The sequence below is a fragment of the Telopea speciosissima genome, chromosome 3, assembly GCF_018873765.1.
Source record: "Telopea speciosissima isolate NSW1024214 ecotype Mountain lineage chromosome 3, Tspe_v1, whole genome shotgun sequence".
NCBI lineage: Eukaryota > Viridiplantae > Streptophyta > Magnoliopsida > Proteales > Proteaceae > Telopea > Telopea speciosissima.
Genome location: NC_057918.1, coordinates 26,984,907 through 27,056,995, shown reverse-complemented (window position 1 = coordinate 27,056,995; position 72,089 = coordinate 26,984,907). Strand labels below are relative to the sequence as shown.

The 72,089-nt window shown below is 38.1% G+C and overlaps 4 protein-coding genes, 1 non-coding gene and 1 pseudogene across 5 annotated transcripts; all 6 read right to left on the bottom strand.

The window, feature by feature from the left end:
- Positions 1-1,809: 1,809 nt before the first annotated feature.
- LOC122656796 (UDP-rhamnose/UDP-galactose transporter 6) lies at positions 1,810-4,806 on the bottom strand. Its single transcript, XM_043851449.1, has 5 exons — positions 4,566-4,806; positions 3,741-3,925; positions 3,445-3,645; positions 3,177-3,338; positions 1,810-2,325 (listed from the first exon to the last, which is right to left on the bottom strand). The coding sequence occupies exons 1-5, from the start codon at positions 4,693-4,695 to the stop codon at positions 1,996-1,998; spliced, it is 1,008 nt and encodes a 335-aa protein (XP_043707384.1). The 5' UTR covers positions 4,696-4,806; the 3' UTR covers positions 1,810-1,995.
- Positions 4,807-45,047: 40,241 nt separating this feature from the next.
- LOC122653842 (NDR1/HIN1-like protein 6) lies at positions 45,048-46,110 on the bottom strand. The gene has a single exon (XM_043847791.1). It carries the CDS (start codon positions 46,037-46,039, stop codon positions 45,263-45,265), a length of 777 nt encoding a protein of 258 aa, XP_043703726.1. The 5' UTR covers positions 46,040-46,110; the 3' UTR covers positions 45,048-45,262.
- A 9,475-nt stretch (positions 46,111-55,585) lies between these two features.
- Positions 55,586-57,011, bottom strand: LOC122655033. Its single transcript, XM_043849285.1, has 5 exons — positions 56,979-57,011; positions 56,396-56,566; positions 56,155-56,276; positions 55,717-55,838; positions 55,586-55,590 (listed from the first exon to the last, which is right to left on the bottom strand). Exons 1-5 carry the CDS (start codon positions 57,009-57,011, stop codon positions 55,586-55,588), a joined length of 453 nt encoding a protein of 150 aa, XP_043705220.1.
- On the bottom strand, positions 56,786-59,619 carry LOC122656301 (annotated as a pseudogene).
- A 144-nt stretch (positions 59,620-59,763) lies between these two features.
- Positions 59,764-59,837, bottom strand: TRNAV-CAC. The gene has a single exon. It is a non-coding gene; the product is annotated as a tRNA-Val (tRNA).
- Positions 59,838-70,872: 11,035 nt separating this feature from the next.
- LOC122657021 (pathogen-associated molecular patterns-induced protein A70-like) lies at positions 70,873-71,711 on the bottom strand. Its single transcript, XM_043851756.1, has one exon. The coding sequence runs from the start codon at positions 71,667-71,669 to the stop codon at positions 70,947-70,949; it is 723 nt and encodes a 240-aa protein (XP_043707691.1). The 5' UTR covers positions 71,670-71,711; the 3' UTR covers positions 70,873-70,946.
- Positions 71,712-72,089: the final 378 nt, after the last annotated feature.

The following is a 72,089-nucleotide window of genomic DNA, read 5'->3' as shown; positions in this document are numbered from 1 at the left end:
AAGAGTGAGAGAAATTGTAGGAAGAACCTCAACTAAAAACAAATTGAAAATTTTTCTGATTTCAGTCATTAAAGGATGCAAAATTCCTCTGAACTGAATAAATTTACATTCCCCCCTTTTCTATTTTTTTGGTTTCCGGTTTTGTATGAAAGCAAAAGAAGGTGAGCTTGTAACACAATGAAGGTCATGGGATTGAAAGTACCTTTGGACTGTGAGAACAATGAGATACTGTGACTGTTTGCAAAAAGATATCGATCCTTCAACAACTTGTGGGTTTCAATCAAGCCGATTGATGACACCTCTCTTCTTCTCAGGAGTTCAAAGACCAAACGAATTAGTCCCATGATACTCCTCTTCAATCTTGACTCCAATGAATGCTTCCTCGATTGAGATCGACATTGCATTTGCCTCTCAAATGGACAATCGGAATAGCCTCTAAAAAGAAGCAAGTTGAATTCTACAAAGGAGAATGGGATGAAGAAATTTAAGGCCAGAAGAGGACATTTGGAGTTAGAAGAAAAAGGGGTTTTTTTTTTTTTTTTTTTTTTCTTTTGAATTTGTATCTGAGATTTATTTTATTTTTATTTTTTAATTTTGGATTGTAAGTGAAAATTTTTAATTATTTCCTGAAACTGAAAGAAACTTATCGAATGGTCCAAAACTACAATGCCAAGACGTCTTAAAATTCAAAAAACAGAAATCCTAAGGCAAAGGATGTGTAGAAAACCGGACCATTCTACCAAAAATTGGGAGGGATCGAGGAGCGAAGCTAATTATTATGTCTTCGAAGGTGAATAAGGGAATGGCATACTTTTTTCTTTAATTGAGGGGGTCTATTCTCAACACTGAAAGAGCCACCACCGATTATGAACCAGGATCGAGCGGAACTTATGCTTCAAATAAAAAATTGTTTTTAAGGTGATGGATGTGAATATCAATCATATTATCTAATGGATAATTCCAGTTGTAGCTAATATGTCACCTTCAAGCTAAAAGTTCCAAGTGTTCTAACTTCTCATGAAGAAAACTGTCAGCAGATTCATTCACTGAATCCAGTACCATACTATCATCGGAGTCCAAGTTACTCCTGTTATTGGGTTAAATTTGTGATCTGTAACAAATTTTTGGAATGTCTGGTTTGAATATAGACCGTAAAATTCGTTCTAAAAATTGTTCACTCAGAATTAAAATTTTCTACTAGTTGGTTTCTATAAATTATTAAATATAGGATAACTCTTAGGCCACAAAAATTAACAAAACATATTGATCTTAAAAATTTCTAATTCCTGCCGCCTTCTATTTTTTTAACTGATACAGCCTAAAATAAGAATATCAATTGAGAATATTCCCAATAAGCGATGAATCGTACTACCCACACCACCTCCAACCAACAAGTGTGACCTGAAAGGTAAGAGAATACAAATTTGCGCAGAACCAGTAATGGCAATGTACTATTTGCTTCAGGCATACATTCCCAACAGAAACAAGACAGGCTATTACAAGGTATGGCATTAACAAGTGGGTGTATGATTGGGACTGCCATAGAAAGCTGGATAGAATTCTACAATTAATACTTTAGGTATGGTATTACAAGTACATAGGCACACTAATGAGTATCCTTCATTGCACTTGAGGTCCATCAGCTACACCCCTAAGAAGCCTAAGCAACAGCAGCAAAAGCTTGGAAGACTTATTCCTTCCCATCATTTACAAGTCATTCATAAGTCTAAAGAGGTCACAACATTCCCTAGGGGATTCCATATCAAGATGGAGAGTTCGAAGCAGAACAGGAAATACTTTTGCAAATGAGGAAGAAAATAAATTACTATAAATAATGATTTAACAAAGAGGAATGACTTAAGGAATCTGCATCCTATCCATGAGAAGAAAATGGGGACTCAAAATTTAAAAGAAAAAAAAATTTGATGAAAGCAAGGCTCTAAGCTTCAAAAGTAAATTAGGTTACAGAAATCAAACAATCATCTTCTGTTAAGTCTAGACTTTCCCATCAAGTTCACTGGCTTCAGATATCCCACCATGTTTTTGCGGTCTACTGATAGGTATTGATAGAGTCCGACGCTCTTTACCTCCTGGTTTAGACGATGCATTGCCATACCAGATCATCCCCACAACTGCTATGACCATGCCAAGAATGACTTGTACATTCAGACCTTCTTTCCCAAAGAAGATGAATCCCAAAATCAAGACAAGTATAGTCTTCATGTGACCAAGTACTTGGAAGGTCACAGCTGTGAATCTGCCGATGCAGATGAATTGGCTAAGGTTGGTCCCTACTGCAATTGTGCATGACAACATGATGAACAACTGCATAGACCAGAAAAATCTTTGATGTCAAGTACAAGAAGCAACTGATCAATGCTCATACACAAGCATGTCTAGGTATTATTCAGCAGTAGCAACAGAAAATTAGATAAGCATACACAAATAAAGCAAACTTCATGCCACTGTTTCTTCTTTTTTTTTTTTCTTTTTTTTTCTTTTTTTTTTTTCCCTATGAAAATACTGCATGCTACGTTGTGCCTTACATAAGCATCCATCTATGCATAATGAATGAAAGTGTTCAACACCACATAGAAACACAACCAACAAGTCATATATATTCATTTCATGGACTACTAATAGTACAATTTACAGGACAAAACCAATAGCAACTCTGAGATGTTCGCAATCAGAGCAACTTGGTACTAGAGGCCTCCAACGGTTGAATTCTCAAACTGGGTAAAGTCAAACCATAATAGATCCTACGTTCAAATGGACACCTAATATACAAAATGTTACCCAGATCTGGTAACTCAGAAGCAAAAGATAATACGTTTACAAACTGCACATATTGAGTTAGAAGCTTCTGATAATTTGTGAATGTGTATAAAAATGTAAATGCATTTTATTTTTATTTTTTTTGGGGGGGGCGGGGCTAGAAAATGCATTCAAGGATAACAAACATAAGTTGCATCATAACAAACTGGATCCACATTAAAATACTTCTCCAGATAATGTATAAAAATTAAATAGTTCGATAAAGAAAAAAAACACTTCACACAAACACATGCAGAGAGAAACGAGACAAAGAGAGTAATACATGGTCAGTAAAAATTTTTAAACAATACAACTACAAAACGCCGAGTTGTTATTTTCTTAATACATGTAGTACTTACCACAGACACTATATTATAGTCATAGGTGTCAACTCTTTTGTTTGTCAACCAGTAATCCAGAAATGGCCCCAACAATAGCAGGGAAGCAGCCTGAGCTGGTGCAGTATGGCCTAGTAGGCTGAAAGATCCAAGTGAATACTTCCTTTGAAGGTAATGTACATACTACACAGACAAAATAACCATAGTCACAAGACAGAGAATAGAAGATATAGTTTGAGTGTTTGACTGACAAGAGATTTACGTAATCTTATTTTCAGAAATAACTTACATACTGTTGCAGAGAAGTGCTCCATACTGCCACAAAGGCGGCAATGAAGCCTCTAGTATTAACACTCACATCAGTGATAGTGCATACTCCAACACCCATCAAAACCACTGATATGCTAAGTTTTGTATCTCTAGAGTATCGAATCTTGTCCAGGACAACTTCAAGAAGGCAGGATACAGGGATCATACTCAATTTTGCAATCTAACAATTTTTTAATACACAAGGTATATTAGGTTGCAATTTTTAACATTTCCGATCAATGAACATAATAAAAATAGTGATCCACCGGAACTGACCTGATAAAATCCCACAGAGTTCCACATTAGACTCACGTTCATTCCAACAATGGAGAAGTTAGCGAAGAGGACAAATTTTAAAAGATCGGATAGTGGTAGATGGGAGGGCTGGATATACCCTAGCCAGCGGAGAACAAGGGTCATCAAGGTGGTTGTGGCAAAGTGCAAACCAGTTAATGTAGTGGCTGCAGGAGAAACATAAGACCAAACTCAGGATTAGTGAAGGCATACCACTAACAGCTTGAGACAGTTGACTACAAAATATGATGAATCCTTGACCAACTAAACCAGCAAAAAGAAAGTTAAATAACAAGAAGTCCAATGACAAGATTTTGATAAATTACAACTCAAAAAATAAAAATAAAAATAAAGAAATGGAAACTCATAAAACAAGATCCTCATAGACAGAAGCAAACAAGAGAGAAATTTGAAATATGAAATATGAAAGGAGGAAATGGAACTTGAGAAACAAAATTAAGATAAAGCATTTCAAAAGTTAATATGGATCTGTTAGGGCATGGAAACACTATTAAGTTATACAATCAAATGGTTTATCCCCAAGTTCCATAATTTTATATGCCAGTAAGAAACATGAGAACTTAATTGGCATCAACATGAAATGAGTGCAATCACCACCCTTGATGATAAATCTACTTCCTCCAAAATCCAAATATGTGAGATGAAAAATAGTTTTACGAATCAAAACCTAAGAATTTAACTTCCTAAAGCAACTAAGAACCTTTTTCTTTTCTTTTTTTAACGATGAAACAGAGGCAGCAATAGAAATTAATCAAAAGACACAAACACAGAGTTGAAGAAGTATACCAAAGCTGAAACCGTAAGTGGCCATCAAGGCTTTATTGACAAGGATGATCCCAACGGAAGTCACGACATTGAACATCCATGAGGCTGCATCAACAGCAGCCTTCTTGTCGGATTTGCTAGCTGGAGCCATTTTCCTCTAAGCTTCTTCAGTTGAATTTATCGTTCCTTCTCCATCAGATAACAAGGGAAACAGAATGCTTTGATTCTTAGAAACCAAAGACCTTCCCAATTTTCCTTTACTTCCTTTTCTTCAGTAATCCAGCCAATGCATCTGGAATAAACACACCGGAAATTAAAATAAAAGGAAAGACAGGATTACGACATCTTCAGAAACTTCAATGAATCATTCACAGATCCCTACCAAATCTATGCGAATTAAGACTATACCATAAATTAAAATATAATCAACTAGATCAAATCGAACCTGAAAACAAATCAAATCCAGAGTAGAAAGGATTAAAGCTAGGCCTTGGAACCGATCTGAGATCCAGAGAGAGAAGATAATTAGGGTTTCTGAAATCCAAAAACTGAGGAAGTAAAAGCTAAGATCAAGCAGGCTTGCGTCGGACTATTGCCGTTAGTGAAGGGACGTCGTCCTCCTCCCTTCCCCTGATGAACCTCTCCCCGGGCGCTTTTATAAATTAAATAATTATAAAATAAAATGAAAGGATAAAATTAAAATTAAATAATTAATAAATAAATAACAAAGGAGAAACCTTTCCTTCCTTCTCTCTGGAGGAACTGTGGCAAGCACTCCTCCACTAAAACAAGACCCAAAACTGAAATGAGCCCTCAAATGGAAAGAGAGTAATAAGAACTAAGAAGTCCAAGCAGGCAGGCACGGCCAGAAAAAGCCACAAGAAGAACTACCTTTGCTCAAAGGCCTGGCTTAGTTTGGCAGGGCTGATTGGATATTTGCATTTAGTGGGTCCCAGTCCGAAGTGTTCCAAAGCCCAAACTGAGATGCCATTGAGATTTGAGAGTTAAAGTTGGGCTATTGGTTCTTCACTTCTTCCCCAATCCCACTTCTAAGAGCTGAGACTTTGGATTTTAGAAAAGTGGAAAAGACGAGTTCCGAAGTCCGAAAGTCCAGGGTTCCTTCCCGGAGTGGGAGAATTCTCTGTACCAGGGGAGGCGCTTTACGTAAATAATCAGGTGTCAGAGTGGCTGGAACGTGTTCTTAACTTCTTAAGTAGACAAAACGTGCATCTGATACGATACTACTCAAATAAACAAAACTATATATATATATATATATATATAAATTGAGTGGGCCCGATCCCAATCTCTCATTCTCTCGTGCCATCTGGTCCAAAGCCACATGCTAGACCGGCAAATCCTGATATCCTCCATTCTTTTTTGGGGGCCTTGCCCCTTGGAAGGCTCCGTTACCAGACACCTAGAATTATCATATTCTTACTCAAAAAATAATAATTATCATATAAGTTTTTTTTTTTCTTTTTTTGGGTGGGTGGGGGGGGGGTGGGGGAGTGGGTGTGGAGTTGGGTCCTCTATAGCGCGACAGGGCTTGTAGTGCACATACGACGGTTCGGGCACACAACCCAACACACGGGTGGGGTGTTGGGTTGCAGGCAGTTGGATGTGCGCTACACACCCTTTGCGTTGCAAAGGAGCCTCACGTGGGGTTTGGGAACACAGATCAAGGAATTGATATCGGATCGTTGGAATTGTCTGATCCATATTAGTATTGATAGTTGATGATACCGATTCTAAAACAATTTCATATCGATAGATCAATATAAACCAAAGGTAAAAAGATAAAATCCCATATCCAATGCCAATTCCTAAAACTATGGATGGGAAGGGAGGGAAGGTTATATAACAAGGTTTGGGTACTGTATTTGGCCTACCGTATCGAACTATATGGTTAATACGATACTGATATCTAGAACCATTGGGGTGGGAGAGTCTTAGATGTTCAGGCAGTCAAGCCAATGTGATCCAAATGGTCTGATTAGCTGGTCTGATGATTATGTCTTTGAGTTTACATCCCCTGGTTTGAAATAGTACATTTTAAGGTAAATCTAGCATGCCATTTTCATGAGCGAGGCAAAAATAATCAAAGAGCATTTTAATTTTTAATAAAGCCGAACTTACCTATGGTGAAGAGAGAATCTCTTCAACCATGGTGATTTTAACATTTTTATTGGATTCTTGGAGTTGTGAATGTCATCAGTAACTCCAAGACATCTTTGGATTAAGAGGTTCTATCTTCACCGAAGGTAAAGGAAAACTCCATCCTTCAATCAAGGACATTCAAAATATTGAGTTCAACAAAACACCTCTACGATGCTTTTTCCTTTCTTTTGAATGGTCCAAACGTCCTCCAAAACATAGGGTATATAATATGATTTCTCTCTCTTTCTCCCCTTACCAATCCTTGGTTATTTTGAAGATGATTGAAGATAAACCTTCATATTTGAAGATGATCGAAGGTGCGTGGTTCCAATCCTTGTATAAGTCGCATCCAAGGTCCTCTAGAGCCACTCACATGGAATCAATTGTGGAATGGTAGTTGTAAAAGGACAGGATCCGGTCTCCGAAGATACCATTGTTAATGTCTTTAGAATAGATTTAAGTTGCTTTTATCATGTCAAACATTCAAGTATAAATATCATTTATATTAAAGTACTAGCATAACAAAAACATGTAACGATTAAAGACACCAAAATTGTTGTTGAAATGATTAATTAACAGTTCGTTTTGGGCATTCTTTTCAATTGATTAGATCTTGAGTACAGATACTTAAGGGTAAAAGTTGTGCAAAATGCCAGTTCAAAAATGAAATTGTACACCCCCTCACATATCATTGTTCACGTGAGGGGGTGATATGTCATAAATACCGCTCCCTCTATTGTCAGTTTTCAAAACGACTCGTTCTCTCATTCACGTGAAACTGCATTTGGGGACTGTAGGGAACCCTCTCTCCTTTACTTTAAATTTACAATTGATAATTGAGACTTTATATTGTCTTTTGCAAATCTCAAATTGGTTTGCTCCTTTAATTATCTATTTAAAGGGTGCGTCTGTTTGCAACCGGACTATATATGCCCTCAATGTAATTGGTTTCATTTTTTTACACAAGGTTAAATGATGTGATTTAACATATAAAACTATCAAATGACTTAACACTCTACCAAAGATCCAACGTTTCTTGTGGAGATCGTGTGTCGTAGGAGTGGCAACAATTGATGCTCTCCGTCATCGTCATATTACTGTAGACAATGGTTGCATACGTTGTGGGAAGAGCGAAACAATTTCACATATATTGTTAGGGTGTGATTTTGCTCGGGTTACATGGTTTAAAAGTGCTTTGGGGATTTCCCTTCCACCAGGAGATGAACCAACACTATGGCAATGGATCAAAGGAATGATTTTGTTTCTCAAGAAAAGAGAGTTCGTCGGGATTATTCTTGTCATGCATCTTTCATATGTTGGATGCTATGGAAAGCCCGAAATGATCAAGTTTTTGGTCGTCGGACTTGGTCGCCTGAAGCGATAATAAAAGCTTCTTACTTGGCTTTCCAAGAATTCCAGAATTCCTTTCCTTCCCCAGGATCACAGCAACAACCTCAATCATTACAACCTTTGAGTGTTTCGGGATGGTCTGCCCCTGCACCAGGTATGGTTAAAATAAATTGTGATGCAAGTCTGATCCCAAACACATCAATTGGAGGTTTTGTCGGGATTTTAGAGGATATCTTCTCCATGTTGTTTCAATTCCAGCAACGTTTTTTTGTTGTGGCAACTGGTGAAGTCATGGTCATCCGCTCCTCATTGCTACATGTATTCTCAGAAGGGTTTGAGAAGATGGTTGTTGAGTTGGATAGCAAAGACGTGATCTCCTACTTGCAGAAGGGAATTACTTCTTCTCAACTGAGTCTGAGAGCTATATTAGAGGATATCATATTTCTATTAAGTTACTTTGTTAGTTGTATTTTCACCTTTGTTTCAGAGAATAATAGCATGGCTGACTCCCTGACAAGGAGGACCCTATCGGTAATGTGTACGATGGTGTGGCCTATTTCCGATCCATGTTTGTGTGATTTGTGTAATGCCCACCCATGAGTTTCTCATGTTATCCTTAATAATATTTTCTTACAAAAAAAATGACTTAAAACGATTAAGATCCCCTGAAAAAATGACTTAAAACGGTTAAGATCCCCTGAGCTAAAGGGTAGAAAGAAAATTACACACCCTAACTAACCTTCGCAGTGAGCATGGCCTTTTCGATCAAAACAATTACGGATCCTGATCCTCTACTGCAGAGCTGCCCGGCAAGATCGTGCTACCAAGACACAGCAAAGCAAGAAATGACCGTCTTACCCCCACTCAGGCAAGGCGTTCGGGCAGAGGTAAGACGATCATTCCTCGCCTTGTTGTGTCTTAGCAGCATGGTCCTTCCGGGTAGCTCATCGGTAGAAGATCCAAATTGAACAATTGCCATGTGCGAGCATCATTATTTGCGTTGTAAAGAATCCAGACCGGCCTGAGGTTAGGGGTGATGACATGGCACATCTGGTCCCACACTCCCACCATCTCTTATGTTTATTTTGCTATCGCTTTCCTTACACTTAAAGCTAGGTTCCCATTATTCTTTTGCAGGAAACAAATCTACAAAAACTAAAAATAAAAAATTTTGTGACTTCACTCAAGGTTGGGGATGAAATTACCTTATGCTTTGAGGACAACCCTCTTGGCCTGCAATCTCGATCTAAGTGGGTTTCATGTCCATTTTGAAAGCCTCCTCCAATGAATTCTCTCCAAAAAGGGGATTCTGCTCTCGTCCATTCCACCACTCCTTTTTGTTAGGTACTTGGTAGAAAAATAACCATTAAGGAGAAGATGCCTAAGTACCTATTAACACCCACATTCCTTATATCCAATGTGGAATTATTTTTCTGTCTTCTGCGTGAAAACCAACACTTTCTTTTTTTTCTTCATCATCCTCTTCTCCTCCTGCAACTACAACAGAAACTTTCAAGTGCTTATGTTATACCCGTACCCCGGATCATAATTAATTATTATTTCTTCCCCGTGACGTGTGGTTATCACTGCCATGTGCTGGTGAGCTGTTCTCACTGATGGTCAAACCCAGTTACACATTATTGGCCATGATACGGGCTTACCATTGACACACCATGGCAATGGAGAAGTAAGTTCTAGCCCTTGGCTTATGTATTTATCCTTTTCCTCGATGCCCTCGAAGTGCGAGTCAAGATTTGGACCGTCCGGGCTATTTTAGTTGAGTTGGGAATATTCTATTTGTGGGTCCCACTTGCCCTGGGGAAACGCGTGAAGAGCAATTATACCCATATCATGTGGGCTCATCTTTTAATTAGGTTCTTTCCTAATTATAACTAGTGGGCAGGCCCATTAGCTTAAGAGGCCCATTGGGCTTAAGTGGCAATTTAACCTGAGGGTCCATCTAACTCTATTTGACCCAAAGATGGGTTAACCCATTCCTTTACCCTAAATAAGACCATGGGTCAACCCATTAAGCCCTCTTGACCCATTTAACTTAAACTATCCATTTGGCCTAATGACCCATTTATCTTGGATCCACCCATTTAGCTATTTGACCCATTTAACTTAAAGTACCCATTTAGCTATTTGACCCATTTAACTTAAGAGACACAAGCCCATTTTCTATAAATAAGACAAAGGGGGGGGAGAAGCATTCATTTTCATTTCTTCTCCCATCTAACCTAAATCGTGGAGGAGAGAAAGAGGAGAGAAAGGAGAAAGAAGAAAGAAGAAGGAAGGAAAGAAGAAAGAAGGAAGGAAAAAAAGGAGAAGGAGGAATGGAAAAGCTTGGTTGAAGGCTTGGAACCTCACCTTGTGGAGCCCTCTACGTGGAGCATTTCTACATTGGGAAAGGTAAGCCATTGAAACCCACATCTCTTCATCTATTTTGAGTTTTGAGGTTTGGGAAATGGGAGAGATTCGACCTAGGGTTCTCTTGGAACCCAAGGAATCGATGGAACCTCTAAACCTAGACTATGGTGGAGTTATTTCACTCCATTACAAGCCCTAAGCCTAAGTAATCTCTTTCCATTTAGGAAATTTAAGGTTTCTACCCTATTATGTCCTAATTTAGGTTCTCTTTGTTTTCCCTCTTAAATCCATGGGATTACATGGACCTAATGAGGTCTTAGAACCCTAATGGACCTTGGAGGAAGCTTTCTTGAAGCCTCCCTACCTTTAAACCCCTTGAAAAATGAATCCCTAGCAAGAAACCACCCTGAAATTACCTTCCCGAGAATGCCCCTGTGAAGCTCGGATTTACACTCGGTTTCAGTTTTCTGAAACCACATCTGCATCCGACCTTGACTAAAATTGTCCGAGCCCTCGTGAAGCTCGGATTTACACTCGGTTTCGGTTTTAAAACCACATCCGCATCCGACCTTGACTAAAATTGTCCTGAGCCCCTGTGAAGCTCGGATTTACACTCGGTTTCAGTTTTCTGAAACCACATCTGCATCCGACCTTGACTAAAATTGTCCTGAACCCCTGGTTTCCTAGGATTTACATGTGGTTGCAGAATTTGGGCATGAAACCACTCCTGCAACCACTTTGTTTCTGAAACCTTATACTTAAGTGATTATGGGAGACCTTTTGGGGATCCTTTCCCTTCGCTCGTTTAACCTTATTTCACTCTTTGTTTAGGTTAATATATTCATCTTGTGGCTTATTGCTTGATCGAGGCCACAACTCATAACATTGGGGCATAACACATATTGTGAGTGGGTTTGGTTGTTTGGGCTTGATATTATTATTGCATTGTATATATGTCATCATTATAAATTATTAAGCATGCTTACGCATATTGCATACTTTTATATATGAATGTTATGATGTTAATTGGAGATGCTTTACTTTGATGGGTCTCGGTGCCGGTGGGTGCCGGTGCCGGAACCCCGAACACTATATACATTTATGAAGAAATTATGTTGAATGTCATGTTGAACTGTATGCGCCGTGCCGTCTTGGCGGCACTAAACCGGATGAAAAGTTGATGCGCCCGGATTACCTCTCGGGACGATAGGACTTGCATGTAGCGTGGCTAGGATTTTACACCCTTATGCTACGACCCTTACCAACGGGGTTTAGGTGTTGGTAATCAGTACACCGGATTCTGTGGAGGTGGGAGAGGCCAGTCATGGTAGTATTGGTTATCAGGGGTCTGCCACTGAGTGGTCTTGGAGGCTTCGATCGGCGTAGGTCCCACGTGACAATTGAGGTTTCATTGTGGCGATAAGTTAAGTGACCCACAGTGTCTCCCGAGTTGTCACGATGGCATATACCTCGACTTAGTTGTGATGTTAGGTGGAAAATTTACTTAACATATGCATGCATCATTGGACTATGTGAATTGTGTGTTTGTGCATCCCCATCCCCTCACGCTCGGTGGAGAGCTAACCCCTCGTGTACACAATTTTTAGATTATGATGCGGTACGGAGGAGCCAAAGCGTGTTAGAGGAACATGGCAACGGTGTCCTTGTGACGATTGCGCCTACGGGCCGTGAGAATTCTTGGGACTTGTTCCCCTTTTATTTATTTTAGGGCGTAGGCCCATGTAAAAACATTTACTGTTATACCCTTCTTAATCATTATTAGATGGTAATGAAAAATGGATTAACTACAGTATTTATCATCTAGGCTTTGATCATCTTGTAACTATTGATTTTATACGCTTCCGCAAAACTACTGATCATTTGGAATGTAATATTTCATTATATTGTTTTAATATTAGTTATGACTGTGCGTTGGGACACTGTGTCAGTGATCCTGGCAGCTTAGTAGGATGACAAGCGTTGTCCTAGTCACCCCTTATAATGTATTTTATCCCTTGTTGGGATGGGGGCGTGACAGAGTGGTATCAGAGCAATGATGCTCTGCACCGACCACAGTCTCGCGGACTCTTGATTTACTCTCCACAATTAGATTCTAAACTAAAAATCTTCAAGAACATAAATGATTGTGTGCAGACATAGGAGAAGACTGGTTGTGGTGAAACAAAAACTTAGAAGATAATAGGCAACATGGCACTTAGGACTTGAACCATAGGCTGTTAAGCTACAACTTTGAAATTGCTTGGTTGAGCCTTAAGTAGGTCATAAATGAGTAACTATATGTTAAAATTCATAAACAATAATGAACCAATTATAACCAAGCATAATTATCAATAATGATTTAAACAAGAAAGAATTAAGCAAATACATAGAGATACATATAAGATTAATTACAAATATTCAATCGTTCCAAATCTTCTTGGGAGGCGATCATATCCTTCCCATTTTAACATTCATGATTTCATTTATTCCAACAAAGACATATGATTCTATCCTGCTCAATCAAAAGATACTAATCTAACACCATGATCGTTCCAGATTCTCTGCTTCGGCATAACTGTGTCTTTCCCAACTCAAAATGCAAGATCTCATCTGTTCCAACTCAAAACATTTGATTCTGTTCATCTCAGATTAAATATACAAGTCTACCATTTCAAAAAGTTCTCAGTTGTGCACCCTAAGACAAAAACTAGAAGAACTGATCCGAGATAACTTCAATTTGTTGAGAGAAAGCTGGGCTAGTCATTTGCACCACCGCAACCACCGTGACCAAGAAAGGTGTCGATGTCACCTACCCCTCTCTTGATACCCTCTAGGCGCCAAGTCTGATTGGAGAGTTGCTTCGTGACTTCATCGAAGCCATCCACCACTCGCAGTTCAGATGCTGATGGTCGTCGAATGTCAATACCTCCCACTTGATGAAGGTATAAGGATTCCTTCTAAGTGAACAATAGGTCCTTGCTCCTCCAATGGACACGTTGATAACACCGGCCAACTGTGCTGCAATGAAGGCTATAGGAACCCCCTTGACACATGAAACAACCCGATAATTCTGTATGCCTGGGTTGTCGGTGTCCAGATTTGTATAGAATGGCAAATGAGTTGTAGGTAGTATGGTTCAGGAAGGTTGAGAATGTTGGTCCACCCCAATGCCTCGAATCTCTGCCCCACCATGTAAGCTTTGAGATCATCCAACACTACATCCCGCCCTTCCACTATATTTTTTAAAGCGGAAGTAGTCTGGGTAAAGCTCTTGGTCCTCTATCTTTTGAAACCATAGTGGATCTAGGACAGTTGGTGCAACTTGTTCAACGCATGTACGCCGTGCTCATGGGGCCACTAATTGTTTTAACCTGCAGCCAAGAGTCAAATAGATAGCAAATTAGTACCTTGAATGCTAAGGCCTAAGTAGATGATCAATGTAAGGTTGTGAAGTTCAAAACCTAGCCCTTAATTTTCCTTTCAAAGCAAATTAAATTACGGCAGGATTCTTAGGCTAGAAAATTCTGATTTTATCCAATTGTGATCTAAGAAGTTGGGGAAAAAGAAAAGGCATGACCATTATGTGAATGACATGATAAATAATGAAGATTCATGGTCATAATATGCCTAGAAAATAATGCTTTATGCAAAGTAGTAAGTTCAAACAAGAAGTAGACTTGTTCGATCATGGAGCATGCCTTGGGCTTCAAAAAAAAAAAAAATTTGGGCCATTTTGTGATTGGAAGTTTGAATCTTGAGAAACAAGTAAAGTTGGCTTGTGACAACTCAAAGGATGTAAACTAAGCCCTATCTAGTAAGACCAATTCATACATGGCAAAAGAGAAGAGAAAAATTCGAGTAGGTTTTGGTTTTTCCAAAATCCAACCTAAATCCTTGAGTTAGATGCCAAGATTGTATGCAAGCCTTTGTATAGGTTGCTTATGGTGAGAAAATGGTTAAGATTAGGTTGTGAGTAGCCTACCGAGCAAAAAGGAAACAAATACCCCAAGTTTTATAAACCTGAAATCGAGTTTGGGGTTTCTCCTTGAGAGAAATCGATGGGAGAGAGAGAGATCTTACGTGAATGCGATTGGATGTTGTTGAGGAGTAATTGGGAGCACTAAAATCCACCGAGGGAAGAGAGAGCAAGAACGATCACGGCTTTTGGTTCTTCAAATGTATTAGGATTGTGCTTCGAAGGAGGAAAATAAACCTCTAAGTCACGGGTTTTAAAATTTTAATTTTTGGGCCATGCGGTTTCACCCGTGGATTCAATTTTGTGAAATCGACTGAGAATCCATGAATTTCTGAGAACAAAATTTGATTCTGTAAAAGCTCGGATTTACCTGTGGTTGCAACTTACTGAAACCACACCTAAAACCGCCCAAGCCAGAAAGGATTTTCTTGCCCTGTCTTGATGAACCAACCTATGTTAGGCTTTTATTACCTCTATTTGATGTTTCCCTCGCCCCTCTTGTGGCATATCTTACCCCGGTAACTTAAGCTTTATCTTGGCAAATAAAAGTATAGAAGTGAAATGTCTACAAGATGTGAAAATTATATTGTGACAAGAGCATATAAGGGAAAATGTGACACGATAACCATAGGAAGATGTTTGGAGTGAAGAGAAATGAATAAGATCAATGCACATGTAAAAATTCATATGAGATTCCTAATGCGTGGATGTGAATAATGAGATCAATGTGAACAACATATACTTTTGGCTACTTTACATCCCAACCAATATCAAACAAGCAAGTTATTGGATGAAAATACCCCAACAAGAGACAAGAATTATTTATTTGAGGAAAAGAGGAAAGATTCTAAGGATTTTATCAACAATCAAGTATACAAGAGAATATGCTTGAAGATAAGACAATGTGATAATTTTCTATGAGAATTTATGGCATGTAAAAGAATTAGATTTGAACTTGGAGAGTTTTCCCAAAATATTGTGAATTGAGGATTTTACCACAACCAAAACCTGGGCATAATCCAAGTAAAATTCAACTAGACATGACAGCATAGTGATAATCTCTAAAATGTTTGCAAAGACTTGAAAGTTTATAAAAGATGCAATAATCAAACAGGGATCCAACAACTTAGTGCCATCGATCAAATAGGACTTGATTTACACCCAAAAACCCTAGTTCCAATTGGTTTGGCATGGATTTGGTGTACATGGTCATGGTATTACAAGCAAAGTCAAGACATGATCACAACTTGAAATGATTCATCCCAAATCCAAGAAAAGAGAAAGTAGGAATGGGAAGAAAGCCATATCTTGAACAAGTGAGAGTTAAACCTTGAGGCTTAAGATTACAAGAAAACCACCCGAGGGAAGCTTGAACGGAAGTCCCTGTAGAGCTTTTTCTCCCTGCGGTTATGTTCCTTTCTTTGGAGCCAAAAGTGAGTTTTAAAACTCACGGTTTTGTTATGTTAATTTTTTTTGCAAATGAACGAACGAGCGAAGCCACTTATCGTGAATCCGCTCCGCATAAAACTTGAAATTATCATTATAAATCTGTGCGGATCAACGAACGGATCCACACTCATGCATCCGTCCGTAAATCCGTTTGACTTACACCCTCTCGGCCATTGAGACTTTTGAGATTGGACAAACGAACGGATTCGCATTCCACATCCGCCCGTTAGTCTGCTCTCCCTATTTTCGCAGAGGAGCCACGAACGGACCCAGAGTACTGACACCGCTCGTGAGTCCACCCGATTTCTTTTAGGATTTTTAGCTTGTTTTGGAGACCTTTGACTACACTTATATGTGATGATTATGTGCCTATACCCTAGATCGGACACCCCGTTGTGTGACCCATTTGTGGGAACCACCTAAGTCTAGTCAATACCTTGAATTGAAAGAGGTTAGGACTTGTACCCGACTGGGCCAGCTAATAAAAAGTAGCAGGCATTGGTAACCGCTGTGACTCCTCTCTTACATAAAAGGAGAAGAGTTACCTTTGAGGATAAAGACCTTCGATCCTATGAATTTAAAGACCCGAACCTTATGGATAGAGAAACCTAAACCTATACGGGTAGAGACCCTCAATGGGGTGCGTAGGAAAGGAAAGTAATAGACTGGTTTATTTGAGTAAGCCATGAAGGTCACGTGTATTTGGAAGTCATTCATAACACCTCAAGCTAGTGACGACTCTATTTGAACTTTACTTGGTCCATCCAAACCTTGTTTAGACTCATAGAGAAAGTCCTACACCGTGATTTGACTTTCCAAAAAAAAAAAAAAAAAAAAAAAAAAAAAAAAAAAGACTTAGTGAACCGTACCTGAGAACTTCTTGTTCTTGTGGATTGACCTAGATGACAGATATGTCCATAGGGATTTGAATGTAATTATTGAATCTATGCCTACATATTGGTGTGATAAATATATATAGATATCCCTTAGAACCTTGGACTTGTGTGACTAGAGTGATTCTCTGGTACTACAAGTATGACCTTACCTCGACCTTGCTGTGTAACTAGTTGGTGCCCTGACCTTGGTTGACCAAACCTTAGGGTAATGAAGAATGAATTTAATGACCGAATAGGTTAAATTATGGAGACTGCTTGAAGAGTTGACTTTGACAAAAGCTAGTAAAGGTTGTTGGTTCTCGAAAGAGGACTGATGTGGATTCTTCCCTGTGGGATAACTGTGTAGTAGGTTTAAAGGTTGTGAAAGCTAAAACTGAAGGATGTAACAAGACCTTCTCCAACGACAGATATGAATGGGGTAATGGATCACCAAATGCGTTCCCTCCGTACTGGGAGTGAACAATAGGAGATTCCATCAATATTCCAAATCATTCTAAAGTTGGGTTAGGTAATGAGACAACCAGATGTGAAAGCCTTCAGAATGTGAACCCTATGTTGGGACATGGACAGGTTAAATCCTGTAACCCAAGAATGACCAGAGTAGTGAAGGCTAGAATGGTATCACCTGATCTAGAAGATCTAGGCAACCTCTGTTCCTTGAGACTTAACTTAGTAGTAGGAACCCTGTGTTCCTAGGGTTATTGTGAACCACACCCCTGTGGTAATGTGACCCTGTAAGGAAAAGAGAATTGTGGAACCTGACTTGCTGTGCCATGTAGGCACTGCCTCATCTTGACCCGACCTTTGACTTAGTTCAAGATGTGGGTGAGTTGGGATGTTGTTATCCAACAACCCTTCTCACTTGAGACCCTAGCTGCCTCAAATTTCGGGGACGAAATTTCTTGTAAGGTGGGGAGGATGTTATACCCGTACCCCGGATCATAATTAATTATTATTTCTTCCCGTGACGTGTGGTTATCACTGCCACGTGCTGGTGAGCTGTTCTCACTGATGGTCAAACCCAGTTACACATTATTGGCCATGATACGGGCTTACCATTGACACACCATGGCAATGGAGAAGTAAGTTCTAGCCCTTGGCTTATGTATTTATCCTTTTCCTCGATGCCCTCGAAGTGCGAGTCAAGATTTGGACCGCCCGGGCTATTTTAGTTGAGTTGGGAATATTCTATTTGTGGGTCCCACTTGCCCTGGGGAAACGTGTGAAGAGCAATTATACCCATATCATGTGGGCTCATCTTTTAATTAGGTTCTTTCCTAATTATAACTAGTGGGCAGGCCCATTAGCTTAAGAGGCCCATTGGGCTTAAGTGGCAATTTAACCTGAGGGTCCATCTAACTCTATTTGACCCAAAGATGGGTTAACCCATTCCTTTACCCTAAATAAGACCATGGGTCAACCCATTAAGCCCTCTTAACCCATTTAACTTAAACTATCCATTTGGCCTAATGACCCATTTATCTTGGATCCACCCATTTAGCTATTTGACCCATTTAACTTAAAGTACCCATTTAGCTATTTGACCCATTTAACTTAAAGGACCCAAGCCCATTTTCTATAAATAAGACAAAGGGGGGGGAGAAGCATTCATTTTCATTTCTTCTCCCATCTAACCTAAATCGTGGAGGAGAGAAAGAGGAGAGAAAGGAGAAAGAAGAAAGAAGAAGGAAGGAAAGAAGAAAGAAGGAAGGAAAAAAAAGGAGAAGGAGGAATGGAAAAGCTTGGTTGAAGGCTTGGAACCTCACCTTGTGGAGCCCTCTACGTGGAGCTTTTCTACATTGGGGAAGGTAAGCCATTGAAACCCACATCTCTTCATCTATTTTGAGTTTTGAGGTTTGGGAAATGGGAGAGATTCGACCTAGGGTTCTCTTGGAACCCAAGGAATCGATGGAACCTCTAAACCTAGACTATGGTGGAGTTATTTCACTCCATTACAAGCCCTAAGCCTAAGTAATCTCTTTCCATTTAGGAAATTTAAGGTTTCTACCCTATTATGTCTTAATTTAGGTTCTCTTTGTTTTCCCTCTTAAATCCATGGGATTACATGGACCTAATGAGGTCTTAGAACCCTAATGGACCTTGGAGGAAGCTTTCTTGAAGCCTCCCTACCTTTAAACCCCTTGAAAAATGAATCCCTAGCAAGAAACCACCCTGAAATTACCTTCCCGAGAATGCCCCTGTGAAGCTCGGATTTACACTCGGTTTCAGTTTTCTGAAACCACATCTGCATCCGACCTTGACTAAAATTGTCCTGAGCCCCTGTGAAGCTCGGATTTACACTCGGTTTCAGTTTTCTGAAACCACATCTGCATCCGACCTTGACTAAAATTGTCCTGAGCCCCTGTGAAGCTCGGATTTACACTCGGTTTCAGTTTTCTGAAACCACATCTGCATCCGACCTTGACTAAAACTGTCCTGAACCCCTGGTTTCCTAGGATTTACATGTGGTTGCAGAATTTGGGCATGAAACCACTCCTGCAACCACTTTGTTTCTGAAACCTTATACTTAAGTGATTATGGGAGACCTTTTGGGGATCCTTTCCCTTCGCTCGTTTAACCTTATTTCACTCTTTGTTTAGGTTAATATATTCATCTTGTGGCTTATTGCTTGATCGAGGCCACAACTCATAACATTGGGGCATAACACATATTGTGAGTGGGTTTGGTTGTTTGGGCTTGATATTATTATTGCATTGTATATATGTCATCATTATAAATTATTAAGCATGCTTACGCATATTGCATACTTTTATATATGAATGTTATGATGTTAATTGGAGATGCTTTACTTTGATGGGTCTCGGTGCGGTGGTGGGTCTTAACCCACACTATATACATTTATGAAGAAATTATGTTGAATGTCATGTTGAATCGTATGCGCGCGTGCCGTGTTGGTAACCGGCACTAAACCGGATGAAAAGTTGATGCGCCGGATTACCTCTCGGGACGATAGGACTTGCATGTAGTCGTGGCTAGGATTTTACACCCTTATGCTACGACCCTTACCAACAGGGGTTTAGGTGTTGGGTAATCGACACCGGATTCTCGTGGAGGTGGGAGAGGCGATCATGGTAGTATTGGTTATCGATCCGCCACTTGAGGTGGTCTTGGAGGCTTCGATCGGCGTAGGTCCCACGTGACAATTGATGTTTCATTGTGGCGATAAGTTAAGTGACCCACAGTGTCTCCCGAGTTGTCACAGTAGCATATACCTCTGACTTAGTTGTGATGTTAGGTGAAAAATTTACTTAACATATGCATGCATCATTGGACTATGTGAATTGTGTGTTTGTGCATCCCCATCCCCTCACTGGCTCAGTGGAGAGCTAACCCCCTCGTGTACACAATTTTTAGATTATGATGCAGGTACGGAGGAGCCGGAAGCTGTGTTAGAGGAACATGACAACGGGTGTCCTTGTGACGATTGGGCCTACGGGCCGTGAGAATTCTTGGGACTTGTTCCCCTTTTGTTTATTTTAGGGCGTAGGCCCATGTAAAAACATTTACTGTTATACCCTTCTTAATCATTATTAGATGGTAATGAAAAATGGATTAACTACAGTATTTATCATCTAGGCTTTGATCATCTTGTAACTATTGATTTTATACGCTTCCGCAAAACTACTGATCATTTGGAATGTAATATTTCCCTTTCCTCACTCTGATATTATATTGTTTTAATATTAGTTATGACTGTGCGTTGGGACACTGTGTCAGTGATCCTGGCAGCTTAGTAGGATGACAAGCGTTGTCCTAGTCACCCCTTATAATGTATTTTATCCCTTGTTGGGATGGGGGCGTGACAGCTTACCCCTTGATTAGACACATATTTGATGTAGGATGCCATGGATCTCCAAGACTTCTATGCCCGATGTGCAAGACATCTTCCAACTGTTTGTGTTCGACGAGTTTGTTTCCTATGACATGTACCGACATGTCAGAGGCAACCACCTGTATTATTTTTGCCATTTACAAGGGAAAGAGGGATATTTATGAAAACAAAATAAACATATGATTAGTTCAAAAGTGTATGTTTACCTGCACGTAAGTGTAGATGTTCCGCAAAATCGCTTTCCGTTCGATCTCAAAGATCTCTCGTTGTCTTTTCCACAGCCACAAGCCGAATTCACCGTCGCGCTCAACGACGCATCACTGGCTGTTTCCTACAATGTTTCAAGAGATGCGGGAGTTACATAGCTAACCTTGTTTTGATTTTTGGGAGTGGTCCCAATCCTCTGAATTCAATTACAAAGTTGTCCCTGGTTTAAAACATTCTGCTATTTTGTGGGCAAGGGTTAAAAAAAGTTGTTACAAAAACTGATGTAACCACCTCGATTACAAACAATTTTACTCAATTTTAAAACTGTTCAATAAGCCCGGCCCAGTACGTGTACACATTACATGTGTAGCCGGTTGTCAAATTATCGGTTCGGTTTGATTTTGATCGGTCAAATCAATTTTTTATGTACGGTTTTGATTCAATATTGGGTTGTTATATATTCCAATTCGATGCTGATAGTATGAAATTACTACTCCAACCTCAGTAAGCTAAAAAATCTTATTCAATCACAAGCTCGAATATGTGCTTTTATTGGCCAATGTGCAGACGCTACACGATCAGACAATGATCTCTTGCCCTCACAAAATAATGTACATAAACACTTTTTATCTTTCCATCTTTAGCTTTGGATTGGTGTTTGATTTTTGGTTAGTCTAAAATCGAAACCGAACATTAGTGTTTGATTTGATTTTTTCAATCAATTGTTACCATTCTAACAGGTTTGGGTAGCAATTTGACATCCCTATCGTAGAGTAAGTGTATCAAAATCAAACCAAACCGTTTACCATAAACCAAATTGAATCGCTTAAACAGAAATTGTGAAACCATTTAATGAATGGTTCGGTAATTGTTTTAAAATTGAGACCACTTAATTAAATGATTTAAATCAAACCGGACTGTTTAACCAGAATAGATCATTTAACACTCTTAGATGTACATAAATGTGCCAATATCAAACAGAAACTATTTAACAAAATCGAATCGATCGTTTAAACCGAAACTATGAAACTGTTTAATAAATGGTTTGATTATGATTTCAAAATTGAGACCATTTAATTAGACGGTTTAACCGAGACCAAGTCGTTTAACACCCTTGTGGTAGAGTATAGACTAAGCGATTAAACCATTAATTGGACATGAAAGACTACCATTGTTGAAATGCATATATATGTTAGAATTCTGAGAAGTACAAAACAAATGTCCTAGAAAGTACCCAAATTTTTAGCATTATTCACTTAACACTAATTTTCCGCATAATAAAGATGTCTCGTGACGTAGAATACCTAATCATTGCACATAAACGGATTGAATTTAAATCAAATATAGTATTATTCGTATCAATATTCTTTTAGCTTTTGGAAGGATTTAGATAGTTTTTAAAAACAAATTTTTTTATATGGATTTCCGTCAAAAAAAGGATTTTTTACCATTCATTTGCATCCCTATTATTATCTAATTTTTTTTGGGTAAACTATCTACGTTTGATTAACTTTTGAATAGATTTAGTTAGTTTTTATAAACTAAATATAGTTTTTATAAACTAATTTTCCGAATACGGGATTTACCTAAACATATACAAGCACAATTCGAATACAGATTTTTTATTATCTTGGTTTTTTTGGTAAACTTTTCAACTGTCCATTTACATTCCTACCTGTTGTCGCCGGAATCTAAACTGGTGACATGGACGACCTGCAAAAGGGTAAGCTTCACAATGGAGGATCTTTATCCCCTCAATTTGTCTGCCCCTCAATTTCTTCAATTAATTCTATCTAATAGGGGGACAGAAATGACCACCTTATCCCCTACCCGAACACATTACCCGAGGTGGGGTCCACCTTCCTCTATTAGAGGGAATTGAGGAAATTGACGGGCAGACAAATTGAGGTGATATTTTTCCCACAATAGAGACCTAGGGCAAACTCTAAAGGGGAACTCTCCAATGCTTAAGTCAAATCCATGTAATAGCCGTAAAAGGAAAAAGGTGTGGAAAGAGCAATAGCTTTAAGAGTTGTTGAATGCCTTATCTAGTACCCTGTCTCTTTTACATACAGGATAGGTACTTGCAGAGTCCAATCTGGAAGAAGAATCCTTCCCCTGTAAGGGATTCGGTTAGTTCTCTTCATGCGTGATGAAGTAGAGTTCGTGTTTCGCTTGAATTGGGAATTTGAAACGCACACCCTATCTCTTCACAGATGGTGGGGAGTCTAAATCCCATTACAACTCTGCTAGTTAGGGATGTAAACGGCTCGGATTCGGCTCGGATAGTGCTATATCCGCATCCGTATCCGATTAGCTTTCAAACGAATTCGGATAGTGCTAAACGGATACGGATCATCCGTTTACAAGTAAATATAGCTTTTTGGATAGCTATAGCCTATTCGTATCTGCATCCGTTTAGCTTTCGGACGGATTCGAATAGTGCTAAACGGATTTGGACACGAATACGAAAACGAATTTTGACTATTTATTTACACCCCTACTACTAGTGAAGATCGAGTTAGTTCTCTGTGCAGAGTTTGAGTCTTATTGTGGCTCTAATGCCGGTGAATCCATTTTCATATAGGACTCATCAGCTTTGGCCCAGTTATCTCCTTTAACTGGTCTTCTACCACGTGTTAATTGCCCCATTGGCGAGTTGGTTTTATTTACATCACTAGCTAAGGACCTAATCCCCCCCCCCCCCCCCCATAATAATAATGACCTAAAACGCTTCATTAAAATGGTATAGGGGTGGAATCAAAATTTTCTCAGGGAGCAATCATCCAAAAAATTTTTTTTTTTTCAATGTAAGAATCCCAAAATAAAGATGGAAACAGGTTGGGGTACTTTTAGAGTGGGTTTTGTCAATTATATACAGACCTAATTAAATATTAATTAATTCTAACCTGCCCCACTCTATCAGGATTTAGGCATCGAAGTCCTTTTTTTTTTATAGGTGAAAAAGAAATGTTATTTATTATCTAATTTAAAAATTTTACCAGTAGGTGGCATGTATACGGCATCGAGGTTTAAAAACCTAAAATCAGATACGAGATCGGCCTCCATTGATTCTGATTCGAATCTGATCTGAGTCAATCGAATTGAAAGAGGCCCGAAATCGATTATAACCCTAAAAATATCTCCCAATTCATATATTGGATGGGTTCTCCCAAGTCATATTTCTGTAAGGACTCACATTTCATGAATTTTTCATTAAACATGCCAAAACCGCTCCAAAATGCTAAAACCGAGGAGATGATTCTCTAAAACAAAATCTGTATTAAACCTTAAAGTAAAATCGACAAAAGAATCGAATTTGTGGACAAAAAAAATGAGATCCAGATACTCTACTGCCGAGCTGCCTAGATACGGTGAGGCGTATAATTACCGCCTTACCTCCACTCGATCAGGGGTAAGGCGGTCATTACATGCTTCACCGTGTCTGGCGCACGATCCTGCCGGAAGACTTCCCATCAATGGGTCAATTTCACCAAAGAAGGCCTTCTGTGGAGGGTACTTAAAAGTATAGTTTCTCATGAATTATTTATGAAAATTTTCTAAAATACTTTTGCTGGAACATTTCTTGGATCATACAGTCCACTATGTAGTATTTATGTCACATAGAAAGATGATGTGATAATTTCGAGTATTGACAAACCGTACATGCTCTCAAGTATTTTCATGCACTCTCTAGGACTTCTTCTGACCTAGGTTATTGACTCGGATCCGTTTAGGGACATTCGTATTTGTTCACAGATATTTGAAGAAAAAAAATTCAAATACTCTGATAAAAATTTGTTTGGAAAAAAAAATCCGAATACTTAATAATAAAAAATTAAGTAAATAATGATCTTGAAAGTTTTTGAAACTTCAATAGGTTCTAAAATACGAGGAAAAGAGAATCATGATCTAAGATATACTTATTGAAAATGAATTGTCTCCGCTAGGGTAAGGGTGTCAAAACCTAGCCTGAACCGTTAAGACTGACCCGAACCGATCCTTATTGGATTGTTTTTGGACTGGGATATGACGGGACTGGCTAAAAATTGGACCGCATCGGACCGACCGATAACAAATCGAAAACCGAATGAAATCAATAAAAAAACAATGAGTATAAGGTTATGAATAGTTGAATTGATTTCAACATTAATGAGCAAATTTGTGGTTGTAAGGGAAATTGTTACAAATAAATGAGTATGAGGTTATAAAAATAGGGAAATTGTATTGTAACAATGCTTCATCCATTGATCTCCTTTTTAAGTGTGAGGCTCATGAAATATTTTATGTAGTTGAAAAGAGAAAGAGAAGAAATAGGCACAAACCGAACCCAACTTGTTTAAAAAAACCCGGTATTGAATCGAATCCAAACCGCTATCAACCAGTTATAAAAAACCAAAATCGACACAAAACCAAACCGTACTGAAACCGAAACCGAGCCGAAACTGAAAATTCCTTATTGGTTTGGCTTCGGTTTCCCTAAAAGTCACACCGAAATCAAAAAAACTGGACCGAACCTGGACCAAACCGACCGATTAACACCCCTATGTTAGGGGTAGGAAGGTCCGGGTTACATAAAGTAGAGATGTAAACGGATGGTCTAAAATCCTACTTCGATGCGCATCCGAATCCGTTTACAAGTATTTGTATTCGGCCAAGGAATATCTGAATTCGTCACTTCCGATCCATATCCAAGCCGAATCTGATCTGTTTACATCCCTAGGTAAACTAGTATAATTGGTTAGGGACAAGATATATTGTCTTTTAAGTCTTGGGTTTGAATCCCATATTGATCACGGTGGAGGTTGAGGGTGGGTTTTTTCCTTGGAATGCTACATTTAAGAATGCCAAAAATCACACCAATCAAATTGAACCATTTGAATTTGATCGACCAAACTTCTTATTGGTTCAGTATTGATTTTGGTTTTCTGATCAAATACCGAAATCGACCGATAAGAATGACTGAAACTAATCATTTGGATTGCAATCATAAAAGAAAAAAAAATCTTATAAAAATGAAACAAACCTGATAATATGATAAAATGGTTTTAAGAATAAGTGATTACCCTTCTCCGATCCTTACTACCCAACTTCAGAGTGAACAGCTAATGCATTCCATTTATTGAATAAGGTTCTATGATTGATTCGTAAGATTCCTGTATTTTTTACTCCTTTGGGTGATTTTGCAATACCTACGCAGTGGAGACTGTTGTTCTTTAGACCTTTTCTTTTTTATATATAAAAGGCTACACCAAACTGATAATAAACCGATAAGATCAGACTGTTCGAAGAAACAAATATATGCAAAACCGTTAAAAGAAACAGAAATAGCTATCAACTTCGGTTTGATTTTGTATAGTAATTAGGCACCATTTGATAACACTTCAAGAAACATGTTTTTCCACTTTTATGTTCTAAGAAATAGACAAACACCTCAAAAAGCATTTGATAAACCTGTTGTGTTTCTTCTATGTTTTTTTGGTTTTTTAATGAAACTTGTTGTGTTTCTACTGTTTTTAAAAATAGAAATCAAAATTTATGGATCAATAAACAGAAAACAAGAAACAAGTTTCACTTGTTTTTCTGTTTCAAGAAATAAATTGAGAGAAAATGTGCCCGATAAAACCTCTCTCTATCTTTCAAGAGAAAAACACACAAGCTCTCTCATCGTTCTCTCATAGTCCTCAAGCCGAAGCAAGGGAACCACTGCCAATCAGAGCTCAACGCTATTTTGTACCTCCACCGTCCAAGTACTCTCTCTTCTCTGCAACACTCGCCCATAAAACCCCATCTCTTTCTCTCTCTCGTTCATGGTCCCTGGTTCAGTAAACCCCAGAATAATCGGTCTCTGGCGGAATCAAAATCGAAGCAGGAAATAGTATTTCATAGGTTTTGATTTTAGGGTTTCGATTTTAGAGGACATATTCCTTCAAGCGTCACTTGAATCATCCCATTATACATCACCCCCTGGTTTTCAAACGAGGGGGTGACGTGTAATTTATACTTTCCCTTTTTATTTTCTTCATTTGCTGCGGACGCATTTCTCACTTCGCCATGATTTATAGATTGTCAAGGACGGAGAAGAGAGATGGCCATCACTTGAATCATCCCATTATTTCCCTTTTTCCCTTTATTCTGTTGGCCGTAATCTGATTATCTTTATTTTACTTGGTTGTTTATCAATTGTGAATGGTGATGGAGATGGGTTCATGATTTGATTAATGCTAAATGTTAACTGGATCTTAAGGGTGTTTTGTTTTCATCTCTAAATTGATAGATCAGGTGGAGGTGCATTATTGTTTATATCTGTTAATTTGGCTGTTCTTATAGTGACTCAGTAACTCCATAAGTGAATATGGAGATGTTGGTTGGTGCATAATGGAGTTAATCTGTTTACTTTCTTTTGAGGTCTGTGTACAGAAATCTCCTTGTTCAACCCCAAGGGGCCAGCTCAGTTGGCAAAAGACCAACTCCTCAAATAAGAGGTCATGAGTTCAAACCACCTTGGGACCTATCCACATCCCCCCTTCCCCCACTATTAAAGCTCTCCAATTCCAGAAAATCTCCTTGTTCAGGTTTTAGAATGTTTTACTTAACATATTTTATCAAACACCATTGGTGTTCCAATTGTGTTCTGTTTTTTAGAACAGGTTTACCAAATGCTACAAAGATCGTTTCTCAACACAGAAATGAAAAAAACTGTTTCTATTATTTCTCCAAAAACAACAAAAAGGTTATGAAACGGTGCCTAAAACTTTGTTGATCCGATTCGGTATGACCCTATGCACAAAAAAAAAAAAAAAAAAAAACTCAAAAAACCAAAATCATACCAAAGTGATTTTCTGTAATTTTTTATTCAAAATAGAATTAAGTTATGATACAAACCTGAAGAGAACTCGCCTCTATAAACCGACTTATAAGGTGAAGAAACCCAAGACCATATCAATCCAGATCAAATCCATTTCAGAGCTAATGTGGGATCACCTTATTATGTACCTAATGGATCTCAATCTAGTGTATGGGAGATAAATTGGGTCAGCCTAGTTTGGGATAGTTAAAGGGCTGATTTAATGTGTTCCATCAACTCTGGAGCTTTTGGCATATTGATCAAGTACTTAACACAGCTCCTCATATGACTGATATCATTTCGGAGCTAATTTTTTTTTTTTTTTTTCTAGTAACATTTTGGAGCTAATGTAAGATCAGCCTGTTATATAGCTAATGGGTATCAATCTAGTGTATGTACGCTAAATTGGGCCAACCTAGTATAAGATACGTTAAAGGATTGAGTTAACGTGTTTCATCAACTCTGGAGCTTTTGGTGTTTCAATCAAGTGCCTAACACAGCCCCTCTTATGACTTACATGGGATCGTAACTGATCACACCTCATGATTTAGGGTTAAAGTATTCAATCCAACCAATCCCTTTGAAATGTCAAACTTTAGGAGATGAAAGATTGGGATCCACATTCTCTCCAACCATTCATCCAAAGGTTGTGAGGACTTGAACAGGCATCCAACATCTACCAACACTTGGGGGTGCGTGTTCAAGTCCTCCCTGCCGTTGGATGAATGATTGGAGATAATCTTTGACCCGAAGTCATAAGAGTGTAATTAGATGACTATAAGAGAAAATGTCTAGAAACTAATTGTGTATATTCAAGTTTATCTCCAAAGCAGGATGGAGATATCACAAAAGAAAACCGCGTCAAAGATACAAAAGAAGATCGATATTGATACATAAGCTGTTTGTTACACTCGGCGTGCAAATTGACATCCATACCCTCGTAGATACCTATGAGTTTACATTACCTATACACTACCACGTCAGTAATTGTTCCTTCCAAATCACTACCCTTATCTACTTATCTGGCTATTGGCTGCCTATCTTTCCACAACTCTTTTTTCATACCAAATGATTTCTTACCAAAAAAACAACAAAATCAAGAAATTTCAAAGAATGTTCCTATTACATCACCATCTGATTGGTATATTTTTAGTCTAAAATCTTGATTCTCTAATAACCTATTTCTTATCATTCATCAGTTTTAAAGATTTTGTAGTTAAGGGTTTGAAACTTTGAATGGAAAGACGTGTTCACAACAGTTTCTCAGTTACCTCCCAATCACCGCCACCACATTCCTTGTTGATTCTCTTTCCTTCCCTCCTTCGTTATATATGTTCCAAACATGGGAAGTTCATCACTGGATTAGGGTTATACCTGTAAAGTCTAGATTCTGAAATCCCTAGAAGAATCAATCAAAGTAATTGCATGTCTGTGTCTCTTTCTTAGAGAATTCTAAGATCTTCCATTGGGGAGGAAGGTATGGAGAGTTTAGTTGTTGGCGGACAATGGAGTATTCCCTTTCCATTTTAATTTTTTTCTTTTCTGGGTACTTCAAAACTTACCAAATTTACAGAACCCAAATACTGCATTCAATTAATTCCCACTTTCCCATATCAAAATCTGCTTGGATTCTTCATATTTACTTAACAGAACCCTCCTCCCTCCTCTGCTCCTGTGTGTTCTTCACTGTTCTGTTTCATACCTTTTTCTTTTTGTTCTTTTACAGAGTAAGAAAGAAAAAAAAAAATGAATGAAAAAAAGGGTAGTGAAGCAGGTCAAGCTTGTGCAGCATGTAAACATCAGAGGAGAAAGTGTCATAAGGATTGTTTATTAGCTCCTTATTTTCCATCTAGTAAACAACAAGATTTTATGAATGCTCACAAACTCTTTGGTGTGAGCAATATTACCAAGATCTTGAATCAAATCGAACCTAATAAGAGAAGTGAAGCAATCAAGTCGATAATGATCGAATCCAAGGCAAGGAAAGATGATCCTGTGTTAGGTGTTGTGGGTATCATTCAGAATCTCAGATCTCAAATTCATCTTTATGAGGAAGAACTTGGTATTGTTAATCAACAGATTTCTTATTATGGGCAAATTAGTTATTATAGGCAGAGAGAACAAATTGAACAACTACAGAGTCAGCAATTGCTACGTTCTTTAGCTTCATCTTCTTCATTGATGTCTTCACCATTGTTGCAGCAATATTTCGATGATTCAGTAAGTATGTGTTTCTGAATTTAATAGATCAGGGGAGATTAGTCAAATTATCTTAATTGTATACTTTGTAATTTTTGTGGGTTGAGGGTTTTGCAGGTTGAGATTGAATCATATATTGAAAACATGAAAGAGTTAAATCAAGGATGCACTTATTCCTCAACTCCAGTTGAATATATAGATGTGAAGCCCTTGAACGTCAGAACCCCTTAACTGAAGGTACGGGGAGAATCCAGGTATGATAGTAACTATTGTTGCGATTTCTTTACGTGTAATATACCCTAATTAAATACTGCATTCTAGCGGGTTAGGGAAGTTTTTCCCCCAAACATAAAACCCTAATACACTAGTCGGTTTGGTTTATTAAGCTGGCCCAGACAAGGGAAGGCTTGGTTTTGATCTGGTTTGGTTTCAATTTATTTCATTTTTTCTTATTGTGTTTGGTTTTTTTATCTCGGCTTTTGATTTATTTTGGCTGCGTTTGGTATGCATTCTGCTTTTTTTTTTTTTTTTTTTTTTTTTATGAGAAAAAAAGAAAATATAAACTAAAAAGAGGAAAATACAAGAGAGTTCGAGTTCAGGGCCTTTATGGCCAGGTTAGAAGCAATTGCATAACAGAAAGGGTTCCCTATCCTATTAAACTTTAAGTCCAAGTCCTGGCCTATAGAACTGATATATAGAAGGTCCTGAAGGAGATGCCACGGCCAAGGATTAGTAGTTGGTGATGGAAGAAGACCGGGGATCTGTTGATTCACACACCACACTTCTTTCATCTCCAGTCTTAAACTGGAAGCATGATCGAGCCTTGTGTGAATACAAAAAAGCTCGAGTTCCAGCTTATGAGTAGATTTGATCGAACCTGCAGCAAGCAACTTAAACTTGTCATCTATCAAAAAAAAGATACACCCATCCTGCTGTACTTAGACCTGGGGTTTGAAATCCTACACAGAATAAGACAGGAAATTTGAAATTAGGTAAATGAGAAAATTTAGAAAGATGAGGCACCTCCTCAAGCTGGGGAACAACATCACAAGGGTGAACAATAAAGGGGGGGGGGGGGGATAATTCCAAATCAGCTATCCATCGATCAATATTTCTCATAACCCAAATCGGATCCGATTTCTCATGACCATAGACTACCTTTTTTTCGAACAGACCAAATAAAATAACAAGAAATAATAGAAACCCCAAAGAACCAAGATAAAGCTTGTTTGTCCATCTTAAACTTAACCAACATAGAGAGACAGAACTTTTCCAGAGAGGGGTGAGACAAGAGCTCGGTTCTCAACCCTAGCAGACCAGCAGCCCAAATATGTTTAACCCAGTCACATGAAAGGAATATGTGCCATTATGATTCAACACAGTTTCCACAAAGAGCACAATAGGGGTCGATCGGAAGCCATTTATGTTAGGTTGCCTTGATTGGGAGACCTGCATTTAACACACGCCTAAAAAATGATTTAAATTTGGGATGTAATTTAAGTCTCCAAAAAAACTACCACCAAGTGGAAAGAAGAAAATTAAATGATGGATTTGAAGCCGACAGAGATCTAGCAGCAAGTTTAGTGGTGAATTTTCCAAATTTAGCCAAAGAGCACCACCAACTATCATTAGATGCAGACAAATCAATTTTATGGATATGTAAAGAGACATCCACAGGGATGATAGAATTAAGCAAACTAGAATTCCACTGAGCATTAGTAATAAATTTATCAACTTTGTCAAACAAACCAGCAATAATGGGGGATGGAATAGAACACCCAGGTAAAGATGGAATCCATGGATCAGTCCAAAAAAAAATTCTATTTCCCATTACCTATTTTCTTGACCACAATTTTTTTCAAAGAAGGAATAATATGCCTAATACTATTCATCCAAAAAAAAAATATGCCTAATACTATTCCAAGTCCAGGAACCATTTTTAGAGACAGTTTTGGGGTAAAAAAAAGAAGCATTTGGAAAATACCGGGTTTTTAGGACTTGAGCCCATAAGGAGGATTGATTAATAATTAATCTCCATCCCAACTTCATCAACAAAGCCTTATTGTGATGCTCGGCTTTACGAAATCCCAGCCCACTCAGAGATTTAGAAATACACATTTTATCCTAAACAATAAGTGTAGATTTCTTCTGAGAGCCATAATTACCAAGCCAGAAATTTAGACAATTAGAATCAATGGATCTACCAATCTTAAGGGGAAACTCAAAACAATTCATAAGATAAGCAGGGGTATAAGCTAAAATCGATTTAATTAAAACAAAGCGCCCTGCATATGAAAGGAACTTAGATTTCCAAGATGATAACTTGTTCTGAATCCTTTGCACCACACTTGCTAGCTCCTTCACTTTGGATCAGCCATAGAACAGATTAGTACCCAAGTAGATAGCAACCTTAGACATTTCTTTAATGCCTAAAATTGAACACAAGTTAGCCCTATCCAAAGAAGAAACATTTTTGCTAAAATGAACTCCACTCTTAGAAAAATTGATTTCTTGACCCGACAAGTCAGAAAAATGATCCAAAATTGTCTTGATGGTTAAAAGGTCCTCAGAAGTGGCTCTACAAAAAATAAAAATATCATCGGCAAAAAACAAATGAGAGATTTCTAGAGCTGTTCTACCAACCTTTACCCCTTTGAACAGGTTAAGGTCACGATAAGCAGAAAAAAGTCTGGCTCCATAGCCACAATAAACAAGTAAGGGCTTAAAGGGCAGCCATGATGAATATCCCTAGAAGCATGGAAAAATTAAAGGAGTTGTCATCAATTTTTATTGAGAAAGAGGTGGAAGACATAAGAACAAAGATTAACTGGCACCAATCCTCCCCAAATCCCAAAAAACGGAATAAAAAGATGATCAAATTCCATTCCAGCTAATTGTAAGCCTTAGACATGTCAATTTTAGTAGCAACATAACCCGTCTTACCTTTAGTATGTTTGAAGAAGTGAAAATTTTCCTGAGCAATAATAATGTTATCATTAATTTGTCTGGCAAGGATGAACATAGCATGAAAAGGAGAAATAAAAGAGTGTAGATGTACTTTAAGTTTGTTAGCACTCAATTTGGACAAAATCTTATAAGTAACATTGCACAGGTTAATGGGTCTAAAATCGCCTAACTGAGAAGCCGTATTTGTCTTAGGAATAAGATAAATAAGAGTATGGTTTAAGCCTTGGGGAAGGGATTTAGATTAAAAAAAATGGGTTACAAAAGAAAATAAGTCATTCTGGACTAAATGCCAAAACTTTTGAAAGAAACAAGCTTGAAAACCATCAATTCCAGGAGCTTAAAAAGGGTCAATAGAGAAAACTACATTTCGCAGATCATCCAATGAGGAGGGAGTGCAAAGGAATAGGGGATCCTCTTTAGATAACACTTGGAAAAACAAACACTCCACAAAGCCTGCATCCTAGGGGTTAGAAGTCGGAAAAAATCTTTTTGAGATGAGAAGCAAAAGCATTAGCCATATCCTTACAGAGTGATAGAATTTTGTCTTCCTGTCCCCATCTCGAATGTAGAGATGTCTGGATTTCTGAAGCCAGAAAAACTCCTCAGCATCAAAATCCATTTAAGGTTTTGTTGGGTTTTAGCCATCAAATCCAGATTGGGGTTAGATTCATCAGACTTACATAGATAGTTGTTAACCAAATTGTGTTTAAGAACTTCAATGCGCCCGAAAACATCCATGTTCCAAGTTCTCAATTTGTTAGAAAAAGAAGCCAACTTAGCAGGTAGAGAATCCATAGGACAGTTGGACCAGGATGAGGTACAAAAGGAAAGAAAGTCAGGGTGATGGAGCCAAGCTTGTTGAAAGTGAAATAATTTTTTATACAAGGGTTTACAACCAGAAGTAGAAAGAACAATGGGATTATGGTCAGATCCTATAGGGGATAGCTTCGAAAAGGAAGCAAGAGGGAAAGAATCAAGCCATTGAGGGGAGGCCATAGCTCTATCCAAGCACTCTTTAATAAGGCGGGGAGGTTTTTGTTTATTTGACCAAGTAAAGCAAGAACCACCCACTTTGATGTCTTCTAGGGAAAAGGAATGGATAATACTTTTGAGCTTAAGAGTAGAAGAAGAGGGTTGAAAAGGTAGACCTCCCATTTTCTCACAGAGGTTAAGCACTTCATTAAAATCTCCAATGATGCAGAACATGCAGTCAAGCATTACAAGAAAGTCAGAGAGCAGCTCCCAACATTCACCGCGATTAGGAATATGGGGGGAGCATAGAAAAAAATTATCCAATAACAACCATCACCCCCATCAACAATTTTTATGCATTCTAGGTGATTTTTGCACGTCGTCCAAGAATGCAAAATATAGTGCCTAGCCTGGATTTTTCCTGTGTTGACCAATAATGTCCCGCGAAGCCGGTCCCTGAAAATGGATACTCAATTTTAAATGAGTAAACAAAATTCCATACTCGATCTCATAGATACATTTCTGAGATTTTGAATCAGTTCTGCCAAAGCAACAAAAAGATCTTAAAAGAATGCATACCAAACACAACCTTCATTTTCTCTTATCATGTTTTTATTTGTTTGATTCCCACGAAGTGGGGTTAGGACTGCATATACTAGACCCTGCATTTACTTATTTATTTATTTATAAACAATTACGAAAAACATAAAACATATTTTTTCTGGTTTTAATCCAGTTTTTAATTTTGGAATGGTTTGTCTGTCAATTTTTTTTTTTTTTTTTTTGGTAAGATGAAGATTTATTGATGAGAATCTTGTGTACAGCCAGTGGTTTCAGATAAACAAAGATCATCAAGCCACGGAGTGGTAATCGGCCAATCTGTAATACACATAATAGACAAGGCCTTCCTTGCCAAGGCATTTGCAATTACATTCATAGTCCTTTGAACAAAAAAAAAAAGAAAAAGATACAAAAGTAGAACATAACTCACTAACATCTTCAACAACAACTACAACATCAAGTGGTGGAACACGATTTGGATCTTCAATAAAGCTTATAATCTCCTTGTTGTCTGATTCAACAAGGAGATTTGTGATTCCTAATTCACGAGGTTGCATTAGTGCTTCTCTAATGGCTAGAGCTTCTCCTTGGATTGCAGAGGATAAGATCTGGGAAATAGAGAGTGCCATTAGAGGACGCCCATTGTGATCCCTAAAAATAACTCCCAGTTCGCCAACAGTATCTCCTTGAGTATTTGCAGCATCACGATTCACCTTTATAAAACCCAGCGTTGGGGCATTCCACCGATCATTTTCATTACTTGAAATGGCACCCGAATTGGTTTAAGAAAAGTTTGGAGAGGTAATAACTGACTCCAATCCTTTATTTTGAATACTCCTTCATTTCTAGCATGCCACAAATACCAGCATATAAAAGAAGCACGAGAGAGAGATTCTCGAGCAACCTTCTTATCTTGGCGTATCAATAGATCCCAACTATTCAACCACTTTGCCAATTTTGGTATTCTATCCGATGGAGGAATATAGGATAGAGGACTCCCGTACCAAACTGCTTTGGTGAAAGGACATTCGAATAGGAGATGATCTATCGATTCTTTAGCCACCCCACATCTATGACAAGTAGGATTTATTGGAACATGGCAAGAAGAAAGGCACTCACCCGATGCTAAACCATCGTTACAAGCTCCCCACATGAATGATTTTATCTTTGGTAGCGTCTGTAGAGACCAAATCCGGTTCCAAACACTTGTAGCTAGGAATTTGATCTCATTGATGTAACTGAGAAGTGGAAGGACCCAAGGTCACCCTTTCCTCATTGATAGACACCAAAAGATAGTAAGCCGACTTGACAATAAAAACACCATTTCTTGAAGCTTCCCAAATTTGCTTATCTTCTCTTGGAAAGAGACTAAGCTTAATTTTAGAGATTGTAGCAATTTCTAAAGGTTGAAAATATTGATTTAATAAATCTGTTCTCCAAGTTCTAGAGATTGGATCAATTAACTTATATACCTTTGACAATAAACACCCTGGTGGCCACAAGTGTGAGATCTTGTAGTGTGGTAGAGATGGAACCCATCTATCACTCCAAATGTCAACCCTAGTACCATCTCCAATGCTCCAGATCAGCCCCGCCAACAAGGTGTTTCTCCCTTCTATCAAACTTCGCCAGCCCCAGGATGGTTTATTACCCACTCTTGCATTCAGAAAATCAATATTAGGGAAATAAATAAATTTTATAAAGCGAGCCCAAAAAGAATCAGGGGAGGACCATAGACGCCATGCCGCCTTTGCCAAGAATGCTTGGTTTTGTATCCTTGAGTCTTGAAGACCCAATCCCCCGCGGTTCTTTGGGCGACATAACCTTGACCACGAAATCCAATGGATTTTGGACTCTTTCTCGGAACCTCCACAATAGAAATTTGAGGTTGCTTTTCTAATGGAATCATGGTGTGAAGCAGGGAGTTCGAAATGGGACCCAGCATAGTTTGTCATAGGAGCGATCCTTGCTTTGAGGAGGACTTCCTTTCCAGCATGTGAGAGTAGATTTTTCTTCCATCCTTGAAGCTTATTTAGGGTTTTCTCCTTTACATCTTGAAAGAGATCTTTTTTTAAGATTCCAAACTCCATTGGCAATCCCAAATATTTTGATGGCCCATCACCATATGGTATCTTGACAACACGGGAAAACCATCTCTTAAATCTCTCGTGGGTATTTGAACTGAATGTGAAGCTTGACTTTTGTAAATTAATGGATTGGCCAGTAGCCTTACAATATAAGTCAAGGCAATCTTTGAGAGATGTGATTTCTTGGAGCTGTACCTGGTAAAATAGCAAACAATCATCGGCAAAGAGAAGGTGTGTAATGGGAGGTCCCCTATAGAGAACTTTGATTCCATGGAATGTACCCAACTCTTCAGCGTAATTAATTACCGAAGAGAGGGCTTGAGAGAATAGGATGAAAATTGCAGGTGAAATTGGGCCACCTTGCCTAATTCCTCGAGTTGGAGTGATTCCCCCTTTGATGCAACCATTAACTAGTAGATTATAGGACACTGTCCGAATGCAAGTCATAACCCTGTCCACCCACACATGACTGAAACCAAGTTTTAGCAACATAACTTCAATAAAGCTCCACTCCAGTCGGTCATATGCTTTCTGCATGTCTAACTTCAAGACATGAAATTTACCCTTTCCCTTCTTCTGTTTTTTTATGTAATGGAACATCTCATGCGCCACCATAATATTGTGTGAGATCAGTCTAGAGGGGACAAACGCCGACTGGTTTGGTGAGATGATTTGGTTCAAAACTCCATGTAGGCGATTAGCTATAATCTTTGTTATAAGCTTGAAAATCATGTTACAAAGGCTGATTGGGCGAAGTTGATTGCAGTCTCCACATTGTTCACCTTTGGAATTAGACAAATAAGAGTTTTGTTCAACTCTGTTGGTATGTGCCATGTTTGAAAAAAATCAGAAACATAAGCAAAAAGGTCGCCTTTCACCAAATCCCAATACCGTTGGAAGATATAGAGTATAAGTTAAGGAAATGATTGAAAAGAGAGTTTGTAACCTCAGCCTCTGATGAAGTCCAATCACTTGTAGGTAATTTGAGCTTTAAGATCTTATTTCGATGCCGACGCTGCATAGTTGACAAGTGGAAGAAAGTAGTATTTTTATCACCTCCCTGTAACCAAGCAATTCTGGACTTTTGGCGCCACTTCTCCTCCTCATTTTGAAGCTCTAGCTCCAAGAGTTTATGAATTTCAAACTCTTTTTTGTGAAAAGGATGAAGTAGGAAGCCCTTGAATGTGCTCAAGCTCAGCTTTAAGACTTTTTATATTCTCAAAAATATTTCCAAATACCTCCTTGTTCCACTTTTTGAAGATCAAGCGGCAGTGTTTGATCTTTCCCATGACACGGTGCACGGCCGAACCTGATGGGAAAATAGACCATCCCTGGGTTGCTGCATTTTTACGGTCATTATGCTTTAACCACATTGACTCAAATCTGAATGGTTTTCAACCCCGAGAAATACCACCTTCTGTGTCAATAACAAGAGGGGAATGATCAGAGCTTATGGCCAGCTTCACAAAAATTGCAACATTTACAAAATTGCACTGCCATTCAGTGTTGCATAAGGCATGGTCTAGGCGGACCCTGATGTTAGAGGAGCCATCACGCTTGTTGTTCCATGTGAATGACGGGCCATGAAATCCCAGATCTATAAAGTTACAATCATCAAGAAAGTCCCTGAAAATGTCTGTATCTCGAGAACAATGCTGAGAGCCTCCCGTCTTTTCATACCAAGACAGGTATGAATTAAAATCTCCAAAGCACAACCAACTCCCTTGGAGTGATCTCCCAATAGCGGTAATTTGATCCCGCACTTGCTTTCTCTTGTGTTTTTTAGGGTCACCGTAAACGCAAGTAAGATAGAAAGATGGTGTGTCAATTTGGTGGTTTAGTTTTCAACTGATTTCATAATACCCCAAATCAAAGCTGGCCCAATAGGAAATCGGTTTGGTTCGAAGCTTATAGGGAATTGGTTTGATGTCTGCGTGAGGGTATTATTATGATAATTGTTGTTGTTGTTGTTATTATTGTTCTTATTATTATTAAGACAGCCCAAAAAGAAAAAATGTAATTAAGTTTAATTGTTCTTATCCTTCATGAATTACAGAGTTGAAATTGTATATAAAGAAAAAGCTAGCGAACTGATCTTCTTACTCAAGAAGACTTAAGAAACGTGGCTAAGGATTATTGTCACCAACATGCAACCAGGCCAATTTGCAGTCTTGTGTGATGAAGAACGATTGATGTACCAGATGATGTAAAAATGAAATTTGGGTTAAAGTTTTGTCAACCATTATACTGGTAGGTCTATACATTTTCTTTTTTACTAGTGATTTGATATTTAGTCATACCATAAATAGTATTTATGGATTTGTTCTTCTTTTTGTACATTTTTTTTGGGTTTATTATGTAAATGTAATTATGGATTTGTTCTTCTTTTTGTACTTTTTTTTTGGGTTTTATTAAGTAAATTTAGTAGACTTGCTTTATATCTAAGGAATATGTAGTGTCAAGTTTCATGTCAAATGGAGTTTTTCACTTGGCAAAATGAAGAATTCAAAAACTTTTAGCTTTTTTAGACCATTCCCCATATCCAACTGTCAAAATTGCTACATCATCTTTCTATGTGTACAAATGGGTGTGTTCTTGTTCACACAAGGAAATGTAGGCAGTTTATTTTACAGATCTTTTTCCCTATATTTAATCATTTGTTGGATTCCTAAAGCTAATATGGTACTAAGATTTCCTTCGACGCCCCATACTAATTGGGACGAGTGAGAAGGTTGGGTTACGAATATCTTACAATAGGGGGTTTTTGAAAGAAAGAGATTGTGTGGGCTCATTTTTTGTGAGAGGGTGTGCCAAGGAGCCGTGGATCTTTACTTCTTGCACTGCAAGCTAGCACCCGTTGTGTCTATCTCTCTATTCCCTCATTTTAAATGACCTCATGCCCCCTCTTATTACAAGAGGTTTCTCAAACAAGTATGTAAAAGAGGTCTATATAAAAACAACTCCTAGGACCTCCTAAAATACTTTTGTCTACCATAATGTTGTTTACTTTGATGCTCAAATTTTGTGGTTGAGTTATTTACTTCACCTTTGTCTTGTAATCTAAATTTAAGTCAAAAAACATTACACGATGTACAATTAATTAACCAATTTTGATAAAGATTTGGACAACTAATGTTACTAAGGTTGGGGGAAATTCATTCAAAATTTGATGGTTAAAAATACAAAGCAAAGAAAATTTTAAAAGATAATGGAACATATAATTGAAATGGGTTAGATAATTTGACATGTATATTAGCTATAAGATGCTCTATCTATTCCGCGGTTGGGTTAGCCACATTAGCCCACCACGTGGCAAAAATAAACTAAATTTGACCCATATTGGTACAATTTCTCTTTATTCATTTTATTTTTATTTTTTTTTTGAGGGGGGAGGGGGGGAGGGGGGGTTAAACTGAAATCTTTTCATTAGAGCGTGTCAATCATGTGCAACCAGAATTCAAGAAAACTGAATTCATGGAGTGGATATAGGCCAATTCATCCTACCTCGTGCCTTTGGGGCTGGAGAGTTAGCTAACAAGTTGCTTTTCTCTAGAATGTACCTAGCTAAAAGAACAATGGAGAACTAGGAGGGCTAGAAGGGGAGCTCTTTGCTGCTCTTCTGATATGTATGAGATAATATCTTTATTATCAATACTCAACCTCCACTTTCACCCTGCAATCCACAATAGCTAAAAGCATGCCATTTCTGATAGCTATAGTCTCCCCAATCAGAATTGAAGGAAAGGACATCGCTTCTAAGAACGCAGCCCAGGGTTGTCCCAGGTGGCCCGGTCTCTGATGATATAGCCAATTCCTCCTTAGATTGTGGTTCTTCAAAATTGGACGCATCACAGTTCACCTTAAAATATACTGGGCTGGGAGGTCGCCAACACCAAGAAGGTGGGATATGGTTTACCTGGGCTTGAACTTCAGCATTTAAAAATTCAAAAGGTGATACTTGAACACTGTTGGGAAAACATAATTACCCCTAAAGAGTTGCTCATTACGAGCAAGCCAAATATTCTAGGCAATAAAGCTAATGTTCCTTCGACCTTCATGTTTACCATGCAATGAGCCAATGATAAGGTGTCTCAGCCATTATCCATTCGCTGAAACCTAACGGCTCTAACGAAGTTGCATGATAATAGGATGTGGTCAATACTGTCCACATGCGCTCCACAATGAGTGCAGAGGGGATCTAAAGGAACATGTTTCTGAACTAGGGAACCAATAGCTAAGTCCCCTACACATGCCTTCCACATAAAATTTTGGATTTTGGGAAGGGTGGGGCAGTGCCAAATCTTCTCCCATTTTTGCTCCTCTTGAGCCTTTCCATATCCTTTTAGCCTCCCCTTTTGTTAGCTTTGATCATCTTATCCCATTGGTAGATCCTTCGATTATCCTACTTAAAGGTTATTTTAGTTCGAAGTCTTACGTTCCCTCAATCCTTGACCTACATTTAGTCCATATACAATCGTTGCTTTGTCCAAATACAAATAGTGAAATCCTATATATAGCCGTTACTCTGCCTGAAGTCTGAGTAGTGAAATCTCTTTTACATAGTTATTATTCTGTCCGACAAGAGAGAGACAAGCTGATCATCCGTCTCCACCCGAGCCGTAGGGACACCTCATATTTCGTATATTTTGTATTTTCTTTACTTTGATTAATTTCGTTCGCATGTATACATCTCTACTTTTCCTTTATTTTGGACATAATATAAACCATTAAAGTAAATTACTTTAGTGTACATAGTAAATGATTTTTTATTCTTTTTTTCTGATGTTTTATGCACCATAATCTAGTTTTTCATGTTAGTATAAGACGTGTCATTATGATAGAATCTTCTAAATCTAGCATCTAGTAGAAAGTTTGGTATAATCGGACAAGATGGGGTGTTAATACCTTTTCACGCTCGTAACCTAACCACTTACCCAGAATCTCTAACCAGACCATATGGAATCACCTTGCTCTTTTCGCTCCACCCGGATGAGGTTACACCCATTGAGTCATAAGCCCGAATCCTAGGTGCTGACTCCATTTATTTTAATTTATGAAGCATGATCCTAACCACTTATATTGATACAACGAAATGCGATGTCATCTATAACCCTTGTTGCCAAGGACCCACGAGAACCAACGAATCCTGCCTGCATAGCGGAGAAACCTGCATCCGGAGGCTACGGTACCTACAGTGTGTATATCAACAAGGTTGCATTGTGTGAAAAGGTCACACTCTCTGATTCTGGGCGGGATGGTCATTTTGCCCCCAATCTGTTTCTGGGCACAAGGGCCACGCTCCCCCACAGAAATCATTTCCCCCCCCCCTTTAAATTTTAGAGAAACTAGTGTAGTTATGTACGGGACTGAGAGCACCGATAACTAGGGGTGTCAAATGGTCGGTTCAGCCCTATTTCGGTCTGATACGATTTCAATTTATTTTGGCTTTTCAATATTGGGTTACTATTGATTTAGATCGATTTGTTTTCAGGCTTGATCCACAATGAAGTCTTACATTCATAACTTGTAACACTAAAGAAAGATTTGGTAAAAACACTTTAAATCATCTTTTCAAGTCAAACAAGTAAATAACGGGAATAGGGAAAATGATTTGATGTGTTAATGTTGTAATATGAACAAAGAGGAATAAATTGTAAGGGGAAGATAAGTAATATTGAAATCAATCATGAAGTTTGTAGTGAAATCATTTTACAAATAAAAAATCATTCTTTATCAATAAAAGGTGAAAATAACTAATATTGGCATCAATGGATAACTATTTACTGAAAATATAACTAATATTGAAAGAAGAAGATGAAGGACAAAATTTTTCTCTATCCATGGAGGATGGTTCACCCACTATCCTAGGGTTCACAAACCCCTCCTAGGGTTTTAGTATGTTTAAAAATACCCTCTTGATATCCATTCCCGTCCTCTCCCACCCCTCGGTGAATGGGGTCCCATCCGTGGGTGGTGGGAAACTTGGTCCTTCTTTTAATTGTTTAACTAATTTTGTATAGTGAACTCAATAGAAGCATTGTTACAAATCATTTTTCTTGTGTTTTAAGGAATGCTAATTCTATAGTAGATATCTTGGCCACGAGGATCCAATCTCTTATGGATAGGACTGTTTGGCCCGATTTCGATCCCTATTTCAAATAAATGTAATCCGTTTTTCAATAGATACATCTTCTAAAAACAAAAAAATCCTTATACCCAATGATTTATAACAATTCCTGTTACAATTATAAGTTTTATCATTAGTATTAAAATCATAGGCTAATCAATTCACTTATTCATAACTCATACTTAATGATTTTTTAACGATTTCATTAGGTTCAATGTTTGATTTGTATATCAATCGATTCTTTGCAGTGCGATTTTCAACCAATCCTATCGTACTCAAGTCCAAAACCAATCCGATAAAGATTGATTCAATTCGATCTAAGTTTTTTCAGTCGGTTTTACTGGTTTGGACTAGGTTTTGTGACATGCCCTATGGAGAACTATTTAAGCATTTCTATAGATGAAAAGAAAGAGTCCAACAGAAACAACTGCCTTGCCCTACCTACCCTATCCAGTCCCAATCATTAATTATCTTATTGATTTATTAGTCTTATTATTATCATTAATTATCATGATGGATTATTCAGTCCCACTATTATTACTCTACTTGTTTTTCATTTTTATTGTTAAATGATTATAAAGTACCACCGACAATAATATTTATTATCATTATCCCAATAACTACATAATAATGACGTTGATATGTCTAGAAAACTCTTTTTCTAGAACAAGATTCCTATGATGCCCTCCCTTCCTTACTAAAAGAGAATCCGTCCCTACCCTTTCTTATGGCAGATTTTTTTTTTCCTTATTTTGAAGAAAAATTATTCGCAAACCTTCTAAAGTCTAAAGTGAAGACCCCATCTCAAATTCTCTCACATAATGAACGTGGGGTTTATAAACTTTATACCGACACTCTCTCTCTCTCTCTCTCTCTCTCTCTCTCTCCTCTTCATCTTCATGGTTTGAGGTATCGACAGTTTGGCACCCACCATGATTCCTGATCAATCCCATATCGGTGTAACGGTATAGATTAATATATAAAAAAATTATTTTTTAAAGAAAAATAGGGACAAAATTGTTCGATCCCAATTGATCAAGACTGATCCAATCGAAACGGTATTGACAGAGACCGATACTGTGCCCAATGTCATGAACTTAAACCATGCTCCAACGAAATGTGGGTCTTTTATTGCAAGAATTCATCTCCTGTCCTCGTGTTCCACTTAGTCGTCGGTGAAATCTTTGCCCCCTTGTTAGGTATATCTCTATAATCATTCATTGTTGCAAGGAGTTGTAAATGCCTAAATAGCATAAAAAAGCAAAAGCGTCTTTATACTGAGAATGTCAAAATCACAAGATAAATCTAAGTCATTCGTTTTTACGTTTTCTTTTAATCTAAACTATTTAGTCCCACTTAGAGTAGGAAGACTACACAGTAATAACTTGCATATTTATACACATACATGCACACATGCACATACTCGGGATGTGCGTTAATACAAAAGGGGGTATTTCCCCTAAATTAAATTAGATTAAAATTTGATAAATGATACCTATTTTTAAAAAAAAAAGACACATGACTAATCCAGACCATGCTCTCTCTATTTAACGATTTGGATTAAGGGTGTCAATTTAGAATCAAAATAAAAACCAACCATTTCAAATTTAGTAGAAGAAGAATCAATTCGATTTTGGTTTTAAAACGAAGAATCTTTTTCTTGATTCAGTTCGATTTCGGTTTCACCATTCGATCATAACCGAATTGCAACGAATTTACTCTAAAGTGTATTAGTAGTTTAGAGTTAGGATTTGTAGACTACCCATTGATGCACTAAGAAAAGTTGTGTAACAATCCTATTTACAGTTTGTTTGGATGTGGTGAAACAAATAATTATTTGAACTTTCAAAGATAAAAGCATAAAGTATCATTAAATCATTTTTTTTTTTTGGTAAAGAATCATTAAATCATATGATAGTATAGATCCAATTGATTCAGTATACAACGGTAACTTTCAAGCTGTATTACTTACTAGTCGGAAGTTTAATTCTATATTATTTATTGGTGAAATACTTCATGTGGGTGATATTACCCAAATCGAATAAGGAACCAAATACGAAACTTAACCAAGTAAATTCAATTTTGGTTTTAAAACCATGTTTGGTATATACTCTTGAAATACATTCCAGGTTGATTTTGCATACTCAGAAGATAAAAACAACCAAAAAGCCTAAGTCTCTATCATTGAAATCTTTGAAGTGAAAGTCGCTTAAAGTTTGGCCTAATTTGAGCCCAACCAATAATCTGAGATGTTATAAGCCTGCCAAATCCATTATCTAATTTATCTTCACAGAACTTGAGGGCAACAAAAAAAAAACAAAAGGGAAGAGTTATCTAGGCTCTAGTGTCGGCATGAACTTACATAGCCTTCTCTGTTCTAAATTCTAATGGCACGGAAATTCTTAACTTCGAGATTATTATGCAATTGAGGATGAGATGCAGAACAAGTTAAATAAGATCTTGAAAACATTGCAAAACGATGTAAGTTATGAAATTCTGAAAGAATTATACAACAAATTCGATATCATAACCGTAAAACTTTCTCTTTTTCTGTCTCTAATTTTTACCAAATTCTTCTCCATTTACAAATCAACACTCAAATCTTCAACCCGTAAAAGATTTAAAACGAAAATCCCACTTCAATTCAAAAACAGTAAAGATGAAGAAAGAAAAATAAATAAGAAACAATAAAATTATTCAGAAAGTCCATTTCCAGATCTTGATTCGGAGCTTAACCACACAAGTTGCATCAGAAGACGAAGACAAAGTCGCCGGCGTTTTTCCTTTCGGAACATTTGCTTTCAGCCCATTGCAGGTAACCCTGATCATAGCCTTATTCGTCTTCAAATTTCCTATCTGTACCTTCACCTTCGTGTCCATCTCAATCACCAACGGTATCTCACCCTTTTTCAGATCCGACTTCAACGACGCCGCCGACGACAAGTCCAGATCTTCACCTACACTTGACACCGTCGCCCTCAAAACAGTCGTGTTCTTTGTTTCGTGAGTAAACGCCGGTAAAGTTCCGTTGCCGACATCGGTACCACCGGAGCTCATGGTCACAGCAGTTGGGTCGTATAAGAAAACGAGCTTCTTGTTTGGGTTGCGAGCGACGATCGTAAGATCGACTTTGGAGTTGAGCTTGGAGGAGGAGCCGTCGGAGGAAGTGGTGACGTTGAACTGCGAGATCCGTACGGACGTCACAGAGAAGGTAGGGCGGTGGGGGCGGTAAAGGACCCAGAGGGCGGCGCCGGCGATGGCGGCGAGCAGGATGAGAGTGATGATGAGTAGCGTAGTCCAGAGGCAACAGATGCAGCAGCAACTGCGGCGGTAGCGCTGGGGCTTCGGCTGAGGACGGTACATGGGGCGGTTGTAGAGCTGACCCTTGGTCGCCGGGAATGATGGGTTGCCATTGACCTTCAGTGTTTGGGGAGGATTTGAAGTGGGTTTCGAAGGGTAGATCCTGTCTGTCATCTCTTCAAGACTTTCAGATCACTTCAGGGTTTGTTTCTGTGAATTGAGAGTTCTTTGAAGGGAGAAGAAGATAGATGACCTGATGCAGCAGTACTGTACAGGGCTCTTATACTGAGCCCCTGAGGAGAAGAATATTTAAAAGCAACAGAACAATGGAAGCAAATGGAACTGAAAGAAGGAAAGTGAGAGGAGAGGGGGAAGGGAGAAGAACCAGTAGAGAAGACAAAAACCCTTCAACCAAAAAACCCAGATGTTTCCTTCTCACCTACTTTATGTGGAATCTCTTTTTCTCTCTATGATGCTTAAATAAATCTCAATTCTCAATTCCCAATCTCTTTCTCTCTCTACTATGATGCTTATAAATAAATCTCAATTCCCAATCCAAATTGATTAAAAAAAGATGGAAGATTTGTGTTTGAAGGTTAAGAGTAGGACAGATTAGGAAAGGTGAACTTACAATGGCAAGGGTTATTTACTTACCTCAATAGTTCAATTGTAAGGTCTTGATCAGTTTGTTGTACAAGTGGCATTAGAGGTTTGTACAGGTGGCACCACCTAATTTTCATTAGGTTATTGGCTTAAGGGTTTTAGAACTAGGAATCGGTTAAGTGTGTCAACTCTGAACCGGAACCAATAAGTCGAACCAAAATCAACCCTAAAATCAAATCGAACCATTATCAATCAATTTTTGGTTTCAACTGAAATCGTTGGTTGCAAATTAATCACGAATAAAATTATTAAAGGCAAGAGAATGCTAATCGGTCATGTGGCCCTTGCACCAACACAGGGGTCAATGAAAGTGTGCACATAGACAGTGATTTGGATGGTATTTTCGATTTCAGGGGTTGAGTGGATTTTTTGGCACACTCTCATGTCTAGGCACAATAACCACGTGACCATAATTCAAAGGCCTTCTACCATTCTACGGCTAGCCAATTCCATTATGGATCATTGGAAACCAATCAGAATCAGTCAAATTCCATTTGAACCCTTGAAACCTTATGGTTTCGTTTAATTGCAAGGCGAATTAAAGTGAAGGGAAGTGAAATTTTCGAACTTAAAAAGTAAACTTTTGTAATCATCATCCTATGTCACTAAATCATTAACTTCAAATCATTCCATATTTGGTTATTAAATTTCATTTTACTTTGTATTCAATTCCCTTTGATTTAAAAATAAAATAAAGGAAAGTAGTTTCTTGTCCGAGAGTATGGCCTACGCCAATACTCCCATGTGAATATCTCTCTTCTCCTTAAAACATAGGGGCAAAGGTATCTTTTCACATAGAGAGGAGAGATATAGACTCATGACAATATTGGCGTAGGCCACACTCCGAGACAGAGTTTTTTTTCCTTAAAATAAAAATTACATCATTACTAAGTATGATAAGAAATTTAAGTAGTTTATGCAATCACATAGGGTAATTATTACAAATGTTTTTTTATTTTTAAATTTATAAAGTTCACTTCCCTTCATTTTTTATTTTTTTTTTAGGATAAAAGGGAGCTTTATATTAATAGAAAAATTAAAGCAATTGGTTTTCATTTTGTAGTATTTCTTCCCACCAGCGACATTCCATTTTAGCACAGAAAGAGCCAACGAAAGACTATCTAGACATAGGTCGATTTCCTGATAAGAATGTAGGAATCCGACTTGGAAGTCAGCACAATCCAAAACAACTCGTCGTCTACCAGGCTCGTTAAGTCCAAACAGGGCAACATTATTTTTGGCGGGCCCAATCCATCACAGATCGACATTTTCCAGGCTCATTGAGGCCCTTGATATTCCATGCTCCTAACTTAATCATTGGGACGGAGGGAATGTGGACCTTTGCGTTGGGTGGCTCCAACCCGGGCTTCTATCACGTTCATGGTGAGTGGAGTTGATGGTATCATCATCATCGCTGGATTCAACCCCAACCGCGTCTGATTCTTGGAGGACTGCAAATCGGCTTCCCCTGGTCTTTGAAGAAGAGGGGGAGGGCCTGCTTGGTTGTTGTAGAGTCGATGGACTGCAAATCGGCTTCCCCCTTCAACCAAAGTAGCCTGTATCGATTGCCCGTTCCGAAATGTTAAGAATCAGGATTGGGCTAGGCCAATTCCAATTCTGATTCAAGTAAACCGAATCACCCGATTCGATTATGATTTTCAAATCCATGGTGGGGCCAAAAACCCACGTCCACGTCATCAGATGGTTTGCAAGTATGACTTATTAGGTACTGCTAACTAATTGTTGGTTTGGGGTTCAATCTGAATCAAAATGAAAACAGAGTACCAAGCTGTTGGGATTATTAGATCACAATTGGATTTAAAATGTGATTATAACCTTTGAATTTAGTTTAATTTAATTAATTATACGGTAGCTGTGGGTCGCTCGCAAGTCAAAACCCAACAAAATTGCAGGGCTTCTGCATTGAACAAAGCCCATGAGTGACAAAAGGAATCTATTTTTTTTTTCTTTTGACTTACTGTGGAGAACTGGAGATTTGAGAAACTCTCCACGAGTCTATTTTGCGTCTACTAGCCGTAGTTGAGGAGTTCTTGTCTAGGAATTTTAATTGTGATGCATGAAGAATGATGAGTACCTGGGTTCTTGGTATCAGTTTCATATATCGGTCGTATCAATATTACCGGAGATCCATACCGATATAGGTACTGATATGGATGGTTGTATCGGCTAAAAAGTGGGGTTTTTTTAATGGGAAATTCCATCCCCTCCCTTGTATTTTGCCCCAATTATAAAGTCCTCCCCTCTATTTTTTATTATTACACCCCTCCCCTACAGTTTATAATCTATTGCAAGAAGACCCAGGCCGTTAGTTTTCGTCTGTTAAATTATGACATGGATAAAGAGTAACAATTTTAATCCCCAAAATAACCCTGGGTGCATGTAACATGACCTTTTTACCCGTGGGACCTGAATAATCATCTTCTTCCTCTTAACCTCAAATCGTCGGCGATGAAATCAAATCCCATGACCTGAATCGTATTGCGCCAAGATAAAGGAACATCATGGGAGTTCGACTCACTATAAGTGATCTTCTAAGGTATCTAATGAATTTCAATAGCAATTTCATCAAAAAATTATTGAATGTACAAAGATAGGTGACAAAATTTCATTTCCAACATAAATGTGGGGGGGGGGGGGAGGAATTACATCAATTGAAAGGGTTCATCAACCAAGTCATTACCAGAAAAATCACCCATACATGTTAAAACTGGAAATCCCAGTTAATGGGCTGGATTACATCAGAAAATGCGAGCGTTCTTGAGAATTGGACACACGATCACACCTGCTGAGGTCCGCATGGGATGCAACCCCTGACCCCAATCAGCCTTAAGAGCTGCAATGCAAGACTCATCGGTCTTGAGACGAGGTTGAACCGTTTACCAAACCTTCTTCTTTTGGACCTGATTAGGTGACAAAGGATCATTCCGAGCTTCCTTCTCTTTCATTCCAAACCAAATTCTCTCACCAAGGCTCGAACCCTTTGAGGCAAGAGCAGCTCAATGTTCTCATGCGATGCATCAGAAGCAGCGAGAAGCATTCCACTCGACTTGATCCCATGCATGTTCCTAGGCTCCAAATTGGCAAGAACAATCACTTTTAACTTTTAAGCCCTGGATTTGATCTAGAGGGATGTAATTGCATAAGTTTCCGCCTGTGTTTGCAGGAGATACCTTGGAGCTTGCTAGTTTTGCAGTGTCCCTTCCCAACAAACGATTTTGAGTATTTAGGTTGAAGATGAAGAAAATGGTATTAACATTGTAATTCTATTTATGATGTTTTAGTACGCAGGCAAAATAGTTTTTTCCAAACTATAACTAACACCATATTAACGGTATCAGCTAGAGGAGGTACATATGTAATAATTGAAAATAGAGGGGAGGACTTTATAATTGGGGCAAAGTAGTCGAAAGGGGCATGAAATTTTATTTTATTTTTTTAATTGAAAAAGGCTTTTTTTTATTGTAAAATATCAAATTGGCCCCATATGGCCTGATACAGCCAGTCCATACCAGTACGAGTATTGGTATTGACACTGACCAATACCCAATACCATGTTTGGATTGGGCTCCTCTTCAGCGCAGGGTGTGCTAGAAGATGTTCTGGGCGGCAGGAGGTTACGCCACGTGTACATGTGATAATCCAAGGGAGCAGCTTGCTTAGCCACATCTGAAGCATCCTCTACGGCGATGTATAAGATCATTTATCTTATTAAAGTCTTTTCAACTGCCCAGATCGATTCCCGCTCTCTCTGATCGAACAATTTCCTCACCCTGCTGCTCCCGCTATCCTCTCTCCGCCAATTGCCTCAGCCTGCTGCTCCTCCATTTTCGCCCTCTCTCAGCCCGGCTGCTGGAACGAAAGCTGCTGCTCCTGCTCCCGCTATCCTCTCTGCCGATACCTCCATTTTGGCCCTCTTTCAGCCCTGCTGCTGCTACCCACGCAATCTTTGTTGTCTCTGAACAGAGCTTCTTCCTAGACGGTGAGGTAACTTCAATCCCATCTTTCAGAACGGTTTTTATGTAAGTCCATTATATAGTCCTCCTCTTAATTCCGACAAAAAACCTTGGGTTTTCTTCTTCAAGTGCTAGGGACTTCTATCTGAGTACAGATTTGAGTTTTACTTGTTAGAAAAAGGTCCTTTTCTGTCGTCAGATAAAAACTCTTGTATTTGGGAAGAACTGGTCCTCCTGATATGTGTGAATCAGGGATTTTTGGGGGGGAAAATATGAGAAACTGTTTGATTTATCAAAAACTGAGAGGTGCTTTTTATCTTTCGTGCTTTGGCTTCTATGAAAATGAAATCTCTTTGATGTCTACTTGTCACAGTGATCCATCTCAGTTCTAAAACCTAGTCAAATTGGCCCCAGTTTTGTTTTCTGCAAATCTCACAAACAAATAAAAAAAAGAAAAAGAAATCTCTAATTTCCATGAAACGACAATGTAATACATTCACTCACTAAAAGAAACTTTGCCTTCTTGATTACCATAATACCACCAGCTCATATCGTAGATTCCAAACTTTAAAAATAACCATTATCATTTCTACAGAAATTATACCATTCACTTTTGATGTTTGTCAAGTTGTAAGAGAACAGGTCTATACTCTTGATTTGCTCCTAATCTTACCTTAGGTAAAACCAATATCATCCCAGATATCAGTATAGATTGCCACTAGCTAATATCATCAATTTCAAGCTTTAAAAGTAACCATCATCAGTTCCACAAAAAGTATAACATTTGTTTATGATGTTTTCTCAAACAGTTGAAAGAATACAAGAAACCCCAAATTTCACACAACCACAATTTATTTAATTACCCATTATCCACCTATACATTCTTCTTAACATCATCAACAGCAACAAGGACCATTTCACAAAACAAACAGAGACCCAGAAGATTACTTTGATGAAACTATCTGTATATACTCTTTATTTATTACAAATAAAAAACGAAAGTCTAGGCAACACGACCGACAACAGTGTACTTAGCTTCGAACTTCTTCTCCCAGTCGTTGAAAGCCACATGATCTTACCTTAAAGTAAACTTTTGCTTGTTGAAGTTTTTGAATAGCAAATTAGTTTGCCCTTTTTTTTTCTTTACTGTTTTTTTTTCTATCATTTCATTGTTTCATATGTAAGAACCTCCTTTTGATTGTCCATGTGATTTATAGACATTCATTTGTAGTTTACCATTGAAAACCATAAAAATTTATCACTGTACGAAGCATCAGTGTGACTTATCTTATGGTGAAGCCAGTAGTTTGTAGATGTACTTTGAAAAACAAACAAGAAGAAATCCTTCCTTTACATACACATTGCAGTTGGATAGTGAGGAGTAGATAACAAATATATTCCGGGTTGATCCGAAGATGTTAATAGACTATGCTCAGTTTGGTGATGTTGTTACCTTTGATATGACATTTTGCACCAACAAAGAATATAGGTCATTCAATGTATTTGCTAGATTTAATCCATAGAGGTATATGCATTTCGGGGCTGTCTTGTTATATGATGAGACTTCGGACTCCTTTTTTTCACCCATTTTTCTTCTTTTCTTTTGTTGTTAAGAGTTTTAAGTCTGTCAATGTCAAATGAATGAATGAACGATACAAAGACAGAGGGTCCTAAGAAACTACAGTTGAGACTTGAGATTGAAAGAAAGAAAAGGAAAATCCAAATCTCAGGCTCTCAGTTGCTTTATGAGGAAAGCAAGGGATGGGACCGGAGACGGAGATGCTATGTGGCTTGCAGAGCTTTTAGGTTTTGGACGATGGTTGTTGAACCATTAAAAAGGGGTTAATTTGAATAGTTTTTTTTTTTTTTTTTTTTTTCATATATAAAAAATGGATCCACGTTGTAAACATGTTGCAAACGGATCCTCAATCCGAACTCGTTTTTTGCTGAACAGTAAGACATAGTTCGGGAGTACATGTTTTAAACGGGATAATAAAGTACAGCCGTATTGTACGTGTTTTAAACATGAATTAACTAACTACGGTCATGGCACACATCACCGAATATATGAAGCAGAGTAAGGGCAAGTTCGAATAGACAGCTGCATAAACAAAAACATTTCATATTATCAAGAAGAAGATGACAAAGGCTCTGGTACTACGCTTACCATATTTTTCACCGTGTATTTGAGGTTGCTATTGATGCTTCACATATCAATATAAGAGGTGTATTGATGCTAGGTGAGCATCCTATCACTTTCTATAATGAGAAACTCAACGATGCCAAACGATAGTATTAGACATGACCTTGAGCTTTATGCAGTCGTCAAGTGTTATGCCGCTGAACACATTATCTTATTGGTAAAGACTTCTTTCTTTACACTGTTCATGAGGCACTCAAGCATCTTCACTCTCAGAAGTCGATTAACAAAAAGCATACCAAATGGGTAGCTTACCTACAGGAGTTCGTGTTCAAGATGAAGTACAAGGCTGGAAAGAACACAGTTGCTAATGAACTGAGCCGAAAAGTGCTTACACTTGACACTTTTTCAGCACATGCCATTAACATTGATCAGATATTGGTGAGTACACATCTGACACAAATCTCAGCACAATATATGAGGAGTTATAGCAAGGCGGACAGCATCCTAAGTATTCGGTACATGATGGATATTTGTCTTGGGAACGCGATTGTGTATTCCAAACTCTTCCATACGGAATCACATCATACGGGAGTTACACGAAGGAGGTATGGGAGGACATTTTGGCAAGAACAAGACTATTATACAGGTGACGAATTGCTATTATTGGCCACACATTGCAAGAGATGTCGATCATGTGATCAGGAGGTGTTGATTATGTCAAACTGTTAAAGGAGGGAAGCAAAATACATATCTATACCCACCATTACTTGTCCTCACGCACCATGGTTAGATATAAGCATGGATTCCGTGCTTGGACTGCCCCTACTAGAGAACGATATGATTCCATCATGGCAGTAGTAGATTGACTCTCTAAGATGACCCATTGTTTACCATGTCACAAGACTCCCGATGCATACGAAATTGCAAAGTTGTTCTTCAAGGAAGTAGTGTGACTATATGGGTTGCCTAATAGTATTGTCTCTGATCATGACGTCAAGTTCATGAGTTACTTTTGGAAAACATTGTGGTTGAAAACTAACACCAAACTAGAGTTTTCAACCGCATTCCATCCACAGACTGACAAACAAACAGAGGTAGTGAACTAAAGCTTGGGATATTTGTTGAGGTGTTTAGTTCGAGACTATGAGAAGACATGGCCATCCATCCTTGACATTGCTGAGTTTACTTACAATAGTTCAGTGAACCAGATGACAGGTTGTACTGCTTTTAAAATATTACTTGGAGTTCAGCCAAGGCGACCTATTGATCTTGTCCCACTTCCGCCCTAAGCTCAAGTAGCCTTAAGGCTAACGAATTCTTGTGCCATATCACAGAGGTGCATGCAAACGTTCGACGATGCATCGCTTTCAGAAATGATGTGTATAAAGATACGGCTGATTGTTAGCAATGTTATGTGGAGTTTAAATCGGGAGGCATGGTGATGGTTCGATTCAACCCTGAGAGGTTTCGAACTGGTGTCAACACTAAACTCCACCCTAGGAAGATGGGTCCCTACACGGTTCTAAAACGAGTAGGACCTAATGCTTATGTGCTTGAGTTGCCAAATGATATGACCATAAGCAATGTTTTCAACATGGCTGATCTTCATCTTTATGTGGGACATCACTCAGAAGATGGTGATACGCTACAGATGCTGAGGCTGCCCCAACTCAAGCCACCCACTGTGTGATGTTATTGAAGAAGTCTTGGATGACACCTACAAGACTACTTGTCGTGGTACTGGTTATCATGCATCCCCTGTCACATGGAAAGGCCGTCCATGACACAACAATACTTGGATTCATGCTGATGATTTCAAGAAGCTCGATCCCGACTTATATGAGCGGTACATGTCTTTCTCTCATTTGTCAGAGACAAATGTTTTCAAGCCAGGGAGAATCGATGCAAAATTGAAGACTTACTCACGAAGGAGGGGTAATAGTTAGCCACGATTTTAGCTTTTGGGTTGCTGTTTTATTTCTTTATTTTATGTCTTTGTTCTGGTTCAGTTGGTTGAACCTTGGTCCAGTTTAAGTTATGGTTCAGCTTTGGGTCAATTTAAGTTTGTTTGATTTCTTAGACAAGTAATAAGTTAGTGTGGTCCACATCAGCTAGATCTGATTGTGTCTTGTAATCCAAGTTAGAATCAATTGCAGGTCTTTGCTATTTGGGACTTTCCAAAGTGGTTTCTAGCTCGTTTCTTTCTCCATCAATAAAAAGCAACCCAAGGGCAAGCAATAGCCCACGATTTTGATAACACTTTTCCACTTCTGGTGCCTTCATTGACCGAATCGCACTCGAAGTCGGATTCGAAATACAGTTTGGCATCAACTACTGTTGTTACCGCATGCTTGTCTCCTCCATTGGAGTTCCTTTGTGTTTGATCTTGTTCCCCAAGATTTGCAGCACAGCCCTATCTAGCCATCAAACCAGCCCCATCTTTTGTCGAGTCTTCTACCCACCTAGGACAGAAGTCGATCCAAGTTTCAGGGCATTCTAACTAGTGGTCCTGTGGATCTCCTGTTATGTGATATCTCCAATATTCTGTCCTATCTCGATTTAAACCCAGTTTCAGACGTATTTTCAATATATATTCAACTCCTAAACTCTGTTATTCTATTCTATCAATACCGTATCCTACTGTTGGTCTGTTACTTCTGTTTACTAATCTGAATTAGGTTCAGTTCATCAGTCAGTATCATCCTGCCCCTTCCTCTTACTCAACCCCCAATCATATACCTTATTGAACCCCTATTTTATCGCAGCCTATTTTCTCCTTGAATCTGGATTATTCCCTGATATAAGATCTTGTTATTGGGTACTGTTTGAACCTTTCAATTCAGTATTACATTACTCTCATGTGGTGAACATGGCACTTGTTAGAAGTTTGGGACCTGAAGTTTCTTTACTCCCTAGAAAAAATAATATCATAATAATTTGTCACTCTGCAACACAACCACAAGATTGCTTGTTCAAGTAGAGCTTGTAGTGGTTTGTGGTGGCCGCTGGGGGGGGGGGGGAGAGGAGAGATTTCAAAAGTATTTAGGTTTTCAAAGTCTTAAGGCTCTTACCTGCGACCCAAAGCCAATACGTTGAATGTGTATACTTAGGTGGATACACAGATGCCATGACAGGAATTGCAATGCAAGGAACCATTTGGAGGATCTTGGACAATCGAAGATCATTGAATGTCCTGCAACCTGCTAACATAGCATATTCAGATGAAAACTATGTTAGATATCCTTCAACCCTCAGAATTCAGCTAGAAAATAATTACTAGAAGGAAGAGACGTAAAAGTGTTTGAAGAACATCAGCTATTACACTATTACTACGGTACCTTCCATACAACAACAACAACAACCACAACTCAGCCTTATCCCAACTAAATGGGGGTGGACTACATTGATCCTTGCCCTCCAATCAGCTCTATTTGAGGTCAGACTTGATATAAGGCCTAAGCTATGCATGTCTTTCTTCACCACTTCTCATAAGAGATCATTTTAGGTGCCTTTCATAACAAATGCTAATAAACCCAATCAAAAGAAGCAAAAACAAACAAGTGAGTCCAATCCTTGCACCCATTCCCTTGATCATAAAACTAGAAAGAAGCGAAGTGAAAGCAATAATCATCTGCAATCGACAATACATGTGTCCATATCATAACTAGGAAACAAGGAAACAGTCAATTCATCAGGAACCGATGAAGTGATTAAAGCATGGAACAGACAAAAACAAAAGTGGAAGCCAACCGGAAGTCGATCCCACATAAGCCGATTATCGTCAGGCTTTAGATGATAATAAAACACTACTACAGCTATTCCTGCGTAGAAGAGCACCAAACTCCAAACCTCCCCTCGCAATCTATGACCAAACCATTTTAGCAGAACCGCCAAAAAAATTGTATAAATACAAAAACAGAACTGGAGAGATATGGAACGAGGAAAAGCAGAAAATGGAAATACAAGAAGCAGAGCCTAATGATGAAAAAGCTGCCCTGGAGACAGAACTAGACCCAGAACACCAATAATAAAAAATGGGAAATTTGATATGATGTTCAAGGTATTAGGCACTCCTGAGGGAACCAGTAAAACATAAAATAACAATGGGATCAGAAGGAAAAAATGTGAACGATAGAAGATGAGTTATAAAAGATAAAGAAAGAGAAGGATGGTGTTACTGACCAAAGAGGTTATGCATGTCGGCGAAGACATGGAGTTTGGGAGAGAGGGATCTTGGGAGCGGCCAACATGAAACAGACCCAACACAGTAATGCCGCTCCCATAGACGTCTTCTCCTTCCCGTGATGGGGAGATGATGATGCACCACCCATACCATATCTTCTTCTATTCTTTTCTCTTTCGCCATTCCTTTCCCTGTTCTTTCTCTTTCTCAACTCTCACCTGCTTTCCCAATTAGAATCCCCCACCCCAAAAACCATTTTGCTTTCTGCCTTTCTTTTTTGGATTCTTTGGAAATCTGGAAAATGAGTCCCAGACTCCCAGGGTTGTTGCAGGCTAGAAAGAGAGGAAATTCAAAATAATCGGTTTTTTCTTGAAATTTTCTGATGCTTGTTTAATCATGTGAAGCCACATGAACTACAAACAGGATGCAAGGTCGTCACACTGCTCATGTTGTTTCTCTTCTTCATCCATAAGAACAAAACAACATCACGTACAAAACCTACCCACTTCATCTCTCTGATCAGCTCATCAAGCATCTTATATATCTCTCTGCACTTTGGATGAGCCTTGTCACCAACAAAAAATGTATTCATCTTGCTTTTAACCTCAATCCAACTGCAACCAGGCTCCTTCTTCAGCCTGTTCTGTTTCATCATCTTCCTTATCTTTGAAATCTCACCCCACATTCCTGCTTCAGCATAAATATTTGACAGGGGAACATAAGCAGCAGAATCTTCAGGGTCCAGTTCCACAATAGATCTGGCTGCTAGTTCTGCCACTTCTACATTCCTGTGGATCTGGCAAACATTGAGATGAGTTCTTCACATAACAGCATCAGCTTCAAATGGCATATCAGATAATAGTTTCAATGCCTTGTCAACCTTTCCTCATCGTCCAATTATATCAACCATGCATGAGTAATGCTCTAACTGAGGATCTAACCCATAATCCTGAAGCATCAAATGGAAATAAAGTAAACCAGGCCACCACACCCACAAGCTTGAAGACTGCAACAAAGGTTGCATGGTTTGGTTTTACATTCTTGAGTTGCATCTTTTCAAATATCTTCAGAGCCTCTTCTCCCAGACCGCTGTGCGTAGCCAGAGATCATAGCATTCCATGAGACAAAGTCCTGCTCAGGCATCTTCTCAAACATAAGTCGAGAATCTTGCATGTTTCCACGCTTTGAATACATGTCAACAAGAGTGCTGGATATGAAAACATCAAAGTGTAAATCTTGCTTGATAATCTGAGCATGGATTTGCTTCCCAAGTCTAATGGTGATCAGATTGGCACAAATATCAAGAACAGTATTGCATAGGTAAAGTTATCAGGCTTGAAAGCCCATTTCTAACATCCGAGAAACGAACTTCTGGGCTTCCATGATACCTTTGTTTGACTATGTATTCTGTCATGTAGCTTCTCTGCTTCTTCCGTTGTTTCACATTTAGAGTACATCTCCGCAAGAGCACCTCCAACAAATAGGTCCAAGCCCAACCCATCTCCTTCTCATAGTTCAGGGATTGCCAACTTGCACATGCCTTCAGTATGCTGCCATAAGTGAATTCATCGGGTTCCAACCTTGAATGAAACATTTAACTGAAGAGCAACAGTGTTTCCTCTTCACATCCATTCTGCTCATAAACAGCAATAATTGTATTCCAAGAGATAGCATCTCTTATGTCCATCTGATTAAACACACCACGTACTTCGAGCAGAGCTCCCCATTTCCCATACATGTCCAAGACTGCGTTTGCCACACAAATATTGGACTCAAAACCACTCTTAATTGCTAACCCATGAATTTGTACCCCCTCAAGAAACTCTTGGATCACTGCACAGGCACTAAAAAAGCCGGATAGACTGTGATCTCGTCCACCAGACCCCTGCATGAGCAGAAATAGTTGTAAAGTTTCAAAGCCTTGATCATTGTGTGCATACCCAATAATAATGCCATTCCAAGACTGCAAATTATGCATTGGCAACCTGTTAAAACACCCTTTGAGTGTCGATTAGAAATCACATTTCGCATACATGTCCAAAATGGCACTTCCAACTATGACCTCGTATCCAAAATTGTTTTTCAAAGCATGTGCATTTGAGAGCCCAGCCTCAATGAAGGCAAAACCTCACATAACCTAAAAACACTAGCATATGTAGACTGACCGCAATTCCAGCTTTCTGCATCTCCTTAAAACAGTTGTAAACCATCAACAAGTTGATCATTTTGAACAGAACCAGCAATCATTATTGCACCCCAAGAACCCAATTCCTTTCAGGCATTTCAAGGAAAACTTTACGTGAATCATTCAAGCTCTTACACTTTGCATACATATCTACAAGAGCACTACCTGTTACTACATCACAATCAAAAAACCCATCCTGATGGTGAGACAATGAATTTGAATGCCAAGATCACATGCCTCCAAAGCCGAACACAATTTAAGAACAACCGATCCAGCTCCATTCCCATTACTCTCATCTGTAAGAAGAGATCGATGGGTTTCTAAAGTTACCATTCTGCAAGTACCAAGAAATCAAGGAATTCCATGAGATGACATCTCTATGGAGCATCACGCCAAAAATGGACTACACAAGGGCCATGGCTCCAGAGTCCAGACCCAGTGTACCCGAAGATCATTGCGTTCCAAGAAACTGTATCTCGTTGACGCATAAGTTCAAGTATGGAGCAAGCATAATCTAATATCGCAGCATTTGATTTACTTGTAAATCAAACAATTGGAGACGAATACAGTCGAGCTGAAACCATAGCTGATCATGTACGCATTGGCTTATTTCCCTATGTACAGGGATCGTCCGGCGAAGGCTGTGAAGAACAAACGCGTCAGTTTAACTATACGGTCTCAATTTTGGAAGGACGTCATTTAATATAAGGAACCTTTTATTTCCAAAAAAAAAATTTGAACAATTGAAGTTGTCTGAGCCCGGGTTCGAACCGGGGACCTCTAGTGTGTGAGACTAGCGTGATAACCAACTACACCACCCAGACAGATTGGTTGATTATCCCTACCTATCAAATTTTCCCAAATACCTAGGTTACAAAAGATTTCCCCTCCCACCCTGTACCCTTTAGAAGAAAATGGAAGTGGATTTCTTCCCAAACATCCTATATAAAAAGTCAGGGCTTGCGCAGACAAACACTCTCAATCAAAATGTAGCCTCGCTATTAAACAACTATGTTTCCAGTCCTCTCATTGGTATGGTTTCCCATGACATCGTTTTCATTTTGGCTTGGTAGAAAACCTCTGCCCATAAAAATGTAGAAATTGTTTTTTTGGATTTATGGGACTTGTTAGCCTTTTAGTATAGCCTAAACAAAAACTTCAATGATTTTTTCTTTGTCAAGCTTATGAGGGATAGTAATTAAATCCCAATGGGTCCTGTTTCATGTCGTTTAGAGCTGTTTGCCTTGGGGCAGCAGTAAATATGTTCTATTGCGACCTAGTGGTTGTGGCTTTGAATTAGGAAGCAGCCTCTTCGCAAAGCGGGGAGTTAAAACTTCATACAATATGACCCTTCTCAACCCCACAATGGCGGAACATGAGAGCCTCGTGCACTAAGTATGTCCTATACCAATATGAGATAGTATGGTGGAGGAGACGTTTGGTCTGTAGCCGACGGTATAGCAGCTCTTGTGTATGAACTCCAGTTCCTGCTAGAAAACTGAGATGAGAGTGAAAAGTCAAAAAAAAAAAATGATTCGAGTAGAAATGGATAGAATTTTCTTTTGTTTTTCCTAATTTCATCTCTGCTTTGTATTGTGACAATTGATTTTGTGCAACGGAAGGACTTCACCATCGATTTGGTCGCCATTCTTGACTGTAACGAACATTCGGTAAGAAAATCTCTAATTTTACTTTCTTTCTTTGTTTAGTTTCCAAGAATTATTAATGTAGAACAGGTTATCTCCATTGTTGGATGTGAATGCTATAGATGACATCAAGCATCGACTTTGATATTCTTTGTTAAAGACACCATGGTTTTAATTTTTGGTAATCACCTTTGTGTAGGTGCAGCTGACGAAGGGTCGTTGGCGTGCACCCGGGGGAAAAAAGGAAAATGGGAAAATGGGAGTCGCCACCTAGATTTAGGGTCTAGGACCCATGAATGGTGTCCCTCCTTCGCAGAAGGGGCGTTAAATTAACTCCAAAGACTCAATGGATGGTCTGCCCCAGATCTCTAGGTAAGTGTCAAGTTATGGGCTGGGAAGGTGTTAGACACCCAGCAACCGCCCGGCCGACGGCCGGTCTTCCTAGACCAAACTCTGTTGTGTACTGTTGTGTTATACATATTATGCACCTAATTAAACTATTTTTTTTTTTGAAGATTTTTTTATTAACTTGATTGAAATTTATGAACCTAATTAGGCTAATTAAGATTAATGTTTTAATCCTAATTACTACTCCTAAGTTTGGTGATTGTGTACATTATGCATCCTAATTAAGCTAATTAATGGATTTTACCTAAATTAGAAAGCCTAACTCTATGGTCAAAAACATGGTTGACTGTAAAAAAGAAAACCAAGTTTAATTATATCATGGAGAAGGACAATTATATTGATAAGCAAAACAACTTATAGGCCAAAATAACCAAAATAACGAAAATGCCACTAAAGGGCCAAAATATGTACAAAAGCATGAAATCATATTTAAATGATGTAAACAAGCAGAACATGATTAAATAACCTTAACATCATGCATTTGGATCATGAAGAGCACATGAAATAGCAAGGAAATGTGGGGTGGTAAAAATTACCAAAATGCCCCTGTTATGGCAAACATGTAAAAAATACATGATAATTCATGAAAATGCTGACTTATGCTTAAAACATGTTTATTAAATATTAAAACATGCGACAAAAGTAATAGGAGCCTTTCCGGGGTCCTAAGCAAGGTTTGGTCACAAAATGACCAAAATGCCCCTAAGGGCAAAATGGCAAAAGTGTCAAAAGACACTTAGAATCATTGTAGGCATCGAAAGTGATGTTAAACATCCTAAAATGACTGAACACACCAAATGATATTTCCAGAATGATAGCCTAGGCCCACGTTTGGTAAATTACCAAAATGCCCCTAGAGAGCGCAAATGACTTTGTATGCATATCTATCAAGCATGATGGTCACGTATGCATATGAAAACATCCTAAACCATTCTAAAACAGCATGTCATGCATAAAAACATTTTTTCCTATTTTTCCAGAATTTTTCATTATAATTAGAAAAATGACATTTATACCCCTAAATGAGGTGGGAAATGTATAAAAACTATCAAGCATGCATGTTAGTGGATAATGATTCCATAAAATCAAGCATGATGAAATATACATTCCATAATTTTTTTGTGAATTTTTATGCATTTATATTATTTTTAATATTTTCTGAAATGCTAAAAAAGAAGGGAAAACAAAGAAAAATACAAAATCCCCATCACAGACCCGAATTGGATCAAACCAGAGCCCATTCCCACTAATCAAAATATGATCTTTAACATGGTCATAACACTTTTGTCCAAATACCCACCCACATGTTCAGATTTTACATAATCTGAAATCTTTTACAGGGGCAAAAATGTTACAAAAAAAATGATTTGGAGCTTGAGAAAATTAATGAATGCCAAACATAGTGACAAGCATCATCCCTGAAATTTTCATATTTTTATCACTCTTGAATTATTTTTAACATTTTTATAACTGAAAAAAAAACCTTTGTTGTAAAGAAAATCAAAACAATACTTAGAAATAAGTAAAAAATATGGAAAAATACCCTTGAAGCGTGGAAGTGCCTGGGTTCAGCTTGAGTAACCTTTTTTTGACCATAAGTATCGCCGAAAACCTCCAAAAGCCGCTTCAAGTGTAGTTGCTCCAAATGGCAAGAATGGTGAAGAAGGGGTATTTACGGAATTTTATATCAGTAATGGAGCATAACCTATGGATAAGAAAACCATGGATGGAAAGAGGGGATCAAGGAATACGTGAAGGTAATTTTTCACTAATTTTCCTCGGTCCCTAACATCTCTAAAACACCTCCTATTTATAGGAAAAAAGTGTTCGAGGAAAGGTCTCAAAAACCCCTGGTGCATTAATAGCTAGGATAAGGAGTGATGGGTTGGCTTGCGTGTGGCCAGGCTTGCTGCGCAGCCTGGGCTTGCGTGTGCTTAGGCTTGCTGTGCAGCCTGGGCATGGGTGATGGGCCTTGTGTGGCTCAGCCTAAATGGTGGGGCTTTGTCCCCTGCCGACAGTCCAGCTGGGCCGGGTCAGACTGGGTTGACTCGGTTCGGGTCAACTCAGTTTGACCCACCTTTTTTTTATTATTTATTTTTTAATAAACCATTTAAAGATTCCATTTTAAAGGTCCACGTTCAAATGCTAATATCTCCCAATCCATGTGGCCGATTTTGACGCGCCACATATTTCCGCGAAGGTCTCAACTCGTACTTTCCATCCGTGTGGCAGATATGGATGGATTTTACCTAAAAATGGCATGAATATCGAGGAAAGTACATAAATGGTGTTTCACACCGATCAAGGTCCAAATGATACCAAAATTACATGAAATTTTACATGTAAGCACAATATGACCAAATAAAGTTATCCAAATGATTTTAGGTCACATCGGGTGGCTCGGGTACCAAGAACCATACCAGGGGCAAAACGGTCATTTTCATAAAAGTTACCCGATTTAGCCGAAACTTTACGTGAAAGTTTAATATGACCAAATGAGGTCATCCAAAGTATTTCGGACTAAATCGGGTGGTCCAGATACCGAGAACCGTGCTAGGGGCAAAACGGTCATTTTCATGAAAGGTCTTGGATTTGGGTGAAACTTCAAATGTGGACTTAAAATGGTTAAATACGGCTATGTTAGGGGTTTAAACTCTATTTGGGACAGTTGGTCACAAAAAGTGGGCTGGGGGTAATTTGGTAATTCTTGTCATTCAGTCACCACATGAGTTACAAACTTTACCATCATTGCCAAGACACACTTCCAAGGTGTCAAAATGTAGTGTCTACACTTTGTTATATGCATGAGCTGCAGTCCCATAATAGAGCTATTGAGTCCACAGAGCTATTGAATGGGTGTCTTATGAGGCTCTCTACTTCATCTTTCACTTCTCTTAATCATATGGGTGTCTTATGAGGTTCTCTATTTCATCTTTCAGATTCAGAAATGAAACTTCCATTTTGGCTATTCCAATTCTCAGCCTTTTGTTTGAGGCCTTATAGCAGCTGATTAATTAGGATCAGCTAGACTCTGCAGCCAAGGATTGTTTTTTCAAATCAACCCTGGCTCACCCCCATAATGTCCAGCTCCTCCTTTAATCACATACTCCCTGTATTGTATGTTGCATCTCTAATTTTCCTGCTACTATTATTTAATTAAGTCAATGCCTGATTGTAATTTATCATTACCACTGTAGCCACATCTCCTTTCTTTCCAGCTTTGGTGTACGTCCTATGTAAAACTCAGTTGCTCCTCACTTGTAACAGTATTGTTTTCACTCCATTTCATTGTTCTAAATCTTGAGCAACTCTTCCTTGATTCTAAACTGATGTTCACTGAACTCACCTATTATGGCAGTCTAATCCTGCTTGTTTTGATGAGTTTTTTCACTAGCTATAGCTTAGCACCAGGTGCCATGCTTTGTCTATGTTGTTGATTCCTTTTGCCTAAATGGACTTCTCACAAACCCTCCAACTAATGACACACCTTCAACAAACTAATGTTATCTATGATGCACATGGAACATATTGACTCTTGAAGACAATCATCATAACTTTTTAAGGCCATTGGGGGACAACAAGACATGTACCACAAACTCATAAATTCCAATAAGTTTCAAAACTATGTACCAAACTAATTTATTAGAAAAATATCTAACAAGACTTAATTGATGATTTTTTGTGTTTTACTACCAACAAACTTAAAATTTTGGTGAGTAAAGCTCATCCAATGTTTCAATGCAAAAAAGGCTCCTGGTTCACCTGCCAATGCCCTTTTTCATTTAGTATTGTCCTGCCCCTATTTAATGCATACAATTTCCTCCCTCTTTAAGCTAGATGTTTTCGTCTTTTGATAGAACAGAAACTAGTATGGGTTTTTCAGGAGAGAAAACAAGGTTGATTTTATGGAAAATAAAAGCCACATTTTGAAAACCAAAATGAATTTTCATAGAACAAAACTACACAATTTAAAAGCAAAGAGATAAATCCATCCGATAATCTGGTTTTTTAAATTAGGAGAAACCGTTTGATTTTTTAGAATCAAAACCACTTGCATCAAAAGAAGGGGAAATAGAGCCACTTTGTCCATTAGATTAGTTCCCAACTATCATCTTCATTCTTGGATTAAATCAAACTTTAGCTTCAGGTCCAGAAGTGCTTTATTCTCTTGTTTTTATTCTTCTTTATTTTATGTTTCTTAGAACTTAAAGTGATGTATGCCACTGTAAATTTGTTTTGACTTTTGTTGTTCTGCTGCTGCTGCTCCTTTTTCTTCTGTTTAACTTGTGCTGCTTGTGAATCTCAGCTCTACCCTCTCTTCTATCCTTTCATTATCTGAAACAGTGACTTACAGTTCCCTAATCTTATTAGATTCATCAAGGGCTTGATCTGCTATTTAAAGAACTAGTTTGAAAGGGGAAGGGAAGAAGTAGGTTTACTTATGTGATTCGATCTGCACCTAATGTTTGTATTGAAGAATAATCTTATGCATGTCAGAAACTCAGGATAGATGATAGACCTGCTACTTTCGAGTTAACTATTCAAGCACAAAGAACAAGCATGCATATTTAAAAGCTTACATAAGAAAGTATTTTCATGGGTTTATTGGTGTATATGAAACCAATCATGCTTGGGTGTGTTGGTAGACCCTTCATGGGTTTAATAGCTAATAATGCAGCAATTTGATGATTTTTATTGGTCAGAGTCTAGAAGTTATTTGAAAACAAAAAGCCATGATCTCTGAAAAATAAAGGGAAAACATCATAGTCAATGGAATTTGGAAGAAAAGGGATAGAATTGGGGTCATATGTTTATATAGAATAATAATTACCTCTTGACTAAGCATATATTCAAATTGATATTTACTAGTTTCCTCTTGATTAAGCATCTGTTCCTATTGTTTACAGATAGGTTATCAAATGGCATCTAGCTCAAACCTTACTCCAACCACTGTTATTTGGAATGCATCTGAGTTTGAGAAAAAATTTATTAATGTCACGGTTGACTTTAGCAAGTCCATTAATTGGAAAATGGAACGGGCGGGCAGTACCACTCCCACATCCACCTCAATTCCTGAAGCATCTACTACTACTGTGCCTCCTACTGATCCTGTTGTAGATGGACCCTACAACAGGAAAAATTGTCAACTTTTGTTGGACACCATGCAAGATCTTACACCAGAGATGTACATGAAGTCGTGAATGCTCAACAAAAAATTCACAGTGATGCTGCTTGGAGAATATCATTTATAGAAGTGATTCCCGAAAGAAGGATTTGGAAGTTGCAAGCGTTAAAATAGTACATTTGGGATTTACAAACATTTGATTTTTCAAGCCAGTGACATCTTTTTATATTTGTTGTTAAAGTTTGATTGAACAATTTTTATTGGTGGGATATATTTTTATGTTTGAGATGTTTGAGTTTAATGTAACTGTTTTAGGTAAATATAACTGATTTATTTTTATGGAGTGACATCTAGATTATGTTTGAGAATCCATGAGTTTGATTTACCTGTTTTAGGTAAATGTAACTGATTTGGATTTTTATTGATATCGATATTTACATATACAAATGTATCAATGAACAATAGTAATCATGATGATTCATCAAGTGTCGGTGAGATAATCATTCTACATGTAATGCAAGCGTTTGTAAATTACTATTGGATTAAAGAACCTTGTATGGATAGCAATTACACAAAAGTTGTTATGGTAGCAGAGATATTGAATGGGCATGCAAATCATTGTTATATTGAATTTATGGTTGAAAGACATGTTTTCCTCAACCTATGTGACAAGATAGTATGTAATTGTTGGTTGAAAAATAGTCATTATATTCGAGTTGATAAACAACTTGCAATATTTATGATGCTAGTAGCGCATGGTATGAGTAATAGGTAGGTGTCCAGGAAGTTTCAACGCTCAGGATAGATGATTAGTGTTGTCTTTCATATAGTGTTGCTTGCTATGCTCCTATTAGCGAAGGAAACAATTAAGCTACCTTTCTTTTGATGTAGTCTCTGAAAAGATTCTTTTGAACCTAAAATACAACGCATGGTTTAAGGTAATCTCAAATTTTAAAATTGAGTTGTAGATATTGTCTAGTTATTCATCCATGAGATAACTATTTGCAGACTTTGATTAAGTGCATGTTCCATTTAGGATTGCATCGATGCTATTGATGGTATTCAATTAATGCAATAGTCCCAAGGTCAGAGCAAACTCGATACAGGAATCAAAAGACATAATCACACAAAATGTCATGTGTGCATGTTCATTCAATATGCGTTTCATATTTGTGTATTTGGGCTGGGAAGGAAGTGCACATGATGCTCGGGTCTTTAAAGCAACAAGAGCAAATGCGACTTTAGGTTTCCCTCATCCACCTCCAAATAAATTATATAGTTTAACAACATGTTCATTTAATTGATTTGAAATGTCACTAAATATTAATATATGTTATCCATAATACTTGAAGGCAAGTATTATGTTGTAGACTCAGGTTATGTAAGTCAACTTGAGTATTTAACATCATTTTGAGGAGAAATGTATCACTTACCGGATTTTAAATAGGAGAGAATAATTGCAAGAATGGCGAAGGTGTTGTTGAACCACAAACATTTCTCTCTGCGAAATGTTAATAAATGGACCTTTGGTGTATTGAAAAATAGATTTCAAATTTTAAGATCAATGAAGACTTATCATATCCAAGACCAAGCCTTTATCATATTCGCATGTTGTAGACTTCATAACTATATCAAAGAACAAGCAATTGAAGATGATTTATTCAATGAGTATGGTTATGATGGACCAATAGATGATCCACTAATCCCAATCGTCAATCTTTTGATACTTCTACTGCAACTACAACTCAGAAGAAATAGGCAAGACAAATGAATGAAATGCGGATAAATATTGCAAATCAGTTGACTATAAATCTAAGGGGATGCCTCAGATTTCAGTAGATGGATTGTGATGTTATGTTAAATACTCGATTGTTAGATTTTGTTATGTGCTTACAATATATATATATTTTTTATTTTTGTGTTTAAACTTTAAATATTGACATTCCTTATATCTTCTATATCCATTATGTGTTGCATTTTTTTTTATCTTTGATCAAATGGTTTCTAGTGAGAGTGTGATTACCATTGCTAGATGCGAAATTTGAAATACATTGTGTAAACGAAGACACCCCCCTGCGCAGTAGCTTTGAGTCGCATGATCATGATGAGACCTGTGCGTGTGACATAAAAAATCGAGAAATCCATCTTCGACTCTTTTAATTGCAAGGGATTGCTATACGGAATCGAAAAAGAAATTAGAATCTTCCTATTTTGAGAGATGGACCTCACCTCCCTTAGATATACCACTTCCCAAGCACTCATCTAGAGATATAGCAATGAAAGGTCAAAATTGTAGTAGAGACTACTTCAAATGTCCACACCATACATCATTTTTCATGTGGGTGGACGAGTTGAGACTATGTAAATGTAGAATAAGGCAATGTAAGGTACAAGTATAAAAAATCGAAGCAAATCCAGGTCGAAGATTCAAGTGCTACCCACAATTAACCAGGGTATCACTAGCAACTTGTGCATTGTTATGCCATTGATAAAAAAAAATTAAACAACTTTTAACTGTAACACATTTTAATAAGCTTATGTATTTGGAATACAGGTTCAAGATCGTGGTTGTAGATTTTTCCGATGGGTAGATGATGAAATCAGTAGCTCTTATACCAAACCTATCCACTTACAATTGATTCTGCGGGACCCTCCACGTTTGAAGCTCCTTCGCATTCATCTTTCAAACCTTCATCTGATTATGTCAAGAGATATATAGACAGCGCAATCCAAGGCGAGGAGGACAAAAAAAGAATGTTAAAAGAAACAACTCAAGACTCTGAGGAAAAGATAAGAATATTTAGAGATATCTTTGACTTTGTTCAGAAGTTTAACTTAAGTAAAGGAGGAAATTAGAACCCCATCTGGGCATGTTGCTTTGCAAACTCTTTTATTAGAACATACTGATGTTTACAATTTGATAATTGGACTATAAAACTTTTAATCACGTGGATAGTTTTATTAGTTAAATCACATATTTTCGTAAAGATATTTTCATTATTAAATTTAAAAAATATTGATTCTAATGAACTAAAATATGATTTTGATTTCTAATATGATGAAAGGTAATGTTAATTACATAAGTAGTGGGGATATAGTGTTAATTACAATTCTGTAATTATTGGTAACAATATAATCCGTTTCCAAAAACAGGTTTTATCAAACGCCATTGGTATTCCAAACGTGTTCTAGAAACGTTTCCAGAACAGATTTACCAAACGCTATTGCACACCCAAAAAACTGTTTCTCAACACAGAAACGGAAAAAAACTGTTTTTGTTGTTTCTCAACACAAAAACAACATAACCGTTATCAAACGGTATTTAAGTTTGTCGTTCAAGTCCAACCAAGACTCCCGTATTATATAGAGGTTGTTTCCTAACTCAAACCCGCAACCACTTGATCACAATGGAACAACCTTATCATTATGCCAAGGTTCACCCTCAATAACTAGAGCTCCATGTCACATTCAAATTGAAGAAAAATGAATCAAAAAGTGTTTTGTTGATTAAATTAAAAACATTGATTTACCCTAAAACACAATATCGTATACCATATCAGTCACTACTAACACAGATACCAATCTAATACCAATATGATCAACCTATCCAATCATATTGGACTGATTTGAGATTTTTTTTTTTAAAAACATTTATTATCAAAATATTTTAAAAAATCATTTTTTAGTCATATCGGCTAAGTATTGATATCAGGTCTTGCACACACCGATACCGATACTCTCTCTTTTTGTTTTTGGGGGTAGAGTACCGATACCAATACCGATACCAATACAATAATATTGAGTTTTAAAACCGAGATCCCATGAGTCTAAATGTGTAATCATAAGCTCAAATCATTGAATAGATGAAGAGATTCTCTCCTCACCTTTGGTGTTTTTTTTTTTTGGTGGTAATGCTCTCCTCACTTGACCAAAAACTTTCTTAAAAGAAAACCTAGCTTCCATCAAATGTCATTGGGGGAATCTCTACACAGGATATCCTATGGATTAATATTTACCAAATACAGTAAAAATTGACTTGCACTTTCTAATACGGTAATACCAAGTTACCAACCCTTCCTTACCCAGAGCAAAAGTGGTCCTAGTGTCCTAAACATAACTACCCTTCCCAACATATTATGCTTACTGATTAGTTATCATAAAAGGCAGAGATTTTTTTTTTTTTTTTTTTTCATTTGCACCACCACAACCACTAGCTTCGCGGCGGAATATACGATAAAGCCATTAAAGGAACCTAAAGATGCCCACCATAGACCCCATCTTGTCTCAACATGTTTGTTCGTTCTCTGTTCTCCAAATTTCTCAATCAAAATGCATGGCCTTTTCCATAACTTTACTCCTTTATTAAACCCATAAAAATGGAATCTGAATCAATCAATCTATCAAAATTCAGAAATGAATCAGAATTCATGAAAGAACCCAGAATCAGATGATATGAACTGAGCAAAATGCCCAAATGTTGCAGTATCAGTTTAAGCAGATGAAATGAAGATCCATCCCCTTACATGAATATCCAATAGAGAGGAATTTAATAAGAGGGTGTTTGTATAACACAATAATATCCAACAACAAATAAATACCCTAAAATAGAGAAGTTTTAAACTTGGAATCAACAGCGCGACAAATCTTTTTTTTTTTTTTTTTTTTTTTTCCTCTCCTAAATCCTAAGATTCTGAAAAGGGAAAGACGAAGATAAACAAAAAAAAAAAAAAAGGGTTTACTACTACTTTACTTTATCACTTGGCTCCTCTGGTAAGCATTTCCTTGTATCGAATAATCGAGTCAAGCCTCTGCAATTTCAACTGTTGCTTGAACTTATTGATGAAATCGTCAGCCTTCGCATCTACCTCATCGTCCTCTCCAAATTGTTGTAATTCACTCGCTCTGCTCTTTCCTTCCTTCACAGTAGACGGCCGAAGACGATCAACAATCTCTTCTTCTTCGAAATGACCAAAAGCCGATTTCGAACTCGCCGATTTCCTCATCTTCTTTGGCAGCTTCACTGGAATGAAGCCGGCCGCCGATTTCGTGTCCGACATCGACCTGGCGACGTTACGGCTGTTAAGTTGCTCTTCATGTTCTTGTTCTTGGTTGTGATCTAGTTCTTGATTGTGATCTTGTTCTTGGTTGTGATCTAGGGTTTCCTCCTCCTGGGCTAGTTCCTCAATCGTTTGATAGGTCATCCGTTCTAGCGGCTGTACAGTGGTTGTGACGGAGGGAAATGGGTTTACCTCTTCGGATCTGTAGCGGTAGAGATTTATGGATTTGAGTCGCTCAAGAACGGAAGGGGCTCGAGTTAACGGAGGTTGCTTCCCTTCTTTGGCTGGATTTTTCTTGGTACCAAGGCCGGAAGAGACGGCGATGGTGCCGATCATCAGGTTCAGTAAAACGAAGAGCACGGTTGGGGTAAACCAACCATACACAGAAGCCAAGATCGAAGGAAGTGATTCTTCAAGCATTTTTGCTCTTGGCTTTGTTATCTCGAGTCTCTACTCTCTCTACCCCACTCAACTCCGTCGGTTGCAGACTTGTAGAACTCCGTAGAGGCTGAAGGGTGTGGTCTGCAGAGACTAATAAGATTTGAGGTGAAAGGGGGGCTTTATCTCAACTGACCTTTGTCGCAACTAGAACGAGGTAAGGGCCAAAATGGTCATTATATGGTTGGGATTAAATTTTCCATTGTGCAGATATACGTAAATAATTTGTTTTTGCTGATCTCGAGAGACGCGTGTTGATAAATTGAGGACTCTGGAAGATACTTATTACAAGGTGAAAACAGAGGGGGAGACGATGGGAAATAAAAAATTGGAGAGTTTTTGGGTCAATGAATAATCCTAGTTTATGCTTGCAGACTTGCATTTTTGTATTGTTGTATTTGG

What these genes read in the sequence shown, in the direction of transcription:
- LOC122656796 (XM_043851449.1), bottom strand. Translation starts at nt 4,695, where the DNA reads ATGGCTCCAGCTAGCAAATCCGACAAGAAGGCTGCTGTTGATGCAGCC. An exon ending in ACTCTGTGGGATTTTATCAG is followed by an intron (nt 3,646 to 3,740) that starts GTCAGTTCCGGT and finishes AAAAATTGTTAG; the next exon opens with ATTGCAAAATTGAGTATGAT. An exon ending in GCACTTCTCTGCAACAGTAT is followed by an intron (nt 3,339 to 3,444) that starts GTAAGTTATTTC and finishes TTGTCTGTGTAG; the next exon opens with TATGTACATTACCTTCAAAG.
- LOC122653842 (XM_043847791.1), bottom strand. Translation starts at nt 46,039, where the DNA reads ATGACAGACAGGATCTACCCTTCGAAACCCACTTCAAATCCTCCCCAA.
- LOC122655033 (XM_043849285.1), bottom strand. Translation starts at nt 57,011, where the DNA reads ATGGCGAAAGAGAAAAGAATAGAAGAAGATATG. An exon ending in TTATGTGGGATCGACTTCCG is followed by an intron (nt 56,277 to 56,395) that starts GTTGGCTTCCAC and finishes TGTCGATTGCAG; the next exon opens with ATGATTATTGCTTTCACTTC. An exon ending in ATTAGCATTTGTTATGAAAG is followed by an intron (nt 55,839 to 56,154) that starts GCACCTAAAATG and finishes AGCAGGTTGCAG; the next exon opens with GACATTCAATGATCTTCGAT.
- LOC122657021 (XM_043851756.1), bottom strand. Translation starts at nt 71,669, where the DNA reads ATGCTTGAAGAATCACTTCCTTCGATCTTGGCTTCTGTGTATGGTTGG.